A 72089-nucleotide genomic window follows, 5' to 3' on the forward strand; every position below is an offset into this window, starting at 1 on the left:
TGGAAAAAACCCACAACATTTTGCACTATCTGATTTTTCCTCCCTCCTGTTTGTTTTTGCCAAGCAGAACATGCCTACAGCTCTCAAAGGGACCAATTTGAGATTCTCTGAGTGAAATAGCATTTTCTGTTTGGCCCAAAATAAAGAGCTTAATTGAATAAGAAATTAGAATTGGATGTCATCTTTCCACCAAAGGGAGTTACTGCTAAAACATCTTGCTATTTCAAATGTTTTGCTGTGTTTTGAAGTTTTCTTATCTTGCAGTTCTTACCTAGTAAATACTCAGATTTGGACGGAGATATTCTCAGAATGGGCTGACATTTCTGCAACCAAACCTATGTTAACTCTTCAATGCAGCTAGTGCTTTCTCAGGGCCATCACCTTTGAATCTCTCAACCTAATATTCTGTATTTTCAAGAAGTCTTTTCATGAGAAGGGGCACAATATTTTTCACATCCTAAGTGAAAAAAATAATATTTTGTTAGCATAGTGCCAGTAACTCCTGAGGAAGAACATGAAGCACAAGGTAAGGGAGACAGGCAGAAGAGAACATGTGAAGGAGGAACTCTGACAACGTGAATAAAGTGAAACTGAAGTGGAAAAACTGCCTGTGATAGGAAACTTCATACGCATGGAAAGTATTTGCTGATTTTGTTTTGATTTAAACTAGTTGATAAAAAAGGGGTATGTGGCAAAATATGTGTGTGAATGCGTACGTAGACACTGAACAAAACCAAATGACCGTGGCCCGAATGCTGCGAGGTCGATACCACATATGCTAGATAGGACCAGAGAAGACAGAAGACAGTGGTTGTCAGACACTCTGTTGTATCATTATCACCTAATACGATCTCTATGGCAGAGCTCAGTTTTGGCTGCAACTCAAAAAAATGTTTATCCTAATTGTGTGTTTATCATAAGCTTTAACTCAGTACTTTTTCAAGGCTGACTCAAAGAGGGTGGGGCATGCCATCTTGAAATTCAGTATTTATTTCAGCAAAATGCTTGTGAAGATTTCTGCTTTCACTCTTGCAGCTCTTTCCAGGAGTACCTCTTTTGGCAGCACGCTCATAAACAAGGGGCAGCCAGAGGAAAGAGCAGTGCAGTTAAGAGCACCCCAGGAGTTTGTAACCCAACAACAAATTCACATTTCATTGCCTTGCATCCTTGCCACCTAAGGAAGTTTTTGGCTGACAATCGCAGAGGTTGCAGTCTAAACTGACAGGGACGCAGGTATCATGTAACCCTGACAAGTTTCGCTGTTCCACCCAGCCAGGAAAGAAAGTGGCCCTTTTCAGTGAAATGAAACTTGGTCTGATCAGCAGTATTTAGAACATGGAAGGAGAAAGTGTTGACATCGGCTGATATATTCTGCGTCTGGGGCCAGAGATTGTGTCATATCATGTGAGAAAGATAAAACCTTCTTGTCAGTGACAAACATCAAATGTTTTGTGGTAAGATTTGCTGCTTAACAATGAGACGATAATTATAAAAGGATATTTTGTTCACATTTGACCTAGAAGTATGATATCTCCACAGAGGTGCGTTCAGGGCCAGATTTCAATCTCAACTGCATTAAATTCTGTTCAGATTAACTTCATTCCAACTTTTTACAAGTTCCCTTCATATTTGTAACTAGGGAGAGCTCCTGGGAACTGCCTTGACCTTGGCTTTCATTCTCTCATAGCTGATTTGCACATTTTCTTTTTCACAATACAGAGAGAAACTTTTCTGAAACCTGGACAGCTGGCTGGCATATTAACTGTGGATGCTCACTAGCAGGATGTGTGTTTTAGAGTAATGCTTTCCACAACAAAATGAAGCAGTCCTAGTAATCCAGTACATTTACTATCAGAACATGTTTAAGGAGGGAAAAGAAAAGAAACCAAGAAAGTCCCTGGATGAGACTGCACTAAGGCATTTGATAAAAAGGCTGCAGGTAGGTCCTGCAAGTAGGATCTGTAACACACAGTAGGTTAGGTGAGAAAATTAGTTAGATTACCAATAACAACAGGCTAAAGTTACGCATTGGAAATATTTTTATTTTTCATGTGTTATCCATTCCACTTTCGTCTGAATACATGCTCATCAGACCATGATGTGAGAATGACCCTGCAAACACTGTTTAAGCACTTTGAACATGCTGAAGTCCCTTTAGGAAGTAGAAGGATTGCAATATGATGTCCCAATCCCTCTACATCTGTGCTCTAGGCATGAGCCTATGATATTAAAAAGGTGGGAATGAGCATAACAAATAGCTTCCTTCCCTCCTTCAGCATTTTGTGTAGGTGATGAGAATGTGCCTGGGCACTGGCTATGATACTTTGTATGTATGGGATGCTAAGAACTCTTCTGAGCCGCCAGGTATTTGGTGGCAGCAGGCAAGTCAGACATGAAATTTAGGAAACCAAGGGAGCATATTGCAGACAATGTATTGTACATATCTTGGGCAATTAGTTGTACCAAACTTGGGCATCTGACAGGCTTAAGTCTTTCTTGTAACTCTAACCTTAAGTGTCTTATGCTACTTTACAGGAAAACTTGATGCTGCTCGAAAGCCGTAGTACTTCTCTTTGAGATGCAGTATGGCCATGTATGTGGCAGACTGTGGGAGATGCAGTCTGGTCAGGGAGAATAAAATACTAAAAATACAGACCTTCTGCGGTGCAGAAGTATTTTAAAATGGATATACTTTCATTTTGGCTACATAAAATCACCTCTGAGATCAGCTTTGATATTGATTTTGCTTGATTAAACCAAGGCAATCAAGACTTTCAGAGGAAGCTAACATGGTGGGCTGCCTGAAGGAAGCTTACTCTGTTTTCTGTGTTGGATACTGATTTTGAATGTTCATTTGAAAGCTTTTTGACATAGTATGATTTTCAAAAATTTCTCTACACTGACTGTCTGAAGACTGGGCTTTTCTGCATGAACAAATAGGCTTTGAAAGTTGGATTGGACATGCTCTTAAATAAAGGAAAAGAAAGAAAACCTTGAGTCACAGAATACATATATAGGGATGGAAGAGAGGAAAAACATGTGGTGGTTCTTTCCAGCTAAAATTGTCGGTAATATTGCATCCCGTGACACATTTATAGATATCAATTACTTACTAATAGGAAGTGGAAACTCCAAGCATTATTTTTTAGTATCCTTATCCTCTCTACAGAGTTTAATTCAAGAGCCAAGGAAAATGCCAATGTAATGATGTGTTATGTGACAGCAGGTTATTTGACCTTCTTCCTTTGAAGTTAGCTCTTTTAAGATAGTTTCTTTGTCCCATTTCTCTTAGAAAAAGTAATTCCTGTTCCCATTGTTGTCAGCACAAACTTATCAATGACTTAAAAAGATGACAGTTAGGATACCAGAGAGTAAATTGCTTGAAATAAGGAAGCTATCCAGTTTATGAAATTTTGAACCCATATTTCAAATCCTTGGTTGAAGATATAATTCAAACATATGGGTTTTAGGAAGTCCAACTTTGAAAATATAGTTTTGTAAGCTACAAAATTAAGAATGGGAGACCAGTAAATGATAATAGCTTTGGTTATCTCCTCCTCCCTCTTTTTTACACTTAGGTCCAGAAATACATTTTGCACTCTGAATTTACCAACTGTGTTTAGTGGCTTGTGAGTTTGACCAGAAGGTGAACTGCAAAGTAGGCTTAAATTTCAGATTTTGAGTAGTTTGAGAAATGTTAATAAAATATTAGACATTGTTAATATAAGGAGCATCAGCTTATTTTTAAATGCATGTTTTCCTGTCCCTCCACCACAGTGACTATGCTTCCCTATTGAAAACTTCAGATTTTTTTCCCCTGGCATTCGGAGAGGTACGGAGACCACTGTATCCTATCTCTTTCTCCTCTGCTTATACCAGCCCATATCACTGGGGGAGCTGCTGCCTGTCATTAGACAACAAATCTTGGAAGCTTGTCCTTCATTTGGTCACTTGGATGGATCTGGCAGGGTGAGAAGAAGCACTCATGGTCATCATCTCAGCAGGGCTGTTTCCCAGCAATTTTCCGTGTAAAACAACAGTGAAGGCTGCAAGAATCCATGGGAGGAACCGACAGTACACATTAGCACTCTAGGGTTTCTTTCCTGGCATCTTACAGTAACCTGCTCTTCCTTTTATCTGCTTGTTCTACCCAAGTTCATACCACTCTTGTGTTGTCCTTCTGCCCTCTCATTTCCTTGACTGTCATATCTAACTGGTCTTCTTAGTCTTTCTTAAATGACATCCTCCAGTGCCTCCCATGAGTCCACAGAAGGAATGAGATCTTTGCCACCCTTCACCCTGCCCTTGGTCTATGTGCTACATTTGTCCCACTTTACTCTTCTCCAGACAGTAAAATCATCTTTTCATCAGCTGAAACTATTCATTTTCTTAGGTAGGGAAAGAGGAAATTCAGCAAATGGATTTGTACAGGTTGAGCACAATTGATTCCCATACATCTTATTGGTCTTAGAATTTGCCTTCAGGCCAGTTGCATTAATATTATGGTTATAGACATATATGTGGATATTGGAGCCTTTCAGAGAGCAGAATAAATAATGGGAACTAGTAGGAATTCTATTAATTTATTTTTTAGTATTCGTACATCTGCAAAATTTATAGCTTTTGAATTTAGATGTGTTTTCAGGTACACAGGCTTTGACAAAAGACATATTCTGTCTCTTAATTTGAGACATCTTTTTTTAAGGAGTAGCAAATGCAATTGCTCCTTCAGAAGTACCATTAATTTTCTGCACAAAGCCACGTCAGTAAGACTATTCGTGTGAGTGAGATGAGTGGTACTTAACCTCAGTTTAGCAGGGGAAATGAAAGTGCAGTACATAAAAAACATGCTATCACTGGTTTTCTGTTCAGGCAGCCACTAATGCTATTTTTAGGAAGATCAAATGCATTAATTTTGCAACTTATGTCCTGCCACAGAGAGGCACATCTACGTAAAGACTGACAAAAACCTTGCTTAAATCTTTGAGCGCCCATATTGCGACAGAGTGGGAAAGCTAAGAGTCAGACAGCATGTGAGAAGGCTGGAAAAATGAGGGCAAGGTACAGAAACCACTAGAAATGCAGAGAAGTTAAGTTAAGCATGCTGGTAATTTTTCACGGTATATTGCTCATACTGTAGTTATCCGGTTGTGAAGTTTGTTAAGAAATAATGCTCCATCTAATTGCAAGCAGCTGCCTATTAGGCAGCTTGGCCAAAAGTTTATAATTCCACCCTATGATGATGAAGGAAATGGGCAACTGTGGTCTGTGCTGTGTGTGAAATTTCTGAACGCTTCTTTGCAAAGTCACAAAGTGTGATGTGGAGCTGAGAAAAATTTTGAATTTACTGCAGGCTTTAATGATGCAATCTCTTCCTAGTTTTACCAGAATGTGTTTGGAAAGCACGGACCTGCATTGGAGATCAGATTACAGATTTTGTCAGCTTCACAAAGTTATTTCATATGAGGCTAGTGACTGTCAGTGGTGAAAAGTGGTTTGAGCAAAAACTGGATCGGTTCAAGTATTATCGAATTCCAGGCTGAACTGGGAGAAGGAAGCTTGGAGGGTAAGCAAAAGGAAAGCTCTTGGGAACACTTTAAATAGCTGACACGGAAAATATTGCAATCTGGTGCATTTTAGAAGTGGTTTCCTGTAAATGTAAAATCTGTTATGAATTAAAAAAAATAGAGAGTTTTCGGGAAGCCTTCTTTTTTGTTCAGTTTATTAAAGTGATCCAAATTTTTGAACCCTGTGTAATTCTTGCCCACCTCTCTAATTAGTTTTGCAAAACAGGTGTAGCCACTGAAATTTATTACAGGCAATGCTTCCATATGTCTTAATCTGAAGGACAAAGAGTTGAGCACTAGGAATAATCAAGGATGCTGAAAAGGGGAAAAAATACAAATTTTGCATTACTGTATTATCTCATACACACTTGCCTGTGATGTAATATTGACTTTCCAAAGAAAAGAACTACAACAGCTATAATCTCTCTGGACTTCATCAAATCAATGAGTCCTGCAGCATGGTTCATAACATAGAAATGGGGATGCATACAAGAATGGTAGGGTGTCTAGTGAAACAAGGAGGCAATCATACTTGGTATTGCAAAAAAAAAATGGTACTTTTAGATGGACGTAGACAAGGGCAGTTCCTGATGAACTTGGTGCTGTGGCTTGATCTCTTGTGAGACTCTCTGTAGTGACTTGTTGGGGTATTTTTAGTGCCAAAGAGAACTGAGGTGATACAACAATGCTAGAATAATTGGGATGACCTTGAGGATTGGCATAATAGGAATAGAAATTTAATAATATTAAGTGCAAAATCATCACACTGTTAGGGATTAATGCCAATAATTTCTCTACACACTGGAACTCACGATTTGAAAATGTGTTAAGAGGAAGAATAAGTAGTCATAGTTACTGTGAGCTACCAGCATGACATGGCCTTAAAGAAGACACCTAGGAAGGAGAGGGAAGTATTTTCATCCTAATACAAAATAGAGCAAAATTATCTGGATTACTATGTACTGTTCTGGTCAACCATAATCAGGAAGTGAGGAATTCAAAGGAAAACAGAAAAAAACCAAGGTACAGAGAGGATTAGGGGAAGAGATGACTCTCTTCCAGGAGGAGGAGATTAGAAGAGTTTCTCTCTTAGCCTAACAAAATGAAGGCTATAAAGGGATGTAGTTGCTTTCCAGAAATAAATCAAAGAACTAAAAAGTGGAGAGGGAAAAGAGCTATATATATATCAAAGTCCACTGCTGGCACAGAAACAAATGGGTATAAAGGGGATCTGAAATTGTGCAGGAAAAGAGAAGAAAAGTCTTGACCATCAAGGCAGGGAGAGTGTGGAACAGCTTTTGCGTGGGAGGAACAGCAAAAACTGAGTAACTTTCATCTGAAGCCCCATTGCTTTATAGGGACATTATATAACGCTGCCAGTAAAGCCAGGAGATGATGAACCCAGTGACTCAGGAAGTTCATTCCAGTTCCTAATTAGCCTAATATTTTAGTTTCAGGATGTTGTAATTGCTAAGCCTAAATGTATGAAGTGAAGTATACACTAAAGGAAAGCCTGTTTCTTGCATGTGGGAGCTCTGCGTTTGAGCTGTGTCTCACAAGAGCTCTTAAAACAGAACCATTAGAGGCATTTTTTGGTAGGATGCAGTACATCACTAGCCATTGCTATACACTAACATGATGTCTACAGATCAAGGCAATTGCACATTCATATAGCAATTTAACTTTTATTCATCATCCTTGTGTTACATGTGTCGGGAAGGGAAGGAAAAACTGGGTCTGTCTTGATAACATAACACCTTACAAAACGAAAATCTCTGTCATAATTGCTTACAGACTTCTCAAATTGCTACCACTATCATTATTTAATGTCTCACTGCATCCCAGTTCTCTTCAAAGTTGCTGTTGATTCAGTCTTCTTCCACAAAGCACATCATATTTCTTTAAGTAGATTGCAACGAGAAGTCCACTTCCTAGACTCATCAAGAATTGCAGCTGTACCTATACTCACAGAGGTTTTAATAGGAATCATGCATCAGAGGAAGGTCCTGACGAGTATCACCAGCTCACAAGTATACACAGGGACATCTCAACTACACTTGAAGTTTCAAAGTGTATCATAACCCATGTGTAACTGAAAATTCAACTCCACATGTCCGCTGTTGTTGCATAGCTGGTAGAAGATATTAGCTGACAGAGTCACAGAAAATGATTAGAGGGATGGAACACCTCTCCTATGAGGAATGGCTGAGAGAATTATTGTGATTTTTCAGCCTGGAGAAGTGAAGGCTTCAGGGTGACCTAATTGTGGCTTTCCAGTGCCTGAAGGGAGCCCACAAGGAAGATGGGAAGAGACTTTTTCTGGGGCATGTAGTGATAGGACAATGGGGGAATGGCTTCAAACTTAAAGAGAGTAGATCTAGATTAAGATATCAGGAAGAAATTCTTTATTGGGGGGGGGAGGGTGAGGCACTGGAACAGGTTGTCCGGAGAAATTGTGGATGCCCCATCCCTAGAAGTGTTTAAGGCCAGGTTTGATGGGGGCTTGAGGAACCTGGTCTAGTGGAAGGTGTCTCTGCCCATGGCAGGGGTGTTGGGACTAGATGATCTTTAGGGTCCCTTCCAACCCAGGCCATTCTATGGTTCTGTGATTCAATGAAAATAGGCAGACAGATTCATGGTTTTGTTAAGGTCTAGCCAGACTGCCCATAGACCTTTTTATTCCACTGCTTCCAATATTTTAAAGCCTCAGATGGAAAAGCAAGTCTTAATTCAGTGAGAAGAAAGAAAACACTGATTATTATTATCCTCATTATCAAATTCAATAGAGAATATTTCAGTGGTACAATTAACTAAATATCTTTCAGATAAAAATGAATAAATAAAGTCACTAGCAGACATAGCAAACACTTCTTGAACTTGTATAAGCAGGTATCTTTTCACATCTCAGTGCCTGAGTAGCCACACTTATTTTTCACAGATTTGGAAAATACCTGCAGCTTCTACTGGAGCTTTGTTTGTATCTAAAATTATTTGAGTTCCAGTCATCTTGATGCTCCCCAATTAGCAGTTCTAATTTTAAGTCATTATCTAAAATAAAATAGAGTAACAGAAAGGCAGCTAGACAGTGATTGGAAAAAGCAGGAATCAGGCAATATGAAAGAAACTGTAAAGAAGAAAAGATCTAAAAGGACATATCTTTATAGAAACTCTGTCCCAGTTGAGCTCTGTGCTAAATAAATGTTTTATCTCTTTATTTTGAAGACTCTTCCCAACTTAATGTCACCATGTCTTTATGACTGAGTTTTATGGCCATTTGGTGGCTCTCCCTTTAGCTCAAAGACAGTTCTGAAGCTTTCTTTTAAATATCCCTGTTGCCTTCTCCCAAAATCCTTCCCAAAGCACCAGAATTTTGACATTTTTTGTTATATCTTCCTTCAGCTCTCCTCTCTTGTCATGCTTACAGCATCCACTGCAACAACTGTGGTCTATCTGGTGAAGAGCTGTGAGTACTCTTCTACATCCCTACTGCTATTTTTTTTCTCTATTAAATGAAAATTACAGTACTGCTATTTAAGAAACTGCACCAGTTCTTCATCCTATTTGTTTGTTTGGATGAGATAGCTAACCCTTCACATATTTGTTATTATTACTGCTATCTAAAGGACATTTTATTATTGTCATTGGGTGAAAAACCCTGTAAAAGAGATTTTCTTTCTATATTTACCTTCTAGACAGAGGTCCTTTTCCCTAAAGATGAGTATAGAGATTACTACTACTGTTAAAATCTGAAATAACCATTCTCCCTGACTCACTGCTGAGTTTTCTGTCTTCTTTGACTATAATATGTGGTTGAGCAAACATATCTTGCTGGCAGTATCGTCTTCAAGCCTTCTGGTTTCATTAAAATTTGGTGTGTCAACAGTTTGTTGTTTGGAGAAGGAAACGTCTCTTCTGATGTCAATTTAAGGTGGTCATCACAGTCTGAAACAAACATGTGAGACTTTGCTCATCCAAGCCTTTATGTGATACCCATCAGAAGGTCCCGGACCAGAAAGATCCTTCTTGACTAAGTGTTAGATCATAGTCTTGGTTTGCAGCAAAGATACAGTGAAGAACCAGGGTGTTTAAAAGATGTTCTTCAAAAGACAGGACAGTGGTCAGGAAGCAGAGAGTTGCTTGTTTTTCTGGGTAGAAAGCTATTACTTTCCTAAATAGAAATCAAAGAAAAATTGGATGACTTTTCCCCACCTAGTTCTAAAATAGTTATGAGAATATTACAGCTTGGACAAAATTCCTCAGTTGTGCTACCCATTTTTGTTTATTTTTGAGGATTTTTAGACTCATAATTTCTTCTTTTTCTTGACTAAAAAAGACATAATAAAGTCATAATGGCTTTTGCTTTTTTTTTGTCATTTCCTCTCAGCAAGGAAGGCGTAGGACATTTTTTAAGAGAAAACTCTTCTTTATATTGTAATTATGTATAGATGTTACAGTAATACTAATAATTCCCACTGAAGAAAGGGAACCATTTTTCTAGTCACTGCACAGTCCTTAGGTAATTTAAACCTGAAATCTTTCCAATTAGCGAAACAAGAAAGAGGACAGAAGGAAGGCCAACAATAACAAGAATGCTTCTGCCTATTCTACCTTTATGAATTTTGTGGTCACAAAATGTGGTTATTTTTCCTTAATGGAAGAAATAATCAGATTTAAACATGTGAAGGAGAAGGTGTCAGAAACCCTTCAGGGTATACACACATATTGCCCAAGTGATCCTGGTCTAAGCCACTTTGACTGGTAGAGATTTCTATTTTTTTTCCCTTGAAATATTTGAATCATCAAAAAGTGAGAGCATATAGGCATAGAATTGAAAATGTATAGGTTTAGATTTTTTTGGTCTCTTTTCTTCACATTGCACTGTGGTGACATTCTTCCTCTCTTGTGTCAGCACTTTTGGTTTTCACTGTTTGTGAAAGTTCCTCATTTTACAAATGAGTATAGTCTTTTTGCCTTGTAAAACAATGCCTATGATGAGACAATTTTTTTTTCAGGCATGAAGCAATCTGTTTTCAATTTTGAGATTGAGGGATTTTATTATCTGTTTAAAGAACACTCTCTGGTTGCTTACTTTTTTTCCTGATGCATCAATAACACTAATAAAAATGAGCAGATTAAGATTTGGCTTGCACTGTAGGAACAAACAAAAACATCTCACATGGATACTTCGTATTCAGAAATGCTGCTTTTTCTTTTCACTTTGCAGAAAGTTTCTTTTCTTTTGTAACATTTAATGGAATGCTACACCAAAAAATAAATAACAGATTTTTTTTTTTTTTTGAGAAAGAGTAAGGACTAAACACTGTGTGTCTCACATCTTCACAGAGAACTTTGTACTTGCTGAGCTTTATGAATCTGAGAAGATTCATAAAGATTTATGATCTGAGAAGATCTACAAAAGATCTGAGAAGGGCTATAAGTGGCTATTTTATCATATGGATCTTAATAGTTTTCCCGTTATCCTGTGTTCCTTCTGTTTTTTTTAGGCACCTGTTCTTGTATTATGTACTCACTTCATAAGTGTACTGGATTGGACTGTGGCTGCTTCACATGTAGACCATGTGTGGCAAAATGGACCTCGACTGTCAACTTTAGCATCTATTTTCTCTCCACTCAACAATTTGAGTAAAAATAGAGATTGATGAATAGAGTTTTTCCTCAACATAAGGCCTGTGGGCCTCTTAACAAAACATCTGTGAAATTAATTTTTCATGTGCAGACTAAATGTGTTGATTAAATTTCCAAAATTTTCTCTGGTCACTTAGAAAGCCACTTGTAATGTATTTTTCCCTTAACCCCCTGAGACTCTATTGATATTCTTAAGCTACTGATTATTTGGAGCAAAATTTTGCTTTTATTTAGCCTTCACAGTTCACAGTCATTTGAGTAACTCTACTAAAGGTCATGCACACGTTGAGATTTCTTCCATTAAGGAGGAATGATCATCAGCCTCATCTAAACAACAGTAGTTTGTTCTTGATGAGTATATGGCTTTATGACAACTTGAAGATCCTTGCATGCATTCCAGGTGGTCAGAGGAAGTCCCTTCCTCTCTAGGACAAGGATATAGGAGAAGGTTTTGCCTTGTGACTTCCCCTGCCCAGGTTCCTGATCTCCCTGGACTCCTACTCGCTGACCCTACAGTGGTCCAAAGCCTTTATTAGCTGCCTGTGCTAAAGCAAAATCACCTGAGTAAAGTCTGAGGTTTTATGGGTGTGAGAGATCAAAAGTCTGTTTGAAATAATGAGTTCCTAGTTTTGATACTTCAGTGCACTATTTAAAAATGTTGCTGTGCTCAGTGATTGGTTGTGTTGTTCCTCAGTACAGAGATGGCCATCAGGTAGGTCTGGACTTTGTTGCCTGACAGGGTGGCAAAAATGGCTGGCATTTGGCAGCTCAGCCACTCTGCAAACCAGGCACTAACATTTTGGAGGAGAAGTGAAGTAGCAGCACCTTTTCTGCTGTGAGGGGCGGTTTGTAACAGCTGCAGTGTAGAGACTGCTATTTAATTTACTTCTAATGGGTCAGAAGCCACTGGACACCACTGGGTGGACGCTGGAGCTCTTCACCCTTTAGCAGCTCCCATTCTCACCAGACAAATTCAGCCCATCACAGAGGGAAGGAGTAGAATTCCCACAGAAGTGATGAGAAACCTGATTCAGAGGCAACTGTTCTGCCCAACTTGCAGACTGCCAGTGTCTCAGCACACATAACTGGGAAAGATCCAGAAGGAATCAATTTCCACAATCCAGTGGGTGACATGAAGTGGAAAACATTCAAGGAGGGTAGAAAACAAATAAACAAACAAATAAACAAAAAAATTTCAAGAAAAGCTCTTCTTGTTTCTTATTGCCCAACAGTTTACTATGGTTATTGTTCCATTTTGGCCACAGACTTGTGACCCCTCTCATTTTATTTAGTACTGCTTTCAATTCCCTTCTTAAAACAAAACAAAACAACTCAAAGTGTTGCTAAAGCTTTGTCAAACTTATTTACTGCTGTTTTCAAGTCTTGCATGGGCTGATGTTAGTATCAATACCAGAGATGGATGGGACACCTGCTTGCACACACGCAGTGCTCGTCCACCAGTGATGTGCCTTGATTGGATACTACAGTATTATATGAAAAGCAAGGGTATGAGTTAAGAGGAGAATTATATTTTACAATACTCTGCATAAACAGGCAGGCTTCCAGCCTCACAATAGCACTGCTTGTGGTTTTGAAATACTGCTAATGTGAGATGAAATAGTCCTTTCACAATCTAAATAAATACCCAGTATGTCTATACATTTATAATGCATATATACAAATGCTTACATCTACGAATGCATTTATATACATGCAGTATATATCCAGAAAATTGTGATTGTGTGAATGTCAGGAAAAGTACTGCCTGAACTTGTCTAAATATGTGTACAACAAGGCCTTCTCCTCCACATTACTGTTTCACCACCCTTATCCTGAGAGCAGCCCAAACATGGATGTGGCACAGAGAAAGTATAACTATTTTAGGGTGCCATGCCTGCTTTTGCAGAGGTGCTGTTTACTGCTTACATGCAATTTTAAGGACTCAGGTGCACTAACACAGATCCCTTCGTTCCATAATTTGTTCTCTCTCTGATGTGAGCAACCTGTCCATCTCTGCAGAAGACCCTCACGCTGGAATACTCAAGACTGGAGGGGAGCTGAGCCATCCCTTTCCTGGACTGACTCTATGTCAGTCATTCTGTTTTGCCTACAAAATGTGAGAAAAGCCCCAGTGGGGTAAACGGGACTTGTGCTGGCAAAGGAGTGAAGCAGCCTGCAGAGATGTAGCTTTGTTCAGAGCACAAACAAAACCCTACCAGTTCATATTTCCTGGTCTCTTGAAGGTTTAACAGTCTCTAGCCAGGGTTTTGTCCCTGTGCCCAAGCTTGCCCACACCGTGTGGCTCAGCGTGGGGTTTGAGAGGCCCGTGTCCCACCCCACGGAGCCCTGAGGATACTGGCACTTCCAGAGCTGTGTGGCTGCTGAGTGGAGTTTTTCTGGAAGATAACTCAGGAAGTGGGTGCCTCAAGTCATGTACATCTTGCCTTAAGTCCCAGAGCCCTTTTTTTTTTTCTGTTCCTGACTCAATGTGTCTCAGAAGACTTCTGGTAACAACTTGCTTTTGGCTGGAGATACCATGAGAAAATAACTCCCCCAGTGCTATTTTTTTTCTGGCTCTCTCTTTCTGAGTCCCGGACAGAATTAGGAAAGCATAGTCACACCTCTCCTCCTTCAAACTGTGAATTTACTCCCAGTTGTGTCACTATTCTCTGGCATAAGACACTTTTGTCTTCTGATCACTTTGTTCCTTAACTGCCTCCTGGCCAGTGTCCCCACAGGCAGAGCCCCAGCAAGAGAGCATTTGCTTTTACCTTAAACATCATCTGGCCAGCAGCGTACCCTTGCCAGCAGGAGCAGCCAGAAGCAATCCAGGGAAGGAGGCATCCCAGGTGCCAAAATGTATTGCTGAAGCTCTGCCAACAAATGTGAGGGTGAACTAATGGTATTCAGAAGAGTATTTGCAACTTTTGCTGGTGGCATCACAATCTGATCTCAATTACAATGAAGTAACCAGCCTAGATTTGAATCTGGATTAGGCTGACCACATTTAAGTCCCTTTAAAAACTTTGCTTCTGCCACACTACTCTAATGAATCAAGTTGTCTTGCACATAAAGGCATATTATTGTCCTCCTTCCGTGCTATCTTTCTATTTGTTTGTTTATTCTTGGGTTTATGCATGAAATTTTCACCAGTTAAAAATATAATAGGCTTTTAAATTGATTTAATTGAAAAGATACAATCGTCTGTGAAGACTCTTAAATTGAATTAAACCCATTTTTGCTATGGACAGAGCATCAGCAATGCTAAGTTTGTCTAGTACTGCCCTGTATAAGGGTTTGTCTAAGCAATTACTTCTAATTGTGCCAGATGTTTGTAATTCTGGATTAATTTTCTGGCATTCTGGCTCAGAACTTCCTAGGTGTATATCTCACTTAGATGCTTTTGCAGAAGCTAACAACCTCTGTCCAGCTGTTTTAAAGATGACATTAAAGAAAAATACATCGGCAAAAAAAATTGATTTTAGTGTTCTTTTCTCCCTTTACTTTTAAGAAGCGCTAGCACTTCCATGCATTGGCACTAGGATTTGAAACTTGTTAGGGTAGAATCATTTTTTATGTCTGGAGTGTGTTTTCTCCATTTCCAATGAAAAGGAGATTGAATTTTGCATGCACGCCATAGCTGATTGTTAGAGTTTTGTGAGGCATTTTTCTGAGAATTATGGTTATCTGTGACCTAATCTGCCCCATCATAATTCCTCATATGATTAGACTCAGTTAAAGCTATCATACATCTGGGGTTTTGTGGACATATTCTCCTTTTTCACTTCAGAAACTTTGTCAATGCAGATTTTGAGGAATTCATATACATGCCCTGCCCAGATGGTCTGTTGCATGTGCTGTAAGTCTGAAGTGATCCAGAAGTCCTTGATTTACTGCATGAAGTAACTGTCCATAGTGTGAGAAGCGTGGTCACAATACTTGCTCAATAGGAGCTGTGAAGACAGGGGTATTTTGATCTACATAGGGAATTCTGAGCAAAATGCAGAGGTTTGGAAGCATCTGACTTTCTTAGGCAGACCAAGTGAAGAGGCTTATTTCTTACAGTGTAATTTGAATGTAAATTAAGCACAAACTTTTAATGCCACTTATGCCTGTACTATGAACATAAGCCACATCATATCGTTTCATTCAATTAATGCTGAAAATTACTGTTCCTGGATTGTCCAGTTGAAAGATGGATGGTTCCCCAAGGTGAGGAATCTTGCATCTGATGAATATTTAAGACAATCCCAATAATGATTTTAATCTAACATGAATACAAATTAAAGAATTAACCACAATAAATGAATAGTTGGTGACTGAAATGTGATTTCCTACAAGTAAACCTGCTATTTGATGGTAGTAGCAAAACTATGAGCATAGAAAACATGTCAAGTGCAAAAGTAAGTGGATGAAAGTATTATCTAAGAACCCAAATCGGGATGTTCCTGTGTAGGATGGCCTAAAAAATGAACAAAACAAAACGAAGATAAACCTAAAGCAGATAGTCAAAACCTGTTTGATACCAATATCCCTGAACAACAACATTTAAAATTACTATTGCACATGCCATTTCCCTCAGGTTTGGTTTGTGATCTCTGTGTGTGCTAATGTGCCAGAGGTGCTTATCTTTTGGGAAAATTTCTGGCCTGCATTATGCAGTGAGTTAGTGGCCAAAGTGGGGGGTCCCGGGCTCATACATTTGTGGACTTTCTTGTGGCTGCAATTTTCCATGTATTTTGTCCTAATACCACATGGTCATTAAAAACTCAGAAGCTATTGAATTAGCACATAGTGCATTCCCTCACAGCTGATGACTGTCCTGGGAGACATGACAGCATGAGATTAGTGATCTTGTAGCCTACCTAAGCACCATCTCTCCTGCAAGCCCCAGTACCAAAAGCTGGCCGGGACAGGGGGCTGCATGGGGCACCAGGCACATCTCAGCGCTGGAGTTGCCTGTTTTAGGTGCTGCAAACTGTCTTAGGCCTGATCCTGCTCTGACCTTGCAGGTTAAGCAATGAAACTGGGAAACATAATTGTCTTTGCCAAGAGTAAAGCAGGCTTCTAGTCACTCGGGCTGCTGTGAGGCCTGTCCTGGGGCATGGTTTCCCCTCCTCTCTGTCATGCCATGCTGATTGCCCTCCAGGCCAGGTCCATGTTAGGATGGGTACATCATCTGAATCACAACTACATTTGGTCTGTCATCCAGGGATATTTTAGAAAGGGATTTCATTTTTGTTTACACTTTTGCAGTTTTCTGTGCAAGGGCTGTTTCACTTCCATAGACATGTTTCTCATTTCTAAGACAAATTGGGATCTAATCCTCTACACTCTGTGCAGATACAGGTAAAGTTGAACTGGTCGTATTTTGCTCTTCCATCTCTCTGTTCATTGCTCATTTTTCTTCCAAATCATGTCAAACCAAGCATTTCCAGAAGTTACCTTGAAGTGGGATTTCAGTAAGAATTCCTTTTTAAGACATCTTAAAGAATTTTCATATATCATATATAGATTTAATTTTTTAATAGAATTTCACCCATGTATGTGTTTTAGAATAATATAAAATTTCACAGTATATCTGTATATTGAGTCAAATTTTCCCACAAGCTGCATGTTGATCTGGAAAAAAGGATGAGATATGTATCAGTCCATATTAAACAGTGTTGCCACGCATAAAATAAAGGAAATGGACTCTATCAGTTATGATCATTCTTTGATGATATGTCCTCAAAAATAATATGCAGAATTGCACAATACGTCAGAGAGTTGTCACTATGTCATGAAAAAATAATGTACTGTGAAAAAGGTAAAAGCATAAATCTATATAGAAACAATAAAAAATACCAACTATTGGAAATATCTTTTTGGGACGAGAATTATCTAGCTCTTAAAATATGTTCATGAAGAAATTTTCCTTGCAATTTATAGAATATTAGAATAACTGGTTGACTCTATTAGCCTTTTCTAACAAACTTACATTGCAAGAAAGTTTTCCAACCTGTTCTCAAGTCAAGTGATTGAAAATGAAAGCAGATTTGGGCCCTATTTCTGTATGGTTTATATTAGAGATGGGCTCGAACCAAACCCACTAGATCAGAACATTCCCAGACTTTGAGGAAGTTTGGCTCTGATTTCAGTTTTAAAATTCAGTGCTGGCTCCTTTCAACAAGGAACTAAATCATCTGAGCACTGCTTTGGGAAATTTGGATTCAGATCAGTACTTTGCAGCTGCAGCTGCAGTCCTTATTGAAATCTAGAGCTTCTTGAGCCCAGTCTAGGGGGGCCAGGAGAGCATGAAGCTCCCCCAGCATCGCCCCTGAAGGCAGCCCAAGTTGGGGGAATAGTCACACCCAGGCTCTGCCAAGAAGATCTGGAAGTAGGAGGTACATAGTGAGCACTCACACAGTGTAGTGTATCAGTCCTCACAAGAGGGCTATGTATCCCAGATCAGCCAACAGTCGGGTTAATTTTCCTGTAGTTTGTGGACTCAGTGTGAAATGAGCTGATCTTCTGCTGTTCAAGGGCTTGATTTGTACCCTTGAATAGCAAGTCCTTTCTAACAGTTTCATTTGACACAGTTTTCACTGTTCCAGTCCCTGATGTGTAATTAAGGGCTGGGAAGGTGAGGGAGCTGATGGTCAGATTGGCTAGCAAAATTGTTAGAGGAAGCTTCCAAAATACTTGATCCTGGAAAACCTGGAGTTGCGAGTCCCGGAGAATTGTTGCTGATGCTGGTGACAGGCAAAGCAGACCTGAAGTTGGTGCTGCTGTTATACATGGTAAAGCCATTCTTATGACATTTTTCCTTGAAGTCAGTCAAAGTAGTCTAAAATGTTTCTCCCAAGTTGCCTGTGAGACTACATCAAAGCCACTGAAATGGTGAGCCTCTGCAGCAAAGACAGTAGATACTTCAAGGAGAGGAATAAATATGCCTCCCAGCCATGGTCCTGTCCTCTTTGCCCCAGCATCATGGCAGAGCTGCAGCTGCACAGGGGAGACCCTCAGTAAGGGAGTTGTGAGAAACAGCATAATGATTACCTTCAAACTCAGCATCTGTGCACAAGGAGATGAGAGGGGAACTTGGAGACTTCAGCAGGTGAAATGGACCTGTATCCTAGCTCCATTCACTGGATGACTTACCAGTTGTTCACTAGACTTCTTCACTCTTTCTGTGATATAAAGGGAGAAAAATGGGGTTTATTCCTTTATTGCCAGAGATCTGACTTGACTGTCACAATCCAAGCTGTTGTTCAGCTGGTAAAGCAAGTACATTTAAATTGTTGCAGAGAACCTCTGTAGTTTATAGTTACAATGCTTTGTAAGTCTTGTGTGATAAGAAACATATGACATATAACCTTTCCATGAACACTATGATCCTGTTTGACCCTGAGGATTCCTGGAAACTGAGCATAGCACAGGAACAGGGCAGAAGGTACTCTTGGGTAATGGTCTCCAATATTTCTCAAACCCCACTATTATTTTTACGTCATTCTCTTATATTCATTCTTTGTCCATTTTGACTGCTAGATTCAAGTTGTTCAGTACAGTGACTATCTTTCACTTTCTCTTTGTATGGCATTTAGCACAAAGGAGAGCCCATTTCTAGTTAATTCTTGGTGATATTATATGAAACATGCTTACTCTTAATACTGCTTTTTAAAATATCTTAACACCATTCAGGTTTAAATAATGACTGTGTCGAAAGTCACTCAAGTAGGTAACTCACTGCAGTGCCATTTTTCAGAAAGAAGGAATTTGGCCATCTCCAGCTCTTGTTTCAGACGGTTTCTTGTTCTTTATGTTAAACAATCACTCCAATTAACCCTATGGACCTCCAATATAATTGTAATCCCTTGACCTTTATGAGTCCCTAGAGTTTTATAAGGAATTGGCAGCTAGTGAATCAGTGTGGGAGAAACTGTAAGATTCTTTGAGGTAGTTGGAAGGAAACCTATTCCCCAAAAAATAATAACAAGACACCATTTGCCATCACTTGTCAAGCTCCTAACACCTAATCTGGTACAGAGCAAAGCTTTCAACAAATTCTTCAAAGGGGTTATGGTTTGGTTGGTCACTAAGTATTTTTATATAATCTCTTGTGGAAGTGTAGGATTTCCCTAAGCATGCGAGGGGGTGCTAACTGCTGTTACTGACTTACAGAAAGCTGTTCATGACTTTGCTGAAGGTTGATGGACCATGAAGCGCTCCTCGCTGAAGCTGGTTCTGCATCTGCAAGCAGAGAGTGAGTTGGAGTTTTATTTTTCTATGACTGTTAAATGGTCAATGAAATAGAACATACTATATTCCATTTTCTAAATGCCTTAAGTCATTTTGAAGCCCCTGTTCACAGTACATTTTGACTTTTAAACAGAGTTAGTTATGGCTAAAAATCACATAATAATTTTTCTGGGATTCTAATCAGCTAGACTGACCTCAAGTCCTAACAAACTTTAGCAAAAGCCCTTTTTACTCCTTTTCCCAGTGGGACAAACTGCATTTACCGAGCTGTTATTTTTCCATGTTAAAAAGGCCTGATACCTTTTACACTTTTATGATTCCCTCAAGAATGGAAATTACATTAAGATTTGGAATGGAAGATTATCTTTACATTGTAGTCTATGGTAATTTTACAAGATAAATCATAGATATTAGTCTGATCTCATTTTTGCCAGGCTAACTGTGAAGTAAGCAAGGTACTGGAAATATGTATGTAAAAAGCTTGCATAGTTAAGACCAGAATCTGCCAAAATCCTTTTTTATCCCTAGGCTGCTAGTCCTACTGTCTGGAATTCCCCTCCTATTTACTACCCTGGAATTCTGTTATTTTTACAGTATTTGAGATTTCTAGGTCTAATGCTATTATAGTTTTACTAGGAAATAGCCTTCTGAGTAAGATCTGAGTTCAGGATTTGGCTGACACACTCCATGACTGCCAGAGTTACTGAAATTCAGCTTGATATTCTATTTATGTCAATTCTGTAGTTGTCTTTACATCTCTTTTTGGTCTTACCTGGATAAATATGTGATTGTTTTTCCCTTTCTTCACTTATCTTTGCTTGCTTTCTCCTCATATTAGTATTTTTCATCATCTTTTGCAGTTTTGTGTTTGTCCGGAAGAAAACAAAGCCCTAGAGTTACGAAGATTTATGGACATGAATAAGCCTTAGATAGTTCATTGGTCTGTTGTATTGTATGTAATTGATAAAAATTAGCTCAGCAAGGGTGATTCAGCACTGCAAAATGACTCATTTTTTTGAGGTTTTACAGCCTTACTGCAACATGGAGTGTTTGTAATTCAAAATCAATATCAGTTTGAGATAAACACTCTCCTTATCCTTGCATATTTTGTTCTGTCTCGAGAGTCTTAAGCAGAAATACATTTTTAGCCCCTTCAACAAATAAAATAAAAATTTGGAAACAAAGACAGCCTTAAAAATCTGTCAGCAATGATTATCCTTTTGTTATTGTAGACATAGTTTCAGTTGAAAAAGAGTTCTGCAGTTATGAAAGGGTTCTGCTTTTAAGAGAGCTCATTGAAGACCATGTACATTTGCAAGTTAAATCCTCAGGGACAAGAATGCATTCCACTGCATTTCCATCTAATGGAAATTCAGCCAAGCAGAAGTATTTCCTATCAGGTAGAATTTAACACAGTCTTTTTCTTCACATTGGTGTACAGCTCCTTTGGGTGGACAGTATGAATTACAAATGTTTTATGCTCTGGAGCACATAATGTCCTGCAAGCTCTCCATGCTGAGAACCGAGGTACAGAAATGCTCACAGCCTCACAAAGCACTGACTTGCTGGCACCAATCCCACAAGGAGCTAAGTGTGTGCTCCCATGCAGAAAGTCCCAAGGACCTGAAGGTAAGTTAATGTTTCTGATCTCTCTCTGAATAAAGGAAGAATTCTCAGCACCTTGCAGTATCACAGAAATGTAGCTTGTCGGCATGGGACCAGCCTGCTTAAACAAAGCCGTGTTAAAAGAGTAAGAAAATATAGTGTGCAGGGGCCAGAATAAACAATTAGAGATGGTTGAGAAGAAAAAGTGGTTAATTTGCTTTAATTTGCTTGTCTACCTCTTTTTTGACTTGAAAACTTCTGCACTGATATCAAAGTAAACTCAGAATGTTTGTGCTGGCACTATTACAGTTGCATCAGGTTCGGTTTTTTTTATTGTCAAGCTTGCAGCCACAAAACCCTGTACCTGTTCTGAAAATTAAGGAATATTAATAAGCATGGGTATAATTTTGCTAGTTGCAAAAATTCGTTGTTCTTCCATTTTCCTAGAATTTCCTGATCATGGGATTACACCATTGAAATTTTGAAACTTGAGAGAGAGAGGAGACCAAGTGCATGGAATAGTAATGACATTGGATGTCATTGCATTCCCAGGAGATAAGAAAGACTGTGATTTTCAAATTTCCTGTCCTGCATGGGACATGTGGGATATATCAGGTTGTGTTCTCCAGGTTGTGGCAAAATTCATGGATTCCAGGCTGTTTGCTAGTTTCATTTTCTCTCTGATCATAGAATAAATTCAATTTCAGGTCCAAGAAAACAAGGAAAGGGTCCAAGGAAACAAGTCTTCAGAAGAATACATTCCAAAAAGAAATTCTTTGTAAGCTGTACTTACTATATAAAAGGCCAAAGGATCCTGCCCCTTAAACTTGCTTGATTCTCTTTGGTTCAGGCAGGGTTTAGACAGTGCGATTTTAATGCTTAGTGTTGTTAATCCAGAAGGAGTCACAATATCACTGACTTCCATTGTATTGTGAACTCTTGGACAGGTAGGGCATCGGTGCGTGGTTGAAGTACTAATCTTTTTCTTTCACTTCTCGCTAGCCTCCTTTACTACATCTTTTTGAAAATTGCTGCTTGGTCCAGGACTTGCTAACAGGGGTTGATCTTAGAGATGAACCCATATTAAGATATGGAATCCACTAGCTCAGCACAGCCCCATTCCTGCATCCTGTAGCCCCTCAAAGTTGGGCAATCTGCCTGGTGCCATCACTGCCCTGGGGTGGGAATGGCACTGTCAGCAGGGAAGGGAGAATGCTACTCATCTGTCCTGGCTAGGGCATGTAGTCCTATCGGCAGCACCAGCACACCTCTGCAGTAGTAGAAGGAGATAGATCCATGGTGGAGGCACAGACATGCATGGTACAAGATTAATATTGCAGATACCTCAATATCACAGTAGTGTCCATGTGTTACAATCCCATATCATGTATTTTGAAGTCATGGTAACGGAATATCACCAGCTAGCTCATTGTATTTTACAAAGTGATATAATTTCATGCATGACAACAGATTATCTCATGGTCAGAGATGACAAAGTCAATGTTTCTCCTCCTTATGGGTAGAAATCCGGCAGTGAAGCACATTAATTGTTGGAGATACCCTAGCAGGGAATGAGTTTTGCCAGGATACAATACTACCTTGTGATGGATGAGAGCCAGTCTCCAGAACTGCCAGGCTGCAACATGTCTCTACTCCAGGTCTGCCTCTTTCATCTGGAAATCACTGAACAGAGGATTGATGAGGTACACTCCTCAGTGCAGTACAGTCATCTAATCATCACTTCCTTCCCTGTGGGCAGAGGCAGGGCTGTGCTCCAGCCATTTGGCTTGCCTGGGTGTACATCAGCCTGGGTGCAGGACAGAGGACGGGGAACGCTAGGCTGATGTGCACCAGATGGAGAGGCTCGCTGACTCTCCCCACCTCTGCCTGCTGTTGAGGCCACCTGCCCTCTCACCAGGAAACCAACAGGTGTCAGATAGGACAGAGTCTCAGGGTCTGGATATGGTCCCTCTGTGGCTCAAGTAGCTCACAATACAACTGGGTAAGATGGGGACGTGAGGAAGGCAGAGAGGTGACAGACTTTGCTGTGGATCAAACAATGGGCCAGTGGTACAGCTGTAAAGAGTCTTCAAGTGCCTAGACTGGTTCCAGTCTACAGGGCAAGGCAGCCTCTGTCACTTGTCATTTGTTACACCTCCTTTGTCTCCACTGCACCTCCTGAATCAACTTTACCCATGCTTCAGCTCCATTTGTTGTCATCTTCATGTATGAAAAATAAAACTGATGAGTGACTGCCATGCAAAACCCCTCAGTTTTTCAAATGAGAGGTGGGAGTTTTGAGAAGATGGAAGGAAACTCATTTGGTATCTTGTCAAATGTCCTCATTTCAGCTGCGGGTGCTGGGCTAGTTTAACCCTAGGGCATTCAGGGTCTCTGTGCAGCTGATGAATGATATGCTTTTGAGGAGACTATCAGAAATGTATCAGTAAATGCCATCAGCTCTCTGGAAAACTTTTAGCAATGCAATTTGAGAGCAAATTTTTTCTGAGTTTTCTGGACTTGATTCTCATCTCAGGCTCATGTGGCAGGGATGTGCTGGTTTTACTTCAGAGACATACATCTTTTTTTTAGGGTGTTTCTCAAATTGCCCGGTTGGAGAAGAGTATTTACATTTGTTCTTTTTGTTCCTAATTCAAAACCCACTTCACTTAATCTTCATGGTGTGTATGTCATAATTTAGAAGCTGCCAAATGAAAGACCTGATGCTGTTTCACATGTACATAACTGCTTATTTGCAGAGCTTCTCCTGGCTTACATGAGGAACTCCTGACTGTGAAGACTTTTTCTGCCACTTTTTCCAGACTGTGTATTCTAGATCTCTCCACATTATGGCACATGAGTCACAGAGTGAGTGTCTAGCAGGACATTTATGTTATGTCTACAGCAGAAAAAAGACCTCAGTGGTTTCACATGAGAAAGTTGAATCCTAAATGTGGGTAGAAAAAAAAGTAAAGGGATAAAAAGATACCACCAGGTAAGTATAATGTATGTATTCTTTTCCTGCAAAAGATTTACTTATGCAAATAAGCCACATTTTCAAAGACATTTCTTGTTTTTTTTTTCATATTTTTAATGGATCACCTTGAACAAAAGCTATCTCATGAAGGAAAAAGAAAACAGAAAACAAGTCTGACCTTGAACAAATTTGGAGTGGCAATGATTCATCCTAGTATCATCTTAGGTAGTCAGCCTCAGCTAATCATAACCCCATGATTGTTGTATATATGTGTGAGTGTATTTATATAAATATACATATTTATTTATGACCACTCATATTGGAACTAGAGATAAATGCAGCATGTCTCACACACAGCACAAATTAGTCTGTCCCCTGTCCAGGGGAGATCTTTAAAACACATTAGTAATTCTAAGATGCTGCATAAGTCTAACACCACTTACATGTTTTTCTGAACCGAGTTGCAAGAACTTATTTCTACCCATATTGGAATCTGTTGAAAGACCAGTTCGGCACTGCTGACTCAGCCTTACTCAAGAGCTTCACCTCTGTCTACATCTAGTGAAGCCCAAGGTTTTCTTTAAACACTTGAAACAGAAATGCTGTATTCGATATGGAAACATAAACAGAGTTTTCGGTAGAAGATGACTGTAAGCTACAGCCAATGGGTACCCCTTATTCAGAAGGGGTTTGTGAAAGATTTGTCCATTAAAGCTTCTTGTAAGAAGTCCCACTTTCTACACTATGAAACCAAACCAGGCCCTTCTGCTCCCTTGGTCAGACTGGTGAAAATACAAGCTGCTAGGAACCCTGCGGGACTTCTCCATCCATCATGTACATCTGCAGTGAGGGAAAAAGCAGGGATTTCTGAAAGCCCGGGGGAGAGAGGGAAATAAAATAATTTGTCCCACTGTGAAGTTAGGAGCAAAATATATTTGTGGTAGGTGTGTTTGACATGTTACTTTAAGGGCTCTAAGCAATCTAAATAATTACTGGGTTACAAACATGATGGCCCTTCTTGTCTACATTTTATCTTACTTTTTTGTTTTTCAAAAAGGTTCAAAATCATAAAGAACATAGTATTCCTCCACACTCTGCAATATTTATGTTTGGAAATGAGAGTAGAAATCTTCAAATGAAAGAGAGTTTTATTTCAGGGAGGTAAAATTGCTTATTAAATCTGCTCTTAAATCCCACTGCCTGACCAAACCCTAAGTGTTGCAAAGTGCAAACATTTCTACGAGCTTGAGTTTTCTGCTACTTTCACTGCTGCAATCGCCAAGCTATTGTTAGGCAATAGGTATAAGTGCATGAGTATTTGGATGGCTGTGTTTGTAAAGAATGCGAATATCCTTCTTCTTTTAAGTTCTTAAAATCTTCTTTTAAGTTTCAGCACTGAATAGAACAAATTCTCTCATCTGTTTGTTCTTTGGTCACACTTTGTCTTTGACTCACACTACTTTCCAGAAATGTTCCTATTTTTTTCAAGAGTCCTGAAGATATCTATCAAAATGAGTATTTTTTTTCCTAAGAAATTTCCCTTTAGAGAGAAGGAAGTAGAGGAGAACAAAGGCGGACAGCCTGTGACAATGACTCATTGTGTTCCTTATAAATTATAGCTGTGAAGTTAATGCAAATTGTTTCTCACAGTTTCAAAACCCACTATAAAACAATAACTTAGGGCAACAGAGAGAGAAGCACCTAGAGAAATAATTTTTTTAATTTATTTTTGTAGACACAGGGAAGTGTGCAACAAACAGTAGAGTTACTTGGAAAGCATGTGAAGATGCACTAGTAGATTAATTTCATGTTGTAGCACGCAAAACTAAAACAGAATCAAACTTGAACTTGTGGCTCTTGTGGTATTTATTAAGACTGAAATTTCTGTAATTTGTTTGGCAAGCTACCATTACATGAGGCAATACAGATCAGGAAAAGGTCTGAAGCCTTCAGGAAAAGTGGCAGATGTTCAACCTCTAGGGCTCAGTCTACTTTGACAAGCAGAAGTACCTTCATTCTCCGTGTAAGGATTGAATGGCATGCTTGGGCTGCAGAAGAGTAGAGCACTTCAGCACACACTGAATGTTCAGCACAACACCTTCTTGGACGGGAATAGAAAGGCTTATGTGTTCTTGATCTCCATGCTAGCTCAGGATTCAGATGCTCTGTTATTATTTCTATCAGGAAAGGGAGAGTCTCCAGAGCCAAATGTGCTCGCTTGCTTTGCTGTGAAGCTTGCACATTTGCTCTGCTTCCAGAACCAGATTGGGTAACAGAGCTATTGATGAGTGTGGCATGAATCTCCAGATGTGTTTGTGGTTGCTGGAAGTTCCATGTTCTTACTCAAAAAGATGAAGTCTAACTGCCATGTCTTCACAACTACCTTCCCCTAGTTACTGTGCTGGTATAGCATCTCAGACAGCACTTGAAAACAAAACAAAGACCTCCACAGCTAAAAGCACAAGCCATTATAATTCCTGTTCAAAAGACTACAGTCTGCAATGAACCAGTGCCCTCTGTATAGTAAATACTATGAAGGGATACCTTATGTTCAGTAACTAGCAGATGGTGGCCTTGATCTGCTCTGCAGTCACTTGTGGCTATCTCTCAGAGGAGAAGGATCTATGCAAAATTACAGGCAGAGAGCCTTAGTCTGGAGTCCTTTGGTGTTCAAGTCTGTTACTCATAAATACTTCTCTTAATTGTGCAATCATTGCTATACTGGAAATCTCTTTGTTTACAAAATCATTTTTTCATGTCTTAGTTCTCTTTGAGGGTGAGAAAACAAATTTAGAAACTTTCCTAATATACCTTAAAGAAATGTCTTAACTATCAACTTGAGCTAGCTGAGTCATCACCAAAGTCACCATGTCCCCAGGCATACACTACAGCTGTACTTTACAGAAGAAGTGTTTTAAAAGCAATTGCATCGGTGCATATAGCACTGATATGTGCATATAGCCCTCATTTCAAACAGTGTGCTTTAAGGATGTATAAGGATGAACTCACCCAGATCTGGCTTTTACAAATCCTTCAGTAGCGTGACTGAATTCCAACTCATTCAGTCCTTAGATGGATAGATCTGGCAGTGTATCATAAGGGGTATTTTCCTGTTATTTCAAGAAAGCAAGGTCTTTTTACTTTAGCTTTCCATGAAATTACAAAGAGTTTCCTTGAAGCCATGCCTTATCACACATCCTGGCCAGCATGGAAGCACTCATTCCTGATCATTACCCATTAAAAGGTCCTTTGAGGAAATGATTTGAACCTTTGATCCCAACAAAACTGTTTCATACCACAATTTTTATGCCCTATGTGTATTTCTCTGACGTAACATTAATAGTTCTGCTTCTTCCACCAGCTTCTTCAGCTCTTCTTTTAGATAACAACTCACCAAGAAAAGACACTTTTTTTTTTGAGCAAGCATTAATGTCTTTCCCATGTTTTCAGAGATACAACTGCATTGACAGTGGACTAGATTAAAGGAATATTATGTGAATATTATTTCTACAGGTAGTAATGGGAACATCATGTCTTTACTAGCTTCCCAAGCTTTGGGCCATGTTGTCACCCCACCTGTTCCATCTTCTATCCTTCTGTCATACCCTATACCCTGTATCCATGTGACTCTGCCTGGGGATTACGTAGACAGAGTTGGACTCCAGTTTTACCTTGCAATCCTACATGGTGAAATAATGCTGACATAAATTCAGTAATGCCCAATGGGAAGTGGGGAATTAATTTCTGCAAAATCAGCCCTCAGAACATCAATAGATACGTAAGCTTAGGAAGGAAAGCATAAGATAGTTTTCAGAAGGAAATAAAAAGGCAGAAGCGCAGAATCACAGAGTATGCCCAGTTGGGAGGGACCCACAAGGATCATCAAGTCCAACTCTTAGCCCTGCACAGGACCATTCCCAAGAGTCATACCAGGTGCCTAAGAGTATCACCCAAATGCTTCTTGAATTCTGTCAGGCTTGGTGCTGTGATCACTTCCTTGGGGAGCCTGTTCCAGCACCCAACCACTCTCTGGGGGAAGAACCTTTTTCTAATATCCAACACAAACCTCTTCTGACACAACTTCAGGCCATTCCCTCAGTTCTTGTCACTGGTCACCACTGATCTCTTGATCAGTGCCTGCCTCTCCTCTTCCCTTCATGAGGAAGTTGTAGACTGCAATGAGGTCTCCCCTCAGTCTCCTCTTCTCCAGGCTAAATAGACCAAGTGACCTCAGCTGCTCCTCATATGGCTTCCCCTCATGGCCCTTCACCATCTTCGTTGCCCTCCTTTGGATGCTCTCTAATAGGGAACAGCACCATGAAATACAGAGCACATGACAAAACATCTCTTAATGATGATATTGAGCTGCTATCCTTTACTATACACTCCAGCCATGGGGCAAGGTGGCTTCAACCAAGAAAGCTGTATGTTCTTACATCTGGGTGGTAGTGAAGAGATAGTGGGGCAGGAAGAGTGAATGACAGACTTCATCTGCACCATTTCCTTCTTTTGTTAGCATACTCTTTGGTTGCTTCTTATTCCACACAGTTCCTGACCATCCCTTTGTACTTGACAATAAGTGGAAGAGAAGTCAGAATGTGAGCTATTGTAAATGGTTGCATTAATGTTCCCTACTGATGTAATATTCCCTCCTACAGTAATTCAGTAATTGTTTTCTGAGTGGGTTACTCTTCTGAGGAAAAAGAAACAGATGTAGATACCTCTAACTTTGTACTGCCTTCCTCAAAATGCATAACTGAAATTAATTTCTCTGATGACCTAACTGAAGCTGGCTATCGACCTTCAACAACTGACAGGCAGGACTAGCTCAGTAAGGCTGTATCAATTTATGGGTTTCAAACATCTTCCTGCCATTCCAGGAGTCCGTGGGGCAGCTATGTAATTTGGTCATACACTCTTCTTGATTTTACTGAGATTTTTCCACTTAACCCAGTGTGTTTCCAGACAAATATTCATTGTTATTCCTGCACTACATTCTATCACTTTGTGTTGCTCCAGTGAGATGACTCTGCTCTGGGTTCATTTCTAGCATAGCCTCCATACTCTCTCAGCAATGTCACGTTTATAATGCTGCTAGCAATCAAAGTAAGATGAGATGAAGGAGTTTTTGAGGTTGGCTTTGAGGATTCTTTAAAAAAAAATTTAATGACATTACCAGCAGCGGCTTCAGTTCCTAACAAGTGCATTATCATGTCCAGACTCCCATCTGCCATGATCTCATGGTCAGCAAACCATACCAAGGACAAGGGAAAGAGGCACAGCTCTGGCTACGATATGGAGGGCATGTGACAATATCTCTTGGCACAGAACTGCAGAGTGTGCTCGATGACTATTGCTTTACCTCTTTATTATGCCCTGGCTACGATGACATATGTGTGCACAGTATAACATGATCTCAAATGGTTGTAAAATTTCTTGAGTGAATAAGTAAAAACCAAGGGAACACCTGGATCCTTCTGTAGTGTCTGATCCTGCACACCATGTGTCTGAGCCTCAGTGGGAGTAATTCATGCATCACTTTTTCATACCTTTATTCTACCTGCTATGTAAGAACTATAGGGCAATATTTGACAATATAAGGGATCCAAGAGGTATGTTTTCCTCTTACAGCTTCCCCCAGGCCTACTCTTCTCTGTTCTCTCTCTGGAAGCATGACCAATTATAAGAAACATACTAATTTACCTTTTTTCTTATGTACAGAATAGACTAGTAAGTGGTAGTGAGACAGAGCAGAAGTAATTTTTTAAAGAAATATATGTAATAAAAATGCCCAGATAATTCAAAGAGATGCTATAACTCTCTTTACTGACTTGAATTTCTGTTCACCTGCTTTATTTGTTTAATTTCACACATGATGATAAGATGCAAAAATCAATGTCTTACCTAGGAATTTGTGCAATTAATGGAGCCTAATCTGAAGATGAATCTGGATCTCGGCACCTTTAGAGAGGTACGATTAGTACTTAAAAGGAACACAGACTCCCCTTCTTTCTTTTCATTTGGGAATGAAACAAAGAGGAAAAGGTACTTGGAGGACCTCCCCTCAGCCTTCTGGCGGAAAAAAGAAGGGAATAGCAGTGGAGGTGAGGAGTAGAGGGAAAACAGGATCTGTGAATAGTAAGGTGGATATGCTTCAACACAGCACTCAGAAGAATGAGTGAGTGTTTGTGTTTTAAATGTTCCCCAGTGCAATAACAGCTCTTCTCTAGTACAAGCAATACTCTACTTGTACTTGGTCCCACCTTTTTATTTCATCATATACCTACCAGACAGTGACAACACTGTCTCAAGAATGGGCAGCATGCATGCATGCATTTGGCCTGCGTGTTGTTTATTTTTTTACCTCACTAGAAATATAAGCTCTAATATATGTTTCCACATCTCTTGTTTGTCAAGATCAGAGCTGCAATTCAGCAAAATCTTTAGCAGACTACAATGCAGCAGAGTACATGCTTAAATTGCTGTAGAAATGAGATAAAATTTCCTTTCTGCTTCCACCTCTATTTTTTGTCTCTGTTTTTTTCTCACTTACATGATTAAATTTATTAATTTTCTCCTCCATATATATATAGCCTTTGAATGTCTACTTTTATGCACTTATAGACACATTAAAGAGAGAGCTGCTTTGTTTAGGGTTGCTGATTTGAAATAACTTATAAGAAAACTAGAACTGAGCAACATTTTTCTTATAAGTGATTTATTTTTCAAAAATATATAATTGCACAAGATCTGAAACAGAATTTGACATGATTTTATGCATAGTTTTGTTTGACTTTTGCATCATCTTCTCTTAACATTTTCTCAAATAAGTTTTCTGGGTTTATTTTTTTTGAGGAACTAGCTAATTTCAAAGTTTGTTTACATTTAATCCTAAGTTTGAAAGGGATAAGAAAATTCAAGGAACAGCTAAAAATCACCAAGTTTAAAACAAAACATCCCTTTCTGAGTTGAATAATAGTTTCAGTCAATAGTAAACATTTTTGTTGTCTTGTTAGTGTTGCCTAGTAAAAAATGCAGTTTCAGACTAAACCAAAACAAATGAAAAATTATTTTTTTCTTGAAATAACTGAAAACTGAACTTTTGAAAGCTGTAATTGAGACCACACAAGTAAGTTGGAAAGGGAAAAATTCATTCTGATGCAAATAATCTATCAACCACCAATCCAGTAGTAGTGGTCAGCCATTGGATGAAAATGAGTGGGGTTTATTTCACTTAGGTTCAGCAGCTAAGGTTCTGCTGTCTAAACCTGAACCAGTCCCTGAAAGTGTCTTTTTTTAGCCAATGGCATGAAATAAACAGCTTTTGGAACATGTATCATCGCATCAGTTCTCTCCAGTACCTTTTTAGGATGGTATGGATCAGAAGTTTTTATTTCTTTCCTTTGGTGGTAAAAAGGGACCAGTGGCACTGCTTAGATTTGTACAATGCATGCACCAATTATGTCTTTCTAAAGAAATGGAGGTCTGGCACAATGCAGCTGAATTATATTAAATGGAATGATTTTGGCATTCATTAGACATCTTGTTTTTTGCATGCATGATCAGGAAATTCAGATCCCAAGATAACAAGCTTCCTAATCACGCAGGAATACAGAAGAAAAAGTCCCCTTTGCAAGATCAGAGCCAGTTCTACCAGACATTTTAATGCTAAGTCAGATCAGTCAAGTAATAATTAACTTTAATTGGCACACCCACAAACTATATCCAGAGCAAAGGAACGATTTAAAAATCATGACCATTCTTATCTTCAAATGAAGAGAGCAAAGAAAATAAACTTTAAGCAATATTTCTCATATTATCATTGCTATTTTAGTATGACTAAGACCAGACAGAGGAGTCCTGGCAGGAACTAATGCTGCATTTTAATGTCTGGTCCTTACCGTCTAACTAAGGATGAGCATTGCTTATCTCTGAAATGACCCTTTCTATGTGTTATCATAGCAGTTGTAAAGGGCTGATAGAGCTCTTGAGGGAACTGGTCTTTGAGGAGCCAAGTAGTTCTTACCTGGCTCTCAAGCATATGGTTAGCAACTCGTCTCCCCATACTTAAGTGGAGCAACCTGGACTGTATATTTGCTGGTGTCCTGCTCTTCGCTGGGCTTCAACAAGGACAATGTATCTGGTTATACAGATTTCATATCTGAGCTAGACTTGAACTGCACTACTCAGTGACATAAGCTCAAAAAGCAGTTTTAAATCCTGCATTTAAAGCCAAACCCAAGTATGGGATAGACAGCCACTGAATGACTACTTTTGCAGAAGAAGAAGAAGAATTTCATTACAGTTTTGAGTGGTGTGATGTGTCTTTACCAAGATCTCCAGTGGCAGCAATTTACCACTGTGTATAAAAGGATGGGACATGAAATACACTGATAAAATCAAGGAGAAAAATACATGCTGGTTGAAGAAAAGAAGGACACAAAGCCCAAAACATGAAAAGAAATAAACCAAACAGAGAAAAGAGAAAAGAAAATGTAAGAATAAGTCAAAGTGACTGGAATGGTCATGTTGCAGTATGGAACTGAGCAGAATAAATAAAAAAGCATGTAAGTGTATTTAGAAGACAGCAAGTGGTATATGTCCTGAGTGTATCCTCAGAAGGGTACACTGGTTAATAGCACAGATAATCTGCTTTAATGGGAGCAGATGAGCTGTGGTTGGTTTTTTGGTATGCTTCCTTTAGCAATGCAGGGTTTCAAAATTTTTTCCTATCAATGTTGCAATGTGCTTTGCAGGAAATATTTGAATACCATTAAGACTTGATTATTGTACTGCATTTTTTTATTTTCTACAGAATGCACTTAGCAGTGCAAGATTATTTAAGCAAATAAATTGTTTTTTAGGAATATTTGATGTAACTTTAAAGCTTCTAAAGTGCAGAAAATTGTTATTTTTTTAACTCTTTTTTCCCCATGAAAGAACCTCTTACATTTTATTTTCTCAAATTTCCCCTCTCTCTTCATCAGTCACTCTGATGCTAATGTCTTCTGAATATCTTTAAGGTTTCAGTGAAAGGAAGTAGAAGAGTGGAAGCGAGTGGGCAAGACTGAAGAAGACAGAGCTGTGGTTAGAAAGAAGAGCTTGGAGGAATCAGGGAAAGTGACATAAAGACAGGGATGAATGAGTAGCTGTTCTGTAGCGATTCAGGTTGGGGGAGAAAGATCTGGTGAGTTGTTATTATACAAACTCACAAGCTCTTGGTGCAGAGTTGTGATGAAAACACATTACTAAAGGGGGATCTACCAGTGCCAGAGAAGAAATCTGATCCCAAACCTTTCCATTCATTGCCACTTTTTTTATTATTCTGTCTTTTTCAATGTTCATTAGAAATAACTTGCACACAAACTGAAGAAAACAGAAACTTTCTCTTGAGGTTAGAAATTAATCTTTTCATAACAGTCTTTGAGATGGAAAATGAACAATGACATAAAGTACTTTCCACTGTGGACAAGTAAAATTGTTTAACTTCAGTGATCAGGGTTTTGCATAATGAACTGACAAGGAGAACTTAGTAGTATGACAAGAGACAAAAATATCTTGCATACTACTAGAGCAATGAATGGTATATATTTCAAAGTAGAAGAATCTTACCAGGAAGATTCACTACTTACATGAAAATTTATGGTGTTTCTTTTAAATTCAGGGAACCAATCTCTGTTTCCCAGCACAAGGCAAACAGAATTCTTGTCTGCTCTTGAACATAGGCCTGTATGTGCATTTTCTTCAGAAAGCAAATGGACAGGAAAACACTGATTTAAATAATATCTTTTTTGTCTGTTGGCATAACACAAAACGCTTTATGTCCCAGACTTTACTTCTTTGTTTGAAGTTAACCAGCAATATACAACTTTCAAAAGCTGGCTGTGCAGATCTTCCTTTAGACTTCTGGAGAGATTTCTTCAAATCAACATGTTTTAACCTGTACTTTGCTTAGATTTGTACATTCTTGATATGTGTGTACACCCTTGTACTACACAGGGACATACAGTGCTTGATTATGAATGCTCATCAGGACACCTGCTTAAGAGGCATGTGCACAAGTAAACACATATTGTAGAGGCAGAAGAGTCCAGGGCTTGTGTATTTGCCCAGATGTCAGGTGCTGCTGAATTTTAATCCTGGGTCTGGCATGGATTTTCTCTGTAGCCTGTGGCAAATCACATAATCTCCCTTCCTCAGAGTCCCCACCTGTGAAGTGGGGATAATAACACTTACAATTTCGTACCTCACAGGCTATTTTGAGGATTAATGGATGTCTGAGAAGTGCTTTGTGCATTGGAAGTCCTGGTTTATTTTGACTGCATCTGAGTGAAAATTTGAATCATTGTTTTGGACTTTTCAGGAAGAATGAAAGAAGAATTTATAGAAAATAACACCTTGAGGAGGTGTTTCGAGGCTTAATTCTTTACTTGCAATTTCTGATACTGAACTCATAGATTTTTAATAAGGACTGGTGAATCTGAAAAACTGGTGAATCATCTAGTTTAGTTTTCTGCATATTAAACTCTTCCTTTCTTGCTGCAGTTGCCCCTCTATTGTGTGTTGGTGTAACCTAGGCCCATGACAATTATTGAGAAAGGACATGACCTTTGAGAAGATACAATTGTGACACACTGCCAGGGTTAGCAGCAGAAAAGGGAGCAAGAGTGCCAAAAGATGCACTGGTCAGATAGGAATGCAAAAGGGAAACATTCTTTAATAGCATTTCGCTGCCCTGGTGGGAGAAGGCAGGATTGTGCACAGAGAGACCCCAAGAACCATGAGCTGCCTATGGTTCAGGAAGGGATGAAATTCATTTGGCTGCCATGGCAGCCTACCCGGGAACCAGGGCCAGTGCTGTCTCTGGAAGGCGCTCACACCTGCCTCACTCTGCCTTCTCTCACCCCTAGAGTACACATTGTCTCCTCTGTGAACCACTGAAGGGAAAAACAACTGTCAGAAATGGGGGGTTATTTTCAAACCCAGCTGAGCTTGCTAATGTAGGGGTAGTGTTCTGACATCTGGAAAGATGTGGTAGAAGATGGGGGTGGCAAACATGAACCCCTTCCACCGGTGTTTCTGCTGAATCCCCATATTGTAAAACTAGGGCTTCAGCCTGAGTAGGAGTAGTAGAATCTAGTCCCTTTCATGGAGAAAAAGATGATTCTCCATTACCTGCAACCATGCATAGTCACTGTCGTCCCTGCAGAATGGGAGTAAAACACTATCGGTCTGATTGGTACATCCACTTTTAACTCACTTTTTGCAGTCTAAAATGACTACAAAGCAGTATGTAAAAGGCTGAAATTATTGATGGTAAAATCACAAAATGCCCATGTAATTTTTTTCTCATTGTAGCCATGGACTGAAAAATCAAACAAAACCCCCTTAGCACACGAAGTCTGGTCTCAAGAAATGTCGCATTACTGCATACTTCCTAGAGTTACCTGTAACTGATTGCTGTCTAGCAAAGACAGAAATATGTGACCTATTACTTCGAAGTTTATTCTGCACTAAGAGAAAGGGTATTTTGGCAATATAGTGGCTAACAAGATTTTAAACAACTATTGAGTAGAAGTGGTCAGGGAAAAGTATGTTAGCTGCCAGTGACCAAACCTCGGAAGACTTTCGAGTTCCCTGTAACAAATCAAACTTTTTTGGAGATGTCAAAGTATTTCTAGACACATTCATTTAAAAACATTGAAATCTTCTTTGCTCATGGGACTTGAAAATAGAGTAATCACTATGTGTTATGTAATGCATTTGCTAGGCATATTTCATTTTCCTAAGCCAAACAAGACAAGTAAGAAATGCCTCCAAAAAGAATCTGGCTGGCACAGTAATTGTGGGTTAAGCTGTTTTGTGATGTTTCCAGATCAGATCCCTCCATGGTTACTTGGTTCTGAAGCAAAAAAAAAAAATTATTCTGGCATGATTACTTTGCTTACAAAGTAGATTATTTTTTCAATAATAAGACCAATTTTCTTTCCACATCCCCAATCCCAAACCTGGGAAATATTTTCCAATAAATAATAAATTCAGCTAGGATATTTGTCAAAGTCTTTATGTTTCCTCCAGGCTTGAAGAATAAATGCCTATTTTAGACTAAGAAAATTTATGAAGGTGGAATACCTTTATCCAAGTTTATGGTCAGTGAATATTTCCCTTGCAACAAGCTGCATCAACACCACCTCTGGGCACAGATGGACTCTGGAGAAACTGAAAGGTAGCTAAAAGATAGGGGAAATAAAATCCTACTCATTCCACCATTACACGTCACACTTCATGGTGTTTCATGATATATAATACATGTTTTATCTAGCCCTTTTAGCACATCTTTCAAATTAATGAGAAATTATTGCTGAGATTCTGTTAGGGTTTTCAGGTGAAAAAAATAATGCTACTTTTATATACGTCTCAGGGGTTAAGTAGTACTGGGAAACACAAGTGTCCCATGTAATTAACCCAGAAAACACATATCAGGAAGTTTGTGAAGAAATAAGAAAACTTGATGGGCTCTAGATTTTGGAAACCATGATAAAGAAGCTCAAGCTCAGGGAAAAGTCTTTCCCTCACTGTCTCTTCCGTGCAGGAGAGGACATGAGTCAGCAGACAGATGGAAAACTTGAGCCAACTCTCAGTCCTCAGAGTGTAAAACCTCTGGAAATCAGGGACACAACTGCTGAAATATTTTCTTGATAATTTTCCACCACCACTTCCTTACAGACATTCATTCACAGGACAGCTGAACTTGAGCTTTTGCTTAGGGGGAAGAAAAGTGTTAAAGAAAAATCAGTAAAAACCCTGTCAGAAGCAGATCAGCATCAAATAAATTTAAATCTCAAAATAATTTGCCACTTCAAATACCTGGTGCTTGGCAACATTTGGATGACGTGCTGAGAGAATGAGAGATGTGTTCTTATCTGAAAAACAGCCCTGAAATCAGGAGGCAGCCCCCAAAACACAAAACCTTCTTTTCTTCCTTCCTTGCCTTCTGCCTGCTTGTTTGTCTCTCTCAGGAAAGGCAGATGGTGGTGACTTGGAGCTGGATGTAAATGCCCCGTTAAACCTCATGGACAATAACATATCTCCAGGGTTTTGTCTTTGCCTCAGCTGTAATTCCCAGCCAGACAGCATTTCATTCCTGCTGTCCTGTCCTGCTTGACTCTCTCCTTGATTCAAAAAGCAGTAAATCAGGTTTGGAGACAGGAAAGAAAAGCAAGGCTCACTACAGAAGGTGAAGGCACTGAAAGATGGGTGCTGCAACCCTTCTGCTCCAGACCTCTGATCTATGGCACGGAAACACAGATGACTGAGTGGCCAAAGCCCCTTTTTTGTCCATGTGGATCTCTGAGGTACAAGTCCTAGGTCATTTTGTTTAGCTGCAGCTATTCCCACATGCTCCACTCAGCCCATTTCCTACAGCGCCTTTCCCTTCTTGTGGCCCAGCTTGCTGCAGGGTATTTCACCAACCTGGCTGAGTGGTGTGGATTTGAAAGCAGTTGTGTAGACACAACTGAGGGGGTGGCAAGCTACAACTGGGAGGGCAGAAATAAAGTGTGAGAGAGAACAGGACTCTTGCAAGCATGTTTTGCTGCCAAAAAAAAGTAGACGGAGGACTGCACCCCAGAGCACTGCAGCAACCCTGGGCACCTCAGCAGGATGATGCAAAGATCCTGAATGCTAAGCAGAAAGCTACCAGAGCTGGTCCACAGGCAGCAGTGGTGGTGGTGAGGTTCTAGAGGAGCCTGCACTGCAGAGCAGCAGTGTATGAGTCAGGTTTGCTAGAGAAGCACACTGTCCACCTGCAGTCTAGCTGGGCTCCTGTGAAATAGCCAGCAAGGCACAGTCTTCTAAACGCAGTCTTGAGGAGAAAATTACTGCAGCTGTGACACACACCTTCCATATGTCTTAGTGGGTAAGGCATCAGCCTGGCAAGAGGGAGGCATAGTTCCTGTGCCCTCATCAGTCTTGAGGAGGGATGGAGACTGCACAAGAGTGAGTCTGCCTGGCTATCAGGCCATCGCTGGAGCAGAGGAAGGGATGTGTCCTCAGTCCCGGTGAAGGGGTACAGCCACAAAAGGCAGCTTGTGCAGTTTATTTGTTGGAAAGAAAATGTTTCAGGAGCAGCCTGCAACCTTGTATGGCTCCAGCTGAGATGTGTCATATTCCAGTCCTTTCACAATCTGAGTTTGAACCATTCTCACATATGAGCTCTTTTACTGGGCTGGTTTTGCTGGACCATATTGCAAACCTGACATTAGGCTAGAGTGCAGTTTATTAAATTCTTTTTGACATGTTCCATTCAGACAAACAAGGAAAAGTTGCAGGAGAGCTTGGCAGGGCTCTAACCAAGTTTTACAAAAAGTTTCAGCACAACTATTTTCCTCATATACACAATGTTTGGCTCATCGTTTTGTTGTTGTTATTAGTGGTATCACTCCAGTGACTTCAATGAAAGGAATCCTAGCCCACTGAATTATCCTTAATGAGGCAGAGAGAAAACTACCAGCTTAAGGGGGAGTCATTAGTCTTGTTATGAAGGAGTTAACACCCTTTGAAGGATTTCAGGAACACACTCTTTCATTGTCTGTTTGTTTTCTACCCCATAAAGCCTCCTTGCATTGTTATTCCCTTTCTCTCCCCCTTCTGTGTTGCCCACTGCAGCCTAGCTACAACCAGAAAGGGCAACGGTTTTGCTTGAGATGGCAGTATCCCAAGTCTTCTCACTTCCCTCTTACAAGCTGCCGCTTTTGGTGGCAAACGTTTTTCTTAAGCCGCTGCGTGGCAAGAGAGAAATGAATGTAAGTGAGAAAACAAGGGGAACTTATTCTCCTTTACTCTCAGGACTGCCTAAATAGGTGCTGGAGGGTACAAAAGCAATGGGGTGCATTTTGTTGCCCTCTAATTGGAATCTGACCAAGAGTGCATAAAAGCTGATAAGGCAAACTCTCTTCACTTTGTTTCACTTACCAGCCACCATCACACCTCCGACTGCAGCCTGCACTTGGTCAGGGGAAGAGGGAAAAAAGGAGGAAGAGATATCTAAAGAGAAAACTGACACACCAGGAGAAAGAAATCTCTCTAGCACATTATAGAGCAGCTTGTGAGCTGTCAGAACTGTGCCTATTCTCAGGTTATGGGGCACCCCATGCAGTTCTAATGTTGCTTTTGAGTTCCTATCCTGTTCTGTGCAGTGACAGAACAAGGCTAGGAAGACTTGACATAGGCAGACCTAGTTGCTTTGCAGGTGGAATTGCACTGTGGGTCTACATTGAACAAGGACATCTGTTGCAAAGAACAGACAAGCAATAACTGCAGGAAGAGTGGACACAGCTGAAAGATTTGAAGATGATCTTGTATTTACAAGGAGCCTCATACTACAGAAATGTGTCTTCCTTCTTTCTTCCAACATGTACAACAAAGCATTTGTTCATTCTTATTATCCCATGCGGGCTTTGAGGAAGAGAAGTGCCTGAGGACTTTGTTCCAGGGAGGAGTGTTTAGATGCAATCTGAAAGAGTCGGGGAGAGCAGCCCAAGCTCTATCATCGAGATGGAACTTGTCCAGAGCCCCTTTGGAGCTGGCTACACCCTATTATGCTACAGCAACTGCCAGGTACGTATCTACCCCTCTGTGGTATGGCTCCTGATACTATTATTAGTAATAGCATTCCAGCAGCTTCAGTGTGAAAAGCTCCAGTTAGAGGTGGGGGCCCTGATGATGTGAGTCACTAGACAAACACTTATTAAAAAGATAGGCCCTGCTTTCAATCTTGTTTAGTCTATGCTAATTCTAGACTGCTCAGGACACCACCTATTCCCTGTGATAGCCCTACTAGCTGGTTTAGCTGGCTTTGCTCTTCTTCTGGCCCAGATATTTAAGTACCTTAAGACGCCTAACTGTCCTTGACATTAGGTAGGTTCCTAAATAATTTAAAAAATCTGCCCATTTGTTCCTGTTAGCTTGCAAAAATATTTTACTTGGAATATGAAGTTAAAAGAAGCCACCCAAAAAATCTCCATCAGGCAAAACACAGCAGTCTGTTGCAGTGATGATAAATCAACTGACTACAGAAGTTTGTCACCTTTTCTTCTTCATCATTGCAGGATTTTTTGAAACATTGTAAGCAAAGTAATGAAACACTTATCTTCAGACATCTTATATTTGATAAGAAGATGCAGTGCATCAGAAAAAAATTCTCTATGAGAAAGGTGTGCATGCATGTCTTGTGCTGCATGAGAACTAAACATAACTGAATAGTTAGTAGAAGTAGAAAGTTGATTTCTGGAGTTTTACGTGTCACAGACAGACATAAATAGACAAGAAATTGTAAAAGCTCAAACAGCACACCTTTACTGCTGCTAAAGACATCTGTCTGCAAAATCAGGGATTGCAGCATTTCTCCAATCACAAAAGGCTGAGAATCTGGAAAAGAGAAGGTTCATATCAGTGTATATAAATATCTGAAGGGAAGGTGCAAAGAAGAAGGAACCAGGCTCTTTTCAGTGGTGCCCAGAGACAGGACCAGAGCCAATGGGCAGAAACTAAAACACAGAAAGCTCCATCTGAACATAAGGAAACACTGTTACTGTGAGAGTGAACAAGCACTGGCACAGGTTGCCCAGAGATATGTAGTCACTGTCCTTGGAGATATTCAAAAGTTGTCTGGACACAGTTGTGGGGAATGTGTCCTAGGTAACCCTGAATAAACAAGGAGTTGGACCAGATGACACCCACATCCCTTCCAACCTCAGCCATTCTGGCATTCTGTGAAAAGACTGAAGCCATTATTTGATTTTGAAGCATTTGGAATATCTCGAACGCCTATTGGATAAGAAAGTAGGAAAACAGATTCTGTTTCACATGCTTACAGGAATGTTGTAATTGTCCACATTTCTTAATGAGACACACAGCAGTCTCCAACTACCACAAGGATCTTCAAATTCAATGGCTACTTAGGCCAGAGGTACTTGTTCAGAAGGATACTATCTATGCTGACCTTCTGCAGTCCTTAGTAGACAAGAAGAAACAAGAACCCTGGAATCACTTCAGTTCTGCATCCCAGTGGGAATAATTCCTCTTGGCACACACATTACGTCAGTTTTGCAGCACAGCTCTTCTGCAGCTAGCGGTTGAATGGGTGTCACTGTCAGGGGCAGGAGCCAAACAAGCTACAGTTCTGCATCTGTGTTTATAATTTTTGGAAGAACCATATGTAGAATGTATGTGAAAATGATGTAATCTGGCATGGTAAATCCACTTCTCTGAAAAAAAAAAAAGGAATAAAAGGAAATAAAAAATAGTTGCTGGATGTTGACATATGTCGTATCAATGACTTTAAAAGAAACTAGGATCTTTTAATCAAAACTAATAGCCTTCCTCTTTATTCCATTACTGATGTGTCCATTATGTAGCTATCGGAGGTCTACACATACACAAATTCAAAGTTCCATGACAGTTAAAAAAGAAAATTTTAAGTCACTTTTGCCAAGGCAGAAAGAATCAGATGTCAAGTAGACAACTGTCAGCCTCTTCATTAAGTAATCCTGTTTCTTGCTACAGTGGGCTATATCTTCTTCACATGTTATTACATGCCTATCATTCACTGCTCCCTGTGAAGCAAATGTGCTTTGCGTGTATGCACACACTTGATCATAATGAAAGTGACTCCCAGATTTTTATGAGCATCTTGAGAGCCTGGCTGTGATGGACCATGCAGTCTAACAGTGGTACTTGCTTCCATCACAGCCCTAATGTTGGATCTGTGCCTGGAAGATAGATACAAGCAGATTTTTTTTTGTTTGTTTGTTTTTTAATTTGTTTAAATGGAGTGGAATAAATTCAAGAAAACCATTGTTAATTTAATGTAAAGAAAATAGGAAACTGAAAAGCTTCGTGAGGTAGACTTCTTCTGGCCTTATTTTGCATGGAAAGTCTATCCTAGCCCCATCTTTCCTGTTCAATGTGTTTGTTTCTTTTTAAAAGAAAAACATAAAAAGGTAGGATACAATGTGATTTTTCTGAAAACCCTAGGTTTTAAATCTCCACTTTTTAGAAGTTAAAATGTGCCCCCCCTATGAAATAAGATTAGTAATTACAGGTTCAGTGCAAAGGAGGATTTGTGTCAGTCAGTTTTCTGTTTGTGAGTTTGTTCATCAACAAATAAAATGTTCCAACCTCACCCAGAGCTGCACAGTCTCAAACTGATCCCATGCCCTTTTCGCGTCTCTTTTCAGCAGTTCTCTGGGAAAACAGTCCTTTCCCTGCCTCACAGTAATACAACCAGTAATTGTGCTACCAACACTGCCTTGCTTGGATCAGCAGGATTAAAAAAAGGTGCTCAAATGGCATGTGTGCCATGGTGCTGGGTACATGACCACAGAGGTTAGACCGAAATTATATCATGTACCTCCTTAAGCTAATTTGACTGGTCATAGCCCAGACGTTTTTGTTTAACAGTCCTGAATATTTATAAAGAGGCAGAGAAAGAGGAGAGTGATCTTGTTCAGGCGCAGAAATGATGATGTAATTTCAGTATCTGATCAGAAGAATCAAGATAGTGGAAGATTATTTTTCTTTCCACATATAGGAAGAATCTAGAGGATGAAGAATCATTGGGAGGAATTACCCTCTGGAAGAGTTGCTGCTAGAAATATTGTGAGCCAACATGCCTGGTCTGGACTGTGTGCTTAACTTTTACACAGCTGAAATCAGCTGAAGCTGCTCTTTTCCAAATGTACGTTTTTCATAACAGATATTTCACACAGTGGGTAGAGTATAAGGCCAATACTTTCACATACTTCCTCTTTCAGGCCATAGTAAGATACATTTCATTAAATCAGCCAGATCTTTACACATCACTTACGGACATTATAAAAGAAGACAGTTTACCACAGGTTGATTTCTCCTTTCTCCTCTTCTTCCCATGCCACCCAGCCCTGTGTAATTTACATAAGCCACTGAGGTTGACAATGGGTCTACAGGGAAGGAAGGAGATTCATCTCAACAAAATTTGAATGGGTCCAAGGAGGTGAATACTGGTTGAACTGATAAGAAAAACAAAACTTTCAATGCAGGTCCAGGGCCAGTTTACACTGACTTGACCAAATAGGGTTATGTACAGTGTAAGGAAGTATATTTCATCTTGAGACCCTTTGTGAGAGAGATAAAGAAAAATCGTAGAACGGCTTGGGTTGGAAGGGACCTTAAAGGTTCTCTAGTTCCGACCGCCCTGCCATGGGCAGGGACACCTTCCACTAGACCAGGTTGCTCAAAGGCCTGTCCAACCTGGTCTTGAACACTTCCAGGGATGGGTCATTCACAACTTCTCTGGGCAACCTGTTCCAGTGCCTTGTCACAGTAAAATATTTATTTCTAGTATCTAAACCTGTCTTCTTTCAGTTTGAAGCCATTCCCTATTGTCCTATCACTACATGCCCTTGTAAAAGTCCCTCTTCAGCCTTCTTGTAGGCTCCCTTAAGATACTGGAAGGCTGCTGTAAGGTGTCCCTGGAGCATTCTTTTCTCTAGGCTGAACAACCCTAAGTCTCTCAGCCCATCTTCATAGGAGAGGTGCTCCAGCCCCCTCATCATCTTTGTGACCCACCTCTGAAACTTGTTCCATCAGGTCCACATCCTTGTTATGTTTGACACTTTCAGAGCATAATTTACCTGTCAACTTTGGATGGTTGCTTTTAAATGAGGTGAGAAGGGGACAGGTGTACAGCAATATTTTCCTTATGTGCTTTCCCAGCTAACACTGGTCTACAGTTCAGGTCTTCCTTGTGAGATCCTTCCGTTTCAGAGAGAGACATCCTGTCAGCTTGGTTTCAAAAGCAGGTTTGTTTGAGCATGATATACTATATTCGGTGTCTGCTCTTCAGTTACAGCTGATTTACTATGTCACAAATCACAGTAGAACCAGAGCCTTTTAGTTTTAATTCAGAAAAGGACAAATAATCTTCCTACACAGGGGACATAAGCCTGGCTGCTGTGCCGAATGCAATCCTATTTTCAAATGCTGAAACAACTTCCATTTCTCATGAAGGAAGACTGTCAGTCTCTGCACATATGTTCTTGGGGCATGTATCCAGCAGAAAGACAATACATCAAAACATCATTGTTCTAACATGCTCTTACTTCTTCTAGACCTTCTTCAAGTTTAGACTATTTTGTACTCAGAGTGAGTTTTCAGTTGCAGGATGCTCAAAACTCTTCCTGGAAAATCTCATGGAGAAATAGGGGTTTGAGTACTCTATAACATATGCACACAAGTCTGACACAGCTGGGATGCACTCTATGAGTTGCACATGTACCACACAGATGGCTGACACATGTTTAGTAAGTTCATCAGATCTCCTGTGTATCAGGTGATCCACTGAGAATGTGTGTGCTGTAGATCTCTGAGGAGGATCCCTCTGAAGAGGGTCAGGCTCCTTATGAATTGACGTGTCAATGAACTCAGACATTTATCTGAGCCTTCCAGGCAACAAGAGGGAAGCAGGGGTTGCTTGGCTGCTGTGGCATTACTGCAGAAAAGGCAAAATTTCTTCTTCCTCTCAGTCAAAATTTCCAGGTGGGCCCAATCTCTGCGCAGAACACCCCAGCTTTGCTTAGTCAGCTTGCATGGAGGGAGCCTGGGCTGTCTTGTGCCAGTATCTGTTACCTGCCCTGGGACAGTGTATGAGAGTGTGTGGTGCTGACATGTGCCTAATTGCATCCTAGATGTGTCCTGCCCTCCTTGAATGGGAGTGATGCCGGTGCTGTATGTCCAGCAATAACTGTGGTACCTGATGGGATGTAAGGGGAGCAAAAATACTGATTGATAAATAAATCCTGCTTTTCTCATTCAGTTGCCTATAATTGTAAACATCTGTAATGCTGGATGTTTTTGCTGTTTGAAGGCTTTACTGAGAAAACATGGTTTTGAAAATCAAAACAGAGAGCAGAGCTACGCCATCAGGTTAGGTCATTTTATGGCTCTTGACAGCATGGTGTAATTTTTAAATTTTCATTTTAATTTATTTTACTTTTTGCAATTAGAAAGGATATAAGCATATTGAAAGTATTACGCAATACATTTACCAAGAGCATTAGTACTTTAGGAGAGACATTTGCTTTCTTCTTGTTCAGAGAAAAGCTGGGATATGGCGTCTTCTGCTATGAATAAGAGTTACTTAACATAAACTGACCTTAACATTAAATGCTGAGGGCAAAGAGGCTGACAACACAACCCATCTGCTGCTTCTCTCTTATGTAGAAGATGTGCATATTTTGTTCATGAAACTGAGAAGGATGTAGATGAACCTTCCTCTGTATCACAGTAGGTATAGCTTCAGGGTGGTTTTTGGTGTTCTACATTTCATATTCTGGTCTCTCCAGTGCATGGTAAAGTTTGGGAGATTAATAAATTCTATCAAGAAATCTACATTTCATTTGTCAACATTTTGTCACGTTCAGGAGAACTCCTCTATCTTTTTGGCCTAAAGACTGATTAGTGTAGAACTGGAAGAAAGGTTTGAGTGATTCATATGCTGTGAGCCACATCCCTGGGTACCACCCAGGGATCGCAGGCCCCACTTCTGCACAGCCTCTTCTCCCTGTGGCTAACTCCAACCCATTGCATGGAGGGGCTGAGCCCAGTGGAGGTTTTGGGTCTGCCTCCACACAGCAAAGCTAGCAAAATCAGCTGTTCTTTTCAGTCCACCACAGGAATGCCACCTATGTATATCACTGCTCCCTCCAAGGCTAACAAAGTATTTGGCAGCTGAAGAGAATGAGAAATTGCTTTCCTGTCCCCAGAGAGTTTTTGAAATTTCAACATTTTTTCCTTGCCTAATCCATGACAAAAAAGATGTCCTGTTGGACGGAAACTCAGGAGAATAATCAGGAAAATATGCATCAAAGCAAGATATTTCATCAAGCGAGATAGATATTTCATTACAATGAATTTGAAATGATGACTTCAAATTTTTCTACTTTAAACTTTATTCTTTAGTGCAATATTCTACACTGAGAGCAATTTCTAAGTGGAAAATAAATACCACTTTATAGACATGTTGAAATGGAAGGCTTTTTTTGGCTTTGGAAAAAAGTCTACTTGTTCAGCAGGTAAATTCTTTTACTCAAAGAGTTTTAAAATAAACATTTGTCTTATTAAAAAATTATGCAAAACCATTTAAAGGGAAATCGTCTGTTCATTGTCACCTATATACAAAGTAAGGATATGAAATCTTGCAAGTATTTGTGAACATCCTTGGTATGACTTTAAGAGTTGCTTAGCCGGATACACGAAACAAGAAGAGTCCAACAACCTGGTTTTGTGGTGAGCTGAACGTCTAGGAGGCAAGTGTAAAACAGTCTCATGGTATAAATTTGGAAATGAATTATTCTAGATTCACAGTATCAGCAAAATATTTTAGATTTGAAAAATGAGATGGAAAAACCTCATGGAAGGAGGTCAAAAGTTTTGGCTGAACTCTAAAATTTCAAATCTTTGGTGCTATTGTGCTACTTCTGCAATGTTTTCTTTAAAAGCACTTCCAGTCTCAGTTGGAAAAAGTACTGGGTACATCCCAGTGCCGCAGCAACCACAGCTAATCAGGCCTTGTCCAAGGACAAAAAGCGTTATCCCACTACCAGAATTCAAATCAGACTTGCAGCTTTGGTTTGAGAGCTTGCTGCCCAAAATATTACGCAGCATCATTTTTATAAATTTCAAAAGATGCATTTTGAAAAACAAAAATATTGGCAATCTTAGACAACTCAATGAAAATATCATTGGTGGCTTTTGAAATACATGCACTTGACAGATGAAAGTAATAGCAATGATGCAGTAGAATTTGGGTCATGAGTCTTCACAGACGTAGGTGAGGCTTTGCTGTGAGCATGATTCTCTCATGAACAAGCTTGTCTGCCATGTTTAACCTTGCAGACCCCATGTCCTGCTACCAGCTCTACCATCTGCCGTGGTTTCTCCAGTTAGAAGATAAAATTTGACTTTCTTTGTAAATTCATTTGAGTGACGTTCTGAGAATCATCCCAACCTAAAACAGTTCTGACTTTGAGAGTTACATCTGCTAGCCTAGACTTCACTTTAGGCAATGTGTTTTATTTAACTTTGTTTCTCGTTAGTGCAGTGGAAAAGACAAGGCCAGCACTGGCAAGAGTATGACATTGGACAAGTAGATACCATTGAGGAGCATGGAGTGCCTTGAAAAATAGCATATTTTGGAGTCCAGATAAATATATGTAGAACAGCTTAGTGTACACCTACTGACTCAGTCTCTGAAATATTTGCTGCCATATGTGCCCAGGTTATGTGTTGCTCTTACAGAGTTAAAATGCACAAAGTGGTAATTATCAGAGTCTAATTAAGTATGTGAAAATGAGCAGCTATCATTTTCTTCCCTATACTTTCTCCAATAGGCAGCACTTGCTAATTCGCATATGTCAAAATTAAGGCCTAGTAGATGGAAGTAGCCAGCATTTTTTAGTTCTCCTTTTGTTTTAACAAGGCTGTCCTGAGAGGTGATGTATATACAACCCCGGAGTCCCCGATGCCCACTGACATGGGGAAAAGCACGCAGCAGACAACCTTAAGTTGCCAAAGTGCAAGTGCACAGGCTCTGGCAGACAATTTTACTTCAGCTGGCTACCAACAAGCCCTGAGGGAAAGACTGCAAATATATTTTGCCAGAGTCGGCATTAGACACACAAGGGCCCCAGGCAGAGAATAAGGCATGAGCCTCTGCCTCCTCCCTCGGGTGCAGGGGCCACCTTATCAGTGACTCGCCAGTCTCTGGCTGCCCCTACCCCTGCTGTGGGGAGCAGGGCTGGTGGCCCAGGGTGCGGTGCTCTGGCTGCATGCTCAGGTGGAGCCCTGCGGCCTCTGAGAACTGAGAAAAGCCTGCCCCATGACGTGAACTGTGATTTGTGTAATCAGCTGTAATTATAGTTAATGATAGCAGTGTCTGGGCACCACTGCCAGAGTCAGGACCCCATTGTACTTGGCATTGTGCGAACACTTAGTAGGTAAATTAGACACTGCAGTCAAAGCACCTTAAAATGCCTGGCAATCTGACAGCAGCACCTTAAAAGAGTGTGGAGATAAGGCTTCCTAGCCCGCTCCAGCAGTCTGACGGAAACTCTGAAAGATAGAGGTGCATGGGTGGCTTTTCCAGTGCAAATGGTCCTGCAGAGCTGGCAAATTTTTTCTAGTGAAGACTCAATGCGTTGGGCAACTTTTTGTCAGTGTGAAGCTATTTGTGGGTTGAGATTGACTGCCATGAATAGTGTCAGGAATAGAGGGCTGGGTTCACAGAGGTGGTGGGAGAAGAATTCCCCGATAAGCCAACATTTTGCAGAAAGAAATGTAACCTATGGGAGATGGTGGTGTGGGCCGCGGAAGCTGATCTCCCACCCCTACCTTCTCTTCACCTTCTACCTTTCAGTTAATCCAGGAGACAGGGGCTGAGGGCCAGGCTTTTCTTCCTGTTTACACTGCTTCTTTTTGTAAATAATTAAGCATTCATTGGAGCAGGGTTGAATGTCCTGCATGTCACACCTACCAGGAGAACATTTTAATTAGCATGTCAGAAGTCATTCTTCACACTCTTCCTCCATGACTATACAGATGTTTTATAAGAAATGGGAAAGCTTCAAGAGGAGGAGACAGAGCAGCCTCGTTTGCAAAATACCTACAAAATATCTCCCAGGCTAAAGTCCTCACATGCAAACCTCTGCCTTGAACCAGTGAAGATGTTAGACCTGCATTAACACATTCCACCTCTCAAGTCACTGTTAGCTAGAAGGTTATAAATACATTGAGGTGTGTCTCTCCTGTACAAGCTGTTCTGTTTATGCTAAAGTACCTAGAGGGTGATGTAATAGGGGAGTTAAATGGCCTCAGAGTCCTGACAGTGAGGCCAGACTGCTTGGAAAAGGAAGATGGCCTTCAGTGATGCTCAGTAGTGAAGGCCAAGTTACCTTGCAAAGTAACAAAAGTGACTGCAGTATCCTATCTCAGGATATCCTCATAGAGTGCTTGGTTAATTGTCTCTGGGAGAGAGAGAGATGGACATTCGAACCTGCCTTCCAGCTTTTGTCCTGGTGTTTTCAGTGAGAAGGGTACCAACACCTCCAACCGTAAAGTGTTTATGAATCTGAACATATGGAAATATATTTTTAAAGTGGGTGATTAAGCACTGGCACAGCTTACCCAAAGAAGTTGCTGAATCTCCATCCTTTGAGATACTCAAAAGCCTGAATATGGTCTTGGGCAACTGCCTGAGCGGGGATGGGGTGAACCAAGATGATCTCCAGAGGTCCTCTCCAACCCTAATCATTCTGGAGTTCTGTGATCCAGCCTCCTCAGTTCCTTTGAATATTTCAAAATTTCCCAAAGTGAATCATGTAATTTTCAGTCAAATGCAATATTTCCTACTGAATGAAATGACATTTTACAGGTTTTCATTTCAGCAAGACCAATTAGATTCACCTAATTTCTTTTTTATTCAAACTGAAATATTTCAACCCTACAATTTTTCAGTCCAGCTGCTAAACTGATAAAGCTCATTACTTGCACAGTCCCACTGCTACAAGCTTAAATGCAAACACCTCTACTGCTGAAGTGGTACTTCCAAAAGGCTTTCTGAAGCTCTGACTGTACAGACCAGTTGCCTATTCAGTGTGGTATGTTGACTGTTAGCCTTACCTTGATCATTAAAACAGCAGCCCAGGTGTGCACAAAGCTTTTGAGAGCAAGCCATGCACCAAGACCCTTCCCTGAGGAGTTTTCAGTCTTATGCAGTCATTATAACAAAGAGGACAACAAAGGATGGGCAGGGTATTTGTGTGCATGTGTGTGCGTATAAATGCCAAACATTTTTGCAACAGGAAAAGATGAGAGAAAATGTTCCTTCTACAGGCATATCTTGGTCGCTTACATTTTTCTTTTCTGTTACACAGTGCAACCTTTTCATTTCAGTGGCTCACATGAGCTTGTCTGGGAACAGTGGTAAGGGAACAAAGGAGACAGCATGGGACCAGGCAAGTATTCCTGACACAGGGCAAGGACAGATGCCAGATTATCTGTGAGAGGGGAGTGCCAAACTTCTGAAAAGTAAGGTACAGAACAGGGGACGGGAAGCTTTGGCAGGAGGAAGCCATGCTAGATTATTTTAGGGATTGTTTATTAGTTGTGGTAATTAAAAAAAAAAATTCCATGTTTCTTTACAGAGTGGTAGTTGAGTACTACTTTACAGCCAAATTCACAGCACAATGCACTCTACAAGAACTGACTTCAGTGGATTTTGGATGAAGCCTTTGGAACACAGGCCTGAAGCACAGTCTGTCAGCCCATTAAAAGTGAAAAAAAAAAGGATCATGAATCAATCCTCCCCATATCTGCTCCAGATTCTGAATCAAAACCATTCCTCGGTTCATCTGATTGCCAGAGAAAAGGGAAAAAAGAAGAAGAAAAAAGTACTTCTGTGTCTGTGAAAAGATTTGTCATCTGCAATACCTCAGACTTCTTAGGAATTACCTGGAGCGTATCTTGAAGAAGTGCATTTCTTTGCTAAGATTTCCAGTAAGAACAGCTTATATCTTCCAGCCTCCTACACTATGCCTATGTTGTGCTCAGAGCTGTGACTGCAGCATGTAAGATGTTCTGAAACCAGCTGTCATCTAGCACATCAACAATAGCCAGGAAGATACGGTGTTTTAAGCTCTTGCTCCTTCCTTCTAAAACACATATGGAGCTCCTTCCATAACCTGTGCAGCTGCAGACTCCCTGCCACGCTCTTGAAGCCAGCTAGAACACGACCGCGCTGCTGTCACAGCTCCGATTACTGAACCATCTATAATGCCTTGGCAGCGTTATGGATGAAACCTATTTACCTGAGACAGAATCTTGGCCTGCCACTGCATATCCACCATTACTGCTCCACATCTTGGTGGAGTCACTCCTGGGTTACATAAATATAATTGAAATCAGAATCAGACCTGCTGATCCTCATTATTTTGTTGTTTTTCATACCAAGATGGCTGTCTCCAATCATCTACAGGGCACCTAGGACCTGAACTACCCATCTTTATTTCTTATAGGTGGTATTTACTGTGTATAGAAGCTGGTCACATGTTTGTACATGTCTAACTGATGCACACACATGATGCAGATCCTAGCACAGTTTCATCTACAGTAAATTAAGACTCATTCAAGTCTTGTTCATTGCAATTGATCAGAGGTCCTTTGCAATCTTGCTTAATGGTCCCATACCTGTTGTAACTGAAGCTTTATTACCACATCACACAAAACATGGTCCTAGTCCCAGTCAAGAAAACAACATACAGCTTACAAAGAATAATGTGAAGCTACAATCTAGAAAAGCAGGGTGTGTCAAATGCAGGTCACTATCTTTCTGTCACTCATCTCTTTCTCTTTTCCATGTTGCATTTATGCATCTCCTTAGGTTTTCCTTTGCCCTCCACATTTATCGTGTCTGAAGGCTGATGGAGGATGAATGAATAGCAGGTCCCAGAGCAGGTGCGGGTGGATTTTTAGGGGCAAAGGACTGCAGTCAAGTCTGACAGAAACAGCAATGCTTCTTTCTCTACTTGGCAACAAGCAGGGTTGGGTCATTTAGAAAGTTGTGATGATGAAAGTGTTTGGAATGGTGTTTTTCTAAGCCATTGTGTTCAGCTCAACTGTAACAAATTATAGAGAAATATAATGAACTAACTAAATAAACAGCGTTGGTAAGGTAGATGTTGGATGAGATGCTATGATGTTGGATAAATAATAGGAGATGAAAACTTAATTATAGGTCAGATTGTTTCCTTCCACTGAAAGCAGCTCTTGAGTTCCCCCTGCAGAATTTTCATAGGTTTCTTCTGCTGACTGTGTGGGATTTGTAGGACTTGTGACAACCTGTTGATACACTCAGGAATTTTCAGACATCTTCTCACTTATAAGAAAATTTTCCCCCTTTTTTCAGTTCTCCAGTCCCTTCAGCTTTGTGGCCACGTGATTTCAAGAGAGATATTTTGCTGAGGTATTTACCTGTAACTCCTCTTCCTGAACCCCTTTTCTCTTCTGGGTTATCACACTGTGGACTGTGGAAAAGTTAGAGTTGACATTAATCTGAGTTCCTTATGGGACCATGGACAGATGAGACGGATGAAAGCCCTCTTTCACCCATAGAATTGCTCTACAATTTCTATCCTTCCTTTCGCTTCTAATCCCTCAGTCTCAAGAGCTCTAGGCCAGCCTAGGGAAACCTTGATATTGCTGTGAGGTGGCTGCCTCATGGAAGTGAGTCAGACTTAGATGTGAGCAGAAACACATGATATATGTGGTCTTCTGGGCTAGAAGACAAATGATTTTATTGACAACAGACTTCATAGTAACAAAACCAATTCCTATGCAAAAGAAGTTGACATTACCATTTAATTTTGGCTGCATAATCCTTTTCTTTCAGAGTTTTGTGAAACAGAGCATGGGGATTTGTTAAAGGATTCCAAAACAAGTGTCTGATTGCCTCCCCAAGGCTTGTATGAAGAGTCATTTCAAGAGGTCGTTTCAAACTTGTTTACTCAGCTCATTCCTCATGAAATTTACCCACCCCATCATCTACGCCCACACCTACATGGTGTTCCATCCCCATTAAGACGAATCAAAACAAATCAAAAGAAAATTACACATAATGAGTGGGAAGACTCACTTTCTCCTCTTCAGCCTAAACTACTTGCAATCCTCTTGCAGGAAGAGGTAATACTTCTGATATGCATTTTAAGGATGAGCAAAAGGGGGAAAATAATGACTTTACGGAGCAAATCTTGTATGCACAGAGCTCCCAGACTTGTGTATGCTGTTTACATATGGGACCAATCATTCACTGCTGTCTCAGAGGCGGAATGAAGCAAAGTCCTGTGCCAGCAACACTCTGAAACAAACAAGTTGAATGGATGTTTCTTTCCAGAGTGATTGTATAACAGTTCATAGAGATCTGAATACTTAAAACAGGTGGTTGCAAAATTAAAAATTAAATTTTAAAATGATGGCTGAAATGCCACTACAAGACAAAAGTATTTCTTTACCTTTATACTTGACAGACATTCTTCATTCTTGAGTGACCTCTGCTATATACAACAATGAACATCTTATCTTTTACTTCCATCACCTTCATTTGGCCCACACAACCACAGATGACTGGTATGAAAGATCCCCTGGCTTTTACAGCACTGGAATAGCTCTACCCAATCTAGGCCTAACTTTTGAATCCAGGACCCAAACTTATCACAGTTACAATAAACTGACTGAAATGAAATTTTGACTGTGCCCTAAACATAAAATATCTAAGTAACTGTAACTGAAGGCAGAGTGGGAAAATGAGTGTTGAATACCTTGTAGAGCTCAAAGATGGGGTACATTTCTTTGCATAGGGGGGGGGTCATTTTCTTTGCATAGACAAGTAAAAATATGTGAGGGAATACATATGATGTAAGAGGGGAAACCTGAGGGATATTTAGTGATGCTATTATATATCAAGATGACACCACTGAACTGACATGGAAGAAGTGTTTTGTAGAAGATGATTAGGTAAGGGTAATATTCAGCTAAGCAATTGTATATTTTGAAAACAAGGACAAAAAATTTGAACTTGCCATAAAGTCTGCACAGAATCTACCCATGGAGTCTTTGCTGATGGCAATAATTCTCCAGCTTGAAATAACATGCCTTTGACTTTCTGAGCACTGAGACTTTTTGCAGCATTGAGGTTTAACCCCCCCCCACCTTTGTAAATATGAATTGACTGTGGCTATTCTTGGGGATTGAAGAGGTGTAAAAAGCACAACAGTATTTTTCTGACTGTGACAATTCATGCTAAAGAATTAACATTTTAGACCTGCACATTAAAAAGAAAAGAAAACTACGTAATTATACTTTTAAAAAGGACAAGTTACATCCTGAGAAAGGGATTCCCTCATCACATTGGATAGCTAATCAGAAAAACATATTGTATCAAACCATTTGCTATTTGACAATTTTGTCTATGGTTGTATTCAATTTACTGCCCCAACAGCACAGAACAATTTCCATCTCTGATATTCTGCATATGTCTACTTTAAAGAGCCAGTCTACTTTGGGAGTTTGCTCTTTTAGTTGCTTTATGGGTGACTGCTATGATAAATATCTGGCCAGCTTCTCTCACTCTCACATCTGTGATAGTTGCTTCATCCTTTCCTGGTCTTACCAGTCTTTTGGTCCATTCGGTGCTTGATTATTTCTGCCCATGGAGGCAGTGGAGAGGGAGATAGGAATGCTTAGATCTCTTGCACATATTACCCAAATGCTTCCTTTCTTCCTCCGCTATTCCTGAGTGCTGTAGATTTGTGTAATGTCCTTCAGATGTCAAGGCCCTTTAGGCAATTGGCAGCAAGTCAGAGATGGTGAACCTGTGAAGAAGCAAAGAGCTAAATCCCTTCCTCTTTCACAGTTTGCAAACACCTCTCTCTTTCTCTCTCTCTCTCTGATCTTGAGTCCTGAGGTTTTCTTTGCTGTGGTTTGAACTACAGTTTAAAATGTTTCAATTGTCATCTTGCATTGTGATGCATCACATGGTGCCCCAGCCACAAAAAGGCCTAGTAGTTTGGTTTCATCCTGTCACTGATTTTGATGTGTCTGGTGCAGCTGGATGTGGTCATGTCACGGGTTCCAACATTATCTTTAACAGGAAAACAAATGTCAAGAGAGAAATACTATTGTCTTACAATTAATTTTAAACAAACCAGACTTTGGAGAACAGTAAGATTCTCAGGTCTGTATGTGTGTACAAGGAAGTTTAAGATAAAGTCTACATTTAACATATACTGTCCATGGGGGAAAACAAAAGCAACCCTGGGACTTCACATGAAAGAACAGAAGATCTGATAATGCAGTTCTCAGGTAAAACCTTTTTGTAGAATTGTTTCGTGTACAGCAAAGTAGACTATATCTTCCACCACCAATTTTCCAGAGTAGACATTTATTATTTGCTGTGATTGGTAGCAGACACTTTACTCTCCCAACCTGATTTGACTGGAGTAGAAGATGGCCTGCTCTAATTTGGAAAGTTTTCTTACTGAATAAATAAGAATGAAAGGGACACAGCAAAGCAAATCTACTGCTAGGTGGGATATTTTAGAGTTGGGGGAGATTTTTACCTCTAGCAAAGAACAACATTAACAGGTTTACTTGCCTTGATTAGAGGTAATAAAACGGAAACTCTTGTTGTGAATCCTCCTTTCTGCCTTTCCCTGGTGCTTTTATTGCTTGTGCAGCCCTCTCACAGATAGAGGACTATTTCCAGCTATACTGCTAGAGGAACAGTGGTGAATTCTCTTGTTTAAAAGAGAAAAAAGTGGTTTTTTTTCTAAGACGGGGAAGAAAGGACATTGTAACTCTCACTTTTTTAAAAAAAGAAATAAACAACAGAAAATATACAGACAACAGCTAGTCTGAATATATAAAAACTCTCCAATCTTTTAACAGACAGAACTGGTTTTCACTTCTCTGATATTATACCTCAATTTGTATAATACAGGATCATGCAGAGGATCTGGCTCCAACCTCTGGAAGCAGATGTTGCTTGTGTTCATCCTTCTAGTATCCATGTTGTAGTCCAAAGGCTTACTGGGAAGAAGGAGTAAAGTGGCACATGTCCCATAAGTGGTTTTACTTCATGCTAATATTGATGTTTACATATTATTTACATAAAATGGGTTACAACTATTATTTGGATTTTTGTTTAATCTCAGTGAAAAGTAGTTTCTATCAATTTTATGATCTGGCAAATAAGAAAAATATATGAAGAAATTTATATATCAAGGAGATTTCATTAGAATTCTGTCAAAAAGAGTTTTTTGTTTCCAAAAGAGTCGTGGACTCTCCTTTCGCAACCAGAAGATCTCAGCTTCTTAAGAGTGTCACTTAATAAGATGAGCTTTTCTAAAGGCTGAAATCCTTGCGTGTTTTTTGGCTAGAGGTAATCAGTACCAACACTAACATTTTCCCTGGCCAGATAAATAAGAAAATAGTGTCTCAAATTCCTGTTTCAGTTAGTGCATTGTGAAACAACTCTTTTTTTTTAAATTCATCTGGAAGAACCTTAATCAATGTATTGGAGCCAAAGTAAACTTGCTTGGGAAAAATTAGATTTAAATTGAGACTCAGAAATAGGCATTTGGGCCTATCCCTACTGCTATCTTGTTTTCAAAGAGAAACATGAAATTTCCATATTTCTAAACAAGAACTGAATGAAAAGAATCATAAAATCATTTCCTATATATTTATTTAGATGTTTGCATGGATTCAATTCACTAATGTCGATCTTCTATTGTATTACATCAGTGGGAAGCACTTACATTCTGGGGCTGGAATTTATACAGGCATGTAGAGTACCCATTCAGTAAAATTTATTAAATTGGTGAAAGGACCTTTTGTCCCTTTGGAGGCCACATCATTTTGTTTTGAAGACGTGAAGCTTTTGATTTTTGCATTTTTGTTTCTATTAACTTATTCTAGGTTGATACAACCTCTAAACCTCCATTAAAAATGTTGATGTAAGATTTATAGAGATATACACTAGTTTCTAAAAGACTTTTTTAGTCAGTCTGATACCTACACTGAGATAATTGACTGCAGGGACTGATATCTGCCAAAAGTTAGTTGTAAGGATAATGTTAAAATCAAATTGCCGTGTTTGTACACAACAAAGATTGTACTGGAAGTATTTGTCTTCTCCTATCAGACAACAGAAACAATTTCAAATGATTTATTTGACCATTCACAATAACGGCAACTATGACTCAAACATACCAAGTATTCAATCTAGGCTTTTTTTTCATTGTCTATTTTAAAACATATGCAATGAGAGAGCTTTGAATGAGCACTTCTGAATCATTAACATTGGTGTTTGGGTGTAGTAATTCTGAGAGCAGAAGAGAAACAAAATCCATCAGGTTGCAATGTCATGATGAAAAATTTGAATCTGATACTAAATAATCTTATTACCTTCCAAAATTAGAAAGAAAAGTAAGTTCAAAGCCATTGCCCTCCTGCTTTTATAATCATGTTAGATGGTTTGGAACCGATTTGTTGAGAAGCAGTGCTGTGAAGAGAGAAAGAAAGTGATTCTTCCCTGTCAGGGAGGCACGGCAGAAAAGTGAGATTGGGAGGACTAGAAGATATTGTATTTCTCTGCCTCACCTATTTGTGACAGGAGACGAAGGTGGTAAGAGGACAAAACTAAGCTTTTATGCAGACTATTTTTAGAGTGTGTATTACTAATTCATCTGCATTAAAAGATAGGCAAATGGTTATATACAGTTTTATTGGCAGTAAAACTTTTGTCTGAAGCCAATTTTCCCTGTTATTTTACAGGCTACAAATACTTCCATATTCTTACTACTAAAGACATAAAAGCAATGATAGAAACATTTAAAAGCTATTAGGGTCATTTACAGAATTAATGTGGCTGTGCTTTGAACCCTATTAAAATGTATTAGATCCTATCAATGGAGTTGGAGTGAAGGGCAGAAAAAAATTGCAAAACAAGAAGGGCTGTCACCGAGAAAGTGACAGAGCTGGCAAGAACAGGAAAACCGGGATGACTGAAAAGGCAGAGAGACCTGTTTTGCCTCTCTGGGCATTTTGCAGCTTCATTCACATTGGCACTTTAGAGCTGATTATGGCCATGAAATCCTTTCTCAGCCCCAAGATAACTGTTCTGAGCTTTTCTTCACTTCGTTGCATTGTTCACAAATGTTGCAGGATATTCCAGTGTTCTGCAGATGCAAAAGCCTGTTTATAAACAGGTGACTAAGAGTGCAAAAATGAATGAGTTTTTGAGGGCACAGTTGGGGTTTTGTGAAGTTTGGGTTCCGCTATGCAATACAAAGGCTAAAAATAACATAATTTAGAAACTGGAACTCAGACGTTACACACTTCCTTCAATTTGGATATCAAATAACAGAGACTCCTCCCTGAGTTCATCTTTTCATGGTCTGCTCAAAAACAATGGCTGAACAGGTACCCCTGACCAGTGTCTGCTTGCCCATGCTTGCTCTCAATGGGATTAACCCCTTTTACTAGCACAGTGTTTAACACAGGGTAGTCTGAGGCTGCCTGGCCAATGTGTATGTACAGCGGAAGGGTTCCAGTCCTGTAGGTGGGAGTGCCGCATGTCCCATCAAGCTGGAATTAACATAGGTAGGTTTATTGTGTCATAGGTGTTGCCAGTGTGTCTGATGCACCTGAATGTGGACGTGTCACAGCACAAGTTCATGCAGTATGACGATGCAATGCAATAAGCTATAGTATTACAGGGGTTATGCAATGTTCTCGGAACCAAAGAGAATAAATCTCGTATTGAAAAACACTGCAGGATGTCTTGTTTGATTGTTGTTAGCTTTTTAATTTACTCTCTCTGTTGGGATTTTTCCACTTTCAGATGAAAGTGCTTATTACAGCAACATTGTTCTGAAACACTCAGGACCAAAAGTGTTGGGTTTTTTTTCCTTAATGAAAATCCCTGAGTCCCCTTCCAGCAAAGGAAGACCTGTTTGTCTGAAACAATTCACACACCCCTCTTTTAAATCCATGACCTGTTTTTACTTGTGCTGTTCAGGGTTCTTCAGTCTTCGTTATACAAGGTTATGTAAGGAGAGGTGGGGAGGAGTTAGTATATTGTATTGGCAAGGATACAACAGGCTATTTACGTGTCACAGGTTTAGCAACAGGGCAGTTTGGGTAACCTGGCTTCACTTGTCTTACGATAATGAACACATCTGATTTAGGGTTCCAGTTTAGGGACTGTCATTCTCCAGGTGGTTCTAGTGGGTGCTTCTTTCAGACATCCAAACCATCTTTCATGAGCTGTTCCTGGTGACAGAACTCCTTGGCACCACTATGACTATTTGCTTCTTTTTTTTCCAAAGGTGTAGCCACAAAGCCTTTATTGTCAACAGGATTCTGCAAAAATAGCAAAAGGGTCCTTCCCTAAGGGAAACGGAGTGCAAGGAGTGGGACAAAACCAAGCAGAAGCAAATTATGAATGATTATCAAGAAAACTTCTTAATAATGATTTCCATTGTCTCACAGATTAGACTTCGAAGGGCAGGGTCAGAACTTTCTGTTTTACAAGCACAAAAATTCAACTGGGCAAAACATTTAAGTTCATGTATGGCAGAGAATAAATGGCAGGAACATGATTGAAATGGCCAGGTACTGAAAGTTTTATTCTAATTTCTACGGTTCTATTAGATATCAATTTTTTCAGATTAAACATCCAGAAGGCAATAGAAAACAGCCAGCTGTGGATTCAAATGGGAAGTATACTAGGGAGTGAACCAAGAGCTCGCCAGAGTTAGCAAGTCCACACTCACTATGGGGGGGACAGTTTTACTCTGCCTGAAGAGTGTCTTTTTGTGGCTTAACTCAGCCATGTGTCCCTAGGGGTACTATTATAAAATAGCAATGGTGGAATGCTGTGTGTGGAATAGTTATTGCAGAATAATTATTTCAGGCTGTTCTCTTTGTAGACAAGCCTTACTACTATATTTTGACAATAAGATGCACCTAAACTGAACTCTTTTACTTGAAGTCTAAGGAGTTTTAGGTTTGCATACTTAGAGTAAGGATCTAATGAGAAGTTAGTGCTTGTATATACTTACAGAGCACACTGCCATGTCAGAAAAAAAGAGAAACAGGGGCTCCAAATCAACACAAATGCATTTATTTTACATAGCATACACCAGCGTTACTTACTTCCAACCCTAAGTTTAGACTCTGAACTGAGGTACAAGAAAGAGGGAGGAATATACCCTAGCTCTCTCTACAGCATGACTGCTCAATGAATTTTTTTCTAAGCTTGCCTGGCTAATTTTAATTTGTTTAATAACATACAACAAAGCCCTGCTCAGCAGTAATCAGTATGCTAGCCCCACTTCTATAACTCTCTGAGAGATGAGAGTTGTTCCTAAGAGTTCCTGCATGAATATAGTGTGTGTCATGTTTTGGGGATCTTGGGGAGGCCTGGGCAAGATTCAAAGCCTGCTATGTAGTTAATATAGCAAGGGAACAGTCTTGAAGATCTGACATTAGGTGAGCTGGATGACAGTCTGGCATCACCTATCCATTGAAGCAACTCACGTTTGTTAGAGGGAGTGTACAGGGGAGGTATAAAATTGGGTAAGGCTTAAGCAAAGCTCTATGGCTGCTGAGTGCCTCTGTTAGTGCCCCTTCCTATGCTAAGGTGGGGTAAGTCTAGGACTCACATACCAGAGGCATGAGAATACACAGTGCACTGAGGGAGCTCTTTGATATTAATGACTGAATTTTTTTGGTAATAAATGTTAGAGAAATTGTTCTGACATACCTTGTTTTAGTAAGCATTTGATGATGATAGACAAGTGCCTTTTCTGAATTGAAAGGGGTGCTTTATCAGAGTAACTTGATACTGTGTTTGTTAAAATTAACTTTTTCTTTTCCCCCACCAGCTGGAGAAATGCTTCCATTTATATATTGCACATCCTAACTAGCTCCATAGGAAAGCAGAAATTTTCATTTAAGGGACAATTTCTGCAATCTCTGATTTTGTCAACCATTAAAAAAAGAAACAGTAGTCTTTGTGACAGCTATGAAAATAAAAGCTTCAACATATTTTTGCAATACTTTTAAAAATTCAGGTTTTTGTCAGCTTTAGAGTGGACAACTCTATCAAATAGCAAGGGATCATTTTTACAACATTGCATACAACAAATTGCCAATTCTTTTCCTGAGTCCTTCCCACTTACACTAGATTTTTTTGGTGTGTATAGCCAGCAAGAGGAAGGAAGATATTTTTTAAATGCATCTTCTCCAGGAAATCAGGGAACCTTAGAGACTGAAACTGGAAAACCTCAATGGATGGGACCAGGAAAATCAACTGAATGCTGTATTATGCCAAGACACTTTCATCCTGTCCTTCTGTCAACTATGGCAGGATGAGAGGTAATGAGTTGGCATAAAGTCTTAGGTCAAAAGTTGCTCATTCTGAGAATTTTTGATACTTAAAATTATTGGATCGTGTTGCAAATGTTATAGGAAAATGACTATAGGCTGTGAAACTGAATATTTCCCTTATTTCTGGGAGTAAAATGTTTTCCTATCAGCATTTTGGATTCTGAAGGTAGAGAGGGATTTCTGGCTTAAACTGGCAACTGTCACCCTCACAGTAAGACAAATCCCAGAAGAGTATTGTCTGAGGCCTTGAGGTGAGCAGGGTGGAGGGAAAGGAGCTATTAGCAGCACAAACAGCAAAGCCTGTCTTGGCATTGGCTTTGGCTGTTGGGTCCTAAATATGGGGTGCTCTTGCCAGATTTCTATGGTGTGACAGAAAGGGCAACTGCGAGAGTCAAAGAGAAACACCTGCAAGAGTGGCCCTCCCATGATTCCTTGTCACATTCTTCCTGCCACATCTATTCTCTGTTTTGAAATGTTGTTATCGCTGATGCTAGTGGGATTTACTCCCTGAGACAGTGAATGAGATTTAGCTGCACACAATTGTCTCCTGAGTGGAATGGATGTGCTATCAACTTTGGTTGGGCCTGAGACTAGTTTCTAAATTCAAGACAAACGTTCTTTCTCTGATTGAAGTGTATATTTAATCACTGCAGGAAGAGTTTGTTTTAAGTGACAAGATCAAATGTGTTTCAGTGAGAGAGTAGTGAGAACATCCCATTACATCTGTCCCACTTTAAACATTCTTGAGGGCAGGTCAGATATAATTTTAATTTGCGAAGTTGTTTGTTCCGTTTACTAAAGACCAAGTCAGTCCTTTAATGACTGGAAGCTGAACACTGATGTTAGCAGAACTGGAATGTCAGATGATGTTGAAAGCTGATTATATAGCTTGTACTTTTAGTTTCATAATTAAAATTTTATAGGGTTAAAACACCTATTCACTCTATCTTCTGTAAATGCAGTAAATGAATGTAGGTGGACTGGATCTTTATTAACCACTGAATGATGGGTTACATTCATATCTGTACCTGAGCCAGGCCTTAGCTCCTTTACACTAAAGACTGACAGAGGGTGTGATTGCTCTCTGTTATTACAGCTGAGGGTAAATACAGTTGAAAAAGAAGTTTTTTTAAGATCAACACAGAGATCCAGACATCTCCAGTGACATGGCTCTGTTCTTTGGTTTCTGTGTATCATCTCTTACGTAAAAGTGCACTAGCATATCTCTGGATATACTTGGTTAGTGCAAGTAGCAGTTTAATCTCTTTCTCTGAGAAATTGTTGTGGTTTAGGAATGGTATACCCAATTTAGTGTTCTCATCAAAATACTCCAGACCATGCAACACTTACTCACTTCATCCCCACTCTCCCTGTGATGGGTTGGAGAGGAGAACTGGGGGCACAAGAAGGTGAAGATCACAGGCTGAGATAAGAACAATTTACTAGAAACGGCAATGAAATAAGAAAAATGAACAGTAACAACAATACTAACAACAGAGTGTACAAGATAGGTGAATGATGCATACATGAGTGCTCACCATGTGATATCGGTTCCACCTGACTCCACGCGTGTCCAACCCTGGCAAAACCTGAAAGAATGCCATCCCTCTCTATCCCCCCTGCACGTGGCTGTGAGTAGAATAACCTCAGGGTCCTGGCCATGCCCCTCCTGCTGCAAAAATGAACACCGTCCTGGTTGGAACCAGGACAGAAATGTATGCTGAGTTCTACGGACATGGCACAGAAGGAAAGGGATTTGTCTGGGAAACACGAAAAAGATTTTTTAAAATGCGGTCCTGTTTTCTTAAGCTTCATGGAGCCAGGGCTATTTTTTATATCTCTTGGGCATTCTATGTGTCAGCGAATGAAGCGTGCTACAGAAAGAGCCAGAGCCAGCTGTTCAGCATGCAAACAATTTTTATCTGATAGGTGGCATTGTTTGTCTGCTTGTACATGTGTTTCACCTGTAAAATAACAGGTCAATGAGACAAAGAATTCAGTAATATAAATTCATAATTTCCCAATTATTTATGTGATAGAAACTTCAACCACACAACAATTCCACCCCTTCTTTCCTCCTTTTTTTGACCTGCACAGTAGTGATGGCTTTGTTTTACTTGTGCTTGTCACAGAGAACATTGCGAAAATGCCTTTGCCAGAGTTGCTATGGCCCTGGGGCCAGCCAGAGCCCATGAATGACATCCCAGCTCTGCTGCAGCTGCTGCCAACCATCCACCGTCCAGGTCAGTCTGACAGCCCAAGGTTGGAAGTTGCAGACTGTAGGGATGGTTCAGCCACGCTCTATCCATGCTTCTGCACCAGGGCCTGAGAGCAGATGTTCACAACAAAATTTAAACATAACAGGGACCAGGAGCTGGGCCAGCAAGTGGAGCAACTTGCCTTCCCCAACATTTGTTCCCTTTTCTTCAATAAATAACAATAATAACAAAGACCAGCTTATCTGGTCTATATAATATGGACGTCAGTGTTTCCAATTTCAATGGTACACCACTCTCTTCAGCAAACCACAGTTTGTGATTTCTAGTGATGGTATATATGTCTGTCAGTGAAACTGTTCTAAGCAATGTCTCCTGTACTCGGAACAGAATGGATTCAAACAGGTAAACCAGAAGGGTTTTGTTGACTTTCCTCTTAGACATAAAGGGAACCTTAAGGGACTATGTCTTATATGGGAGAAAAGGGCTATGTCCTAATCCCAGTAAGTCCTTGTAAGTGTAGCCTATGCATTATAGAGATGGACAGCTGAGGTCATAGTAAACAAAGCATCAACGAATGATCTGTCAGAGCAGGAGGAGTCTTTCTTCTCCCTCTCCTTGAATGCTTTTCTTCCTGTGACCTTGCCTTCTGACCATTCAGATTTATTTGAGCACAGTTTGCTACCACTTGCCCCACCTCTAAAACAGCACTAAGACTGGCTGCCAGTGCCTCTTTGCTGGCTCCATACCGTAATGCCCAGTTAATGAGAGGGTACATGGCCTTCTTTCTTTTCAGAGCTAGAGCTGTTTCACAATCCCTGAGCAAAGCAGCTCCCTGCCAGGTAGGCTATCATTTTCGGAGAAAGTATTCCTGGGAACAGCAAGGCAGAACAGGCAGAGTGTTCTTCACCTCACCATGTGGTCCGTTCCAAGCAGGAAAGCTGGCAACAGCAAGTGTTTCCAGAGAATTGCACACAACTGGCTCCTGTCCTCCAGCAAACTGCCAGCTCATCCATGCTGCAAGTGTCACAGATTTGCCTGCTGCTTGAGTAACTCACTGCCACCTCTGCAGCTCTGGACGGAAATCTTGTCTGCGGTCTCTTGGCAATGCCGTGTAGAGATTTCCATTCACATGGGGAGTCTCCTGGGCTGAGGCCAGTCTGAGCACACATGTCACTGAGAGCCCACCCGAAGAGATACAACTGGGAGATGTGGCCTGTAACTCTGGTCACCCTCCCCTTGCAAAGGCAGAAGGTGAACTGGAAGCAATAACGAATTAGAGCAAGCAAAAAATTTAGGATTTCTGCCTCTTCCCACCCCCTCTTACCTCCTGCTTATTTTTAAGTAGGAGGTTAATCTGTCCCCCTTTACATTCAACAGGCACTTCACTCTGTAGGAAATGCTCAGGGTAACAGTGTAAGTGAAACTATGCGATTGCTAATAAGCAGCTCCACCAGTGCTTGCCTGAAGGTACCAGGGTAGTCAGTGTTACTAATAAAGTTAATTACTCCCACTACAAGAGAAATTAGTCAGGGGGGAAAATCAACATGTACGAACAAGATGATTAGTTGCTGGTTTCACTTTTGCAAATACATTTAATCTATTGTAGTACTTTTATGCTGGTTAACCAGAGTCACAAAGTATGAACCTGCTCTCTCCTTACGAGACAGTGGAGAAAAAATTACAAAACAGTCACTTCCGCTTTGGGTCCTGTCTGACTAACTGTGCATGTATCCAAAACCCTCTGCACTTTTCTCTCTTTTACTAATTAGCGCCATTTCTCTCTTGGCCATCAAACTGTGGTCTGGAGGTAAAGTAACTCATAATTAAAAGCATCTCTAGTGTGGAGTTTTTCCAAGAAAAAGATTGCTTGTTCACCACCAGGACATCCCATTTCATTTTGTGTTATCTCTAAACTTTGTGCATGTGAAATAGCAAGAATCCCCACCTATTCATCAGGCCTGCGTTTTCATTGACTTCTGTGACTGTAACTGATTAATCTTCTAGGAACAATGCAATAGCTGAATTCAAATTTACTCAGCTCTATTTTCTAATCTGGGAAGTGAATAAGATAACACAGGAGTCATCACAGAACTGTTTGATTTCTAGGTGTTCTTTTAGTGAAGATCTCAAGGATTTTTTTATTATTATTTTTGTATCTTTTCTTAATACAGAAAACAGGGAGCATGTGCTCTGCAAATAATAACATCCTCCTTCCCTGGGGGTTATATAACTGAGGAACATCAAAGACTGCTCTGAGACATTGTGTTCCGCTCAGGATCTGCATATGTTATAAGAGGTACCAATTATTTCCAGTTCTTGTGGTATTTTTTTGTAATATGGATATGATCCAACCCAATTCAAAGAGGGCATCATAAAAGCATTGAATGGCAGAGCTTCTACTCATACTTACCATTAAGGATAGGAGAATGGAGGGAAAATGATTAGTGGCTTCCGATTTCATTCAGTAATTGGCTTACCTTTCCAAATGGTTGTTTTTCCTTTGGTTTATGGCATTTCTGTGTGACATTTTCTGCAGCTACCTTGTTCACCTCACCATCAGGAGGAAAAATTGACATGGAGCAGCCAGGTAACTAAGAACATAAATCTGACACATAAGTCCTCAAGCCTGATTGCTCAGAGAAACACTTGCCTGTAGGCAGTTCAGAAAGAGCTCAGGAACCCTCAGATGCTGGAAAGAGAATATGATCTGCATGTGGATAATTTGCAGAAAAAGAGAGACCACTTACTGTATTTTTTAATTATCTCTTGAGGCTGAATTGTGAACTGGTGGTAAGATGAACCACTACATAACCTATGATTAAACTTCTGAAGGGTTCTGGAGTTATTACTGCTAGTGTACTAATTACTATTTCCATTACTGGAAAATCTTAAAAAGGCTACTTTTTACATGTAAATGTTAGTCAAATGAAAGTGAGGATACTTTTTTGAGAGGGACTTCAGTCCTTAGCAACAGTAGACTGAATTTACATTTAGAGTAAGACAGATTTTCCCTCTTTTCGGAGTAATATGAAGTAATGTGCTTTGAAGTCGATGTACGTATCATCTTCCTCTTTGTATGGCCAGTGCTTTGAATGTGTCCTGGTAGGAATGAGAATCTACCCTTATTTATTTTATTTATTTCTGCGCACCTTCATGTTGATTTTTTTCCTCATTTAGTTTTTATTTTTTCCTTCTCCTTTCTTTTTGACACATTTTTCTGTCTTTTATAAAATCGCATTTTCTCATTGTCAATGCATTTCTTCTTTTTATTGAGTATTTGAATATATAGCGATGAGGGAACAGACTGTCACCATCCATAACTACCAGCCCTTCCATGGAATCATAGATTAATTGAATTATGCAGTATGGAAGGCATCTCTGGAGGGCACCTGATCTGCTCCGCGCCTGTTTGGGAGAGGGCCAACTTTTGAGTTAGGTCAGGTTGTTGAGGGTCATGTCCTGCTGAGTATGTTGAAGGAGACACAGCAGCTCCAGACAGTCTGGTCCAGCCTTGAATCCTGCATTGCGAAAAGTTTTTCCTTATATCTAATCAAATTTTCCTTGTTGTAGTCTGTACATGTTGCCTCTTGTCCTATTCCTGTGCACATCCGGAAAGAGCTTTGAATTTCTCTTCTCTCTACATTTCTGTAAGGTACTTGAAAACAGTACTTTAAGATCTCACTACTTTCTCTTCTAAAGCTTGATAACCACCTCCCTCAGCCTCATTCAACAGGCCTATTTAGATCACTGCAGAAATCTGAAATTAACTATGGCCTTTATTGTAAGCAAGGCAGTATATCCAACAGTTAGCAATGTTCAGGCTCTTCTAAAGAGAGCAGTTAAAAAGGATGTGTGGTGCCTTGGTACTACTGAGCAGTCATGACATGAAGGAATCAAAAAATCAACCATAAGTCAGCTGTAACCTCAATAGAGTAAAAAGTTTCAGAATCAACCATTGTTAATGAATGGTTTTTCAGCTGCTATGTGATTCTCTGAATGATCTACATTCTAAAAAACTCTTCTGATTTTTTTGATCAGATTAAATACTTGAATGCACAAAAGAGCTTGTGGCTAGAACAATGGAAGTGTCATTTATGATCTATACCAAATCCTATTGTATGAGACAATGTTTCTGTTTTGAAAAACAGTTTCATGTATGCACTGTGAGCTTGGTGGGGTTGAATTCTTACCTGAAGGAAGTGCTTTGATGGTTGGGTTAGGCTAGTTTTGCAAGAATTAGTCCATCCATTCTATCTTTGGAGCTCCAGTTTTTTCCTCCCATCCGAGCAAACCACGGAAGAGGATCAAGATGAGCTTAGACACCAGGAAGTTTTTCAGGATTTTTGTCATTCCTTAATCATTCACAGAACTGATAGAGCCAGAGCCCAGAATTGCAGAAGGATTCCTGAGCAGTAGAAATCTTGATGTTAAACAGGAATCAGCTGTGACACACCTTGATGATAGGGTGGAGATAATTTGTTTTGTCATTAATATTTGACATTCAAGTTCATCATGCAGAGAAGGCAGACACACTGCCTGGAAAAGAGGCTGCAGGCAGCACAGAATCTTACTCATGCATTGCATAAGGGTCACATTTACATCCAGATCCTCGTCTGGTGATTAAATAGTGCATTACACAACCCAGTAACAGAGTGAGTGTGCTATTGGATGACACCCGATCTGCCTCTTCCTGAGCTCTATTGTGAACTCTCCTCCCCAGCTCTGCATGAATGGACCAAGGATGTCACGGTTCCTCCCCTTGCAAGGAGGTAGTTTGTCAGTGGATAAATCCAGTCCCAGCCCTGCTGCCCTCCCCAGCACCCTGCCTGTGGTCAGGACCCTTATGACACTGGCCTTGGAGGGAGATCTCGATGGCACAGCGTAAGCTGGAGAAGAGCGGCTCCACCCTGTGCAGGAGCAGGATGTCATTAGGAGTGCCCGCGCCCACTTGTCAACAGCCCCCGGCCGCTGACCGCAGCCTGAGTCACAGGCACCTGAATGAAAGTAGTTTTGTTGTTGTTTTGTCCTTTTCAGCCTCGGAAGAGTACACCCTGCCAGGAGGGCAGGTGTCTGCATCAAGCCAGACTGGCTCCTGCACTGTAACCTGGCCCCATGGGCGAGGGCTTTCCTTCTGGCCAGGAGCTTGCTATCCATTCAGGTAATGATAATACCTCATGTACACTGCCCTGTGAACCACTGGACAGTAGAAATCAGAAACCCTTTTGCCTTCCTCCCACTGTGACTCCCTTTGGCTTCACTGTGAGTCCTTGGGTGGTTTTCCCAGCAGATTCAGAAAGGCTGAGTGTCAGTCATACTGACAGAGGCTGCAGTAACAGCACAGATACCATATCTGCAGAAGCACAATCCCGGGCATGGTGGTGAGCTGACATGAACCAGGCTGCATCCATCCCAAAAGACTCCCTCAGCCTCCAAAATGGTGCAGGACTTAGTATGGGGTGAAGAGAATGTATTTGATTTCTTGTTTTGTGGTCACAGCTCAGCAAGGTCATGGAAAGCAGGCTTCACTTCATCCCATGGTTTCCCTGATGGTACTGGTGTTAAGGGGTGTTAAAGAAGCTTTTTTTTTTTTTTTTTTTTTGTTAAAAAGGAAGAGAAATACCTCTCAGCTCTAATAGTCACAGGAAAGTGCCTGCCCCATTCCTCATTTCGTGTCCTGCTTCATACTATAAACAATGATCATTACAAGTTGCACCTTACTTGTCCTCTGTATTTTTCCCCATCAGCTTAGACCATAATTGCCATTCCATCCCCCTAATTACTCCACCCTGGCTTAAGGTGCAATGAATAGCCTTTGTTTGGCAAATAAAGGGTAGGCAGGGCTTTGAAGGAACACATTGCTATTATGGACATTCGCCCTGCATTATGGGGTTGGCTCTTTTAGTTTCTGTTAAAGCCAAGGCTTCAGTCATTTCCAGCAGGGATGGTCAGGAGAGAAGTACAGTCCTACAGACCAGAATATCTGACTCTCTACTGTATAAAGGGGGGGGGGGAGAAGTTACATAAATATAACAAGAGATGTCAGTGGTTGTTCTGTGCTTAACAAGCCTCAGAAATCTTCTAGGCATGCCCTGTTTCTTAATGTAAAAAGTAAGACTTGAAAACATGAAACTAAAAATAGAAATTTCAAGCATATGGCTCCATTAAAACAGGGTCTAGTCACCCCAGGAGAAGAGGATTAAGAAAGCTTGATAGAACTTGAATTTATGGCAGTATCACTTTTGGCCCCTGCTGTCTGATATAGATATTTAATTATTGCTATTCTGCTACTTAAGGACACGAGTTACATGAACAAATCTTCTAGTTATTGAATAATTAACTCAGTGAATTCAGCTATGATGCTAGTTAAATTATACTGACAAAATACCCAGGTAAACAATATTTTCTTTATATATATGTATATAATTTTCCAGAGAAACTTTTGCATGTAGAGTACTATTTTTAGGCTCCTATTTGTGGGAAGAATTTGATGGGAAAGAACTCTATGCATATACATGTATATGTACATACATACATACAAAGATACAAGAGAAAGAGACAAAATATGAATGTTACATTGTTTTGGGCCTGAACCCAAAGGTAGGACATCCTGGTTGCCCTTGTGCTACCCAGTGCCAGCAGCCAGATCAGAGCACTGTTGTTGCCCTAGTTTGTCATTGCTCATGCCAGACATCCACACATGTACACCATACAGCAGCCCTACAGATTACTACAGATGCTTACCTCGGCTCCACAGTCAACATCTGCAGGGGCAAGCCCATGGAAAGAGGTTGTAAGGTCCTCATTATCAATGAACACAACACAAATGGTGAAAGTAACCTTTTATTTGCATGTGATATAGAGACATACACACTGCAAACACATGCCACACATCATAAAAGGACAGGATACTTGGGAGATCGCAGCAAAGAAACATTAGCATCTGCTTCTAATAACCAGTGTAAATAGTACATGCTCTGAGTTTCTCATGGTGTTTCTGAACAGAATTCCAGAAGAGCTGCACACATGGCACAGCCAGGCTCATTAACACTCCGCACCGTCCATCCGCACACTGCCGCCTGTGGGAACCCAGCCCTGCCTAACCATGCTCATGGGGCAGAGCCAGTGGGGACAGCTTTGCACTCCAGCTAGCTCACTGCAGCCCTGCACATTGCTGCTGGGAGGACAGTGGCGCCAGCGACCAGACTCACTCAGTCTTGTGAGAAAGCCCATGCCAAAGGAGGTGGAGGAGAGATGGAGCTTTCTGACTCCAGGAATCCTGCTGGTGGGATATGGGCCCTGTAAAGCCACCACTGCTCACAGTGTGCAATGCGGCACAACCTGGCACAGAAATGCCAGATTCCTGGAATTGCTATGCTAAGCACAACATGAAAATGCTCAGAGCATTCCTATCCAGGAAACACTCACCAGCTAAATCTTCTGTAGATTAGGACATGTTCTGGAGAAATGAAAAAGAATGCAACCAGCTAAGTAAAGACAGGTGTGCAGCTCTGCTGCCTGGCATGTAAGAACAGAAATGACTGTGGGATGAGACGAAAGCCTTGCTGTGAGCACAGGTTGGCCTGTTGCAGCATGGTTGCGACTGCACATACACAGTGCCATACGGTAAAACACAGACCAAAGGGCAGCTGTCAAACTACAAGGAAATTCATGTAACTACATCAATTCCTTTGCAGTCACCTCCGCCTTCTATCTCAGCCTCTCTATCATAAGCCAATTATTTTAACTCCCTTAAACATCTCAGTTCTCTGTGTTAAATATTCTAGATTTGTGTCAGTCACTTGCTTGGTTTCTAGGTAAGAAAAAACCTCTGAAACCTTAGTCCTGTACAGCGTATGACCAAAATCATCACACCTAGGACTAGCATATTTGCCACAGTAATGGAACCCATTTTCAGAATATCAGGATTTCCTCTGATCTACATCTGTTAGTGATATGGCAAGCTTTTCTTACCCCCGTCACATCCAAGAAGCCTGGAAAGAAGGAGGGAAGAATGCTATATGCTATGTGTTATGCTGGGCCATGGTTTTCTACTAGTGGCAATATCTGCAGCATGTCCTGGCCTGGACTGCCCACCAGCAATGTTCACAAGTGGCGGCCCACCAACTATGAAGTGCTCTGAATCTCTTTGACATGCAGCCTGTATTCAATGGGTGGGATAACTTTTACCGATGTGTTTACTTCATGAAACATTCAATTAGCGAGATTCATCAGCAGCGTATTTGCTCGTACTGCCTTTGTGTTGGGTGCTTCATCAAGCTTTTCCTCATGAGCACGGTTTGCCATCTGCTTCAGAGACTGTGTGAAGATTCTCTCTCTCTGAGAAAATATGTGCTGGTCCATTGAAGTATTTGTTAGTGATGCAATGGCAGCTGTTATCATCACGTCATATGTGTGCGGGTGGTTACAATACATGGTATATAGCTTGTCAAAATTTGCCAGGAAGATGTGTTTTTGATTGTGGTATTGTGTGCATGTGTGGTACTGCTGGAGCAGCACGCATAGGACTTGGAATATCACATGAGTACTATGCGTGAGTGCTATATAAACCACATACCAGAGTGGTTACATGCTGTATTGGGTGACAGTAACACCATATTCACACAGCTTTTTCTCATATCTCTTTATCAGCTGTCCATTTTTGAGTATTCCTTGGGGTCCTGGCTGTTTTCATGTGTGTGCTGGGCACTGGACTTCACAAAAAGCACTTTTACATTTGGAAACAAACTTTTCCTTGCCAGTGCTTTTCTGGCTCTGGGTACCAACAGT

The sequence above is a fragment of the Manacus candei genome, unplaced genomic scaffold, assembly GCF_025592945.1.
Source record: "Manacus candei isolate 608988 ecotype Guabito, Panama unplaced genomic scaffold, ASM2559294v1 h1tg000034l, whole genome shotgun sequence".
Taxonomy (NCBI): domain Eukaryota; kingdom Metazoa; phylum Chordata; class Aves; order Passeriformes; family Pipridae; genus Manacus; species Manacus candei.